Genomic DNA, 72,089 nt, shown 5'->3' on the forward strand with positions numbered 1-72,089 from the left:
CCAACGGTTAAAAGAAAATGCTTCACTTTGTTTTTGTATGCGGTAAAGTTGTCGCAAGACAACGGTGGGTCACAATGACTGATGGGTCAGAATGACCCGAAGATAACACAAGGGTTAAGCTGCAGTCACTGTCTGTGCTTTCCTCATTAGGATTTGGTGTATATTCTTCCCCACTATCAGCACTTGAGTCTAACAACTCATCTGCTCCTATATCTTTCATTTTAATCTTGAAAAAAGAAAGAGGTCAACTTAAAAAAAGATGTCAGGGTACGTACAGTACAACTTACAAGTAAATTTACAAATAATACGATACAGGAAAAGTACCTTAGCGTAACAGCTTGAGTGTGAAATGTAGAATAAAGCATTAAAAGGCATACCCATAGCTATCCCTAGCAGCTGAGTTTGGTCAGGCAAAAACCCCTAATTTACATGTTTGCCTCTAGTTAATAAACTAGTATACTACTTTTTAAGCAAAAAAAGAGTAAAAAGTGGCTTACAAGACGGAGTCTGCTTCTCCTTGCCCTTAGTGAAGTGAGTGAGTGAAACCATTTCACCATGAGAAGTGGAAGGATCCTGTGTACTGTCATCCGTCTGCAAAAAGACAGTTGTACATTTTCACTCACATCCTAATAAAATTCATCACTAGAAAAAAGATGGTTTGGGAAATTGTATTTCAACATATTGGTATTCAAAGCATCAACGGCATACCAGTGTCTTTAACATCTTTAACACCTCCCTGGAGATATGCCATGTACCAGCCTGTCTCAAGTCCTCCACCATCATCCCTGTTCCCAAAAAGCCAAGGCCAACAGGACTAAATGACTACAGACCCGTCACCCTGACCTCTGTGGTAATGAAGTCTTGAGCACCTGGTGCTGGCACACCTCAAATCCATCACTGACCCTTTCCAGGACCCCCTGCAGTTTGCCTACAGAGCCAACAGGTCTGTGGACAACGCAGTTAACATAGCCATCCACTTCACCCTACAGCACCTGGACTCCCCAGCATCCTACGCCAGGATCCTGTTTGTGGATTTCAGCTCTGCCTTCAACACCATCATCCCCGCCCTGCTTCAGGACAAGCTCTCCTAGCTGAACGTGCCCGATCACAAACTTCCTTTCTGACAGGAAGCAGTGCGTTAAGCTGGGAACACAGGTCTCTTACTCCCGGTCCATCAGCACCGGATCACCTCAGGGCTGCATCCTTTCCCCTCTGTTCTTCTCCCTGTACACTAACAACTGCATCTCCAGTCATCCGTCTGTCAAACTTCTGAAGTTCACGGACGACACCACCCTCATTGGGCTCATCTCTGACGGGGACGAGCCTGATTACAGGTGGGAAGCTGACAACCTGGTACAGCCAGAACAACTTAGAGCTCAATGCTCTTAACCCTTGTGCTGCCTTCGGGTCACATGACCCAGAGGTTCATAACGAACCACCGTTGTGTTTACCCAATTTTACCCAATACAAAAACAAATAACAATTATTTTCTTTTAACCATTGCAATATGGGGGGTCTGAGACAGCCCGACAGTTAAAAGAAAATGCTTCACTTTGTTTTTGTAGGAGGTAAATTTGTCGCAATACGACGGTGGGTCACAATGACTGATGGGTCAGAATGACCCGAAGATAACACAAGGGTTAAGACAGTTCAGATGGTTGTGGACTTCAGGAAGAATACAGCCCCACTCACCCTGTGCGACTCCCCAGTCAACCCTGTTGAGTCCTTCCGCTTCCTGGGCACCATCCTCTCCCAGGACCTCAAGTGGGAACTGAACATCAGCTCCCTCACCAAGAAAGCACAACAGCACCTCTTCCTTTATGGCACGGCTGACGAGGTCTAATTCGGTGCAGGTGTATCTTCTCATTATCCCTCGCCAGCTGTGCGTAATGAGAGGTGTAAACTCGGGAGGAGCGGTCCTTGGTGCCAGTGGTCCTTTGTGGGCGGTGGCTGGACCCACGCTGATACCAGCCTTTGTTTAGTTCTTAGAATTAGCTAAACTATTGTACTTTTACTTAATTTAAGTGCAGTATATGTTAATTGTTTGCACCTTCCTACCACAGTAAATTCTGTGTTTGTGTAACATACATGGCGAATAACCGAATTCTGATTCTAAGTCTTTAGTCTTGTTACACTTTACACCAATTTTGTCTGATTGGACACTGAAACAATAGTTTACAGACTCCTCATTGTCAGTGTCTTCCACTACACTCTCACTTGAATCATAGAGAGCATCAGTAAAGTCTGGTAATCTGTCAATCATCTGAAAGAAGAGAATTATGTCAAGGTATAGTCATATTTAAAACCAATCCCAAGGAAAGGGCAAATTGTGTCACATTATTTTACAGGTATTCAATCATCCGTATCCGGATAATCAACTAGAGCAAAACCTCTGACAGTACACGTCTGAACTAGAGAGGGTACAATTTCTGGGGAAATTGTAGGGTGTCCTTGCTTGCGTCGGTTGCAAAGGGGTCTGTCTTTTAATGACATTTTTACAACTGATATTTCTGTATATTTGATATTAAATGCATACTTATTATTTATAAAGATTACATAGATTTAAAAGCATAATTTTTTTGCTGCTCATTTACAACTGAAAATACTAAGAGTGAAGTGTAGAATGAAATAGTTGTCTTCTCATTTCCCCTGCAAGAGGGAATGGTGATAGGCTATATACAGTAGCAGCCTCATAGCTGAATCAAAACGAATACATTTGGCAGAACGGAGTAAACATTTACCTAATCTCTATGACTTAAACGTCCTTTTAAGTTTTTCCCCTTCTCGTGATATTTTCGGGCATTTAGCCTACTCATACTGCATTCATTCATTAATAAAGAACCCCATTTGAAACTTATTCTAGCAACAACGTTACCTGTGTTACGTCCCTACTGGTCCCTATTCACCGGCAGTAGCTAGCTATCTCAGATGGAATCGCGATTCAAACAGTACCATCTGCTAACCGAAAATATGCCCACAAAAACGTAAATAAGCTTGACATTTATTAAGGGGGAAATCGCTAATTCATAAAAAGCTCACTGGTAGCGATCATTGTCAGTAACAACGCAAAATGCGATCCCTGTGTGGAGAAGCTGCCCCGGTAATTTGTACTACTACAGTAGTACAGTTACCTGTGTTCGTCTTGGTAGCGATTGTGTTGGTTGAATTCGATTTAACGTTCCGTTGTACGGTCTAGGCTGAAATTAATTATTTTTCATGAACAGATTGACAAAGTTTAGGCTGTGGCAATGAAGTTCAGGTTAGTAGTCAGATAGGATAGTTTCATCTATTGAAAGACTTTTGATTTAAGTAGAACTAAGGGGAGTGCCGAACATGTTCTGTCGCTGTTTGACTTCCTAAACAGCTGTGTGGAGATGTTTTTGTTAGCTACTATACTAGTGTGTCTCGCGTAGGCTACGGAGGACAAACCCGTTTGAGCGTTTTTCCTGAAATACGTTTTAATAGTTATTCCTGGGGAAATTATGGAATTAAATTACATATTAACTTTACTGAAATACGTGTGCACAATAGTATCAACAATATTTGCTCTATTTAGACGTTTTTAAAGGTTTTTAATTTTAACGTCACTGTGTCCAATCCCGACCGCAGTAAACTACTAATGTGCAAACCTGAAAGGGGTTTGGACACTCAGTTTCCGGTCTTTTGCCAGCATTTTCTTTTGCTATCGCCAGAAAAGTGTAAGTAGTATTATTTTAGGCATACCAAACAATCTACGTGTAAAATTTCATGAACATATATGGACGTTTACATGTCTAAATAATATAGGAAAGTTACTTTGGCCGAAAGACCACTCGGCGACACTCGGGCGACGATCTTTACTCTGACAAGTGTGTCTGTGTTGTCATCGTACTGCTACTATGGGTTAGCATATGTGTATTTCAATGCTAGCTTAACACTACTTTGTCTTGCCAATGAAAATACACGATCATGTGTGACGTGATCTGTAGTCGAGGGGAGGAAGGGATGGGGGCTAGCAAACTTTGAGAAGAGTTCAACAAAACATCCAGCAGGTGGTGGTATACAGTCAAATTGAGATTTTATCGCATAGTTTGGAGATGTTGAAGCGTGATATCTTATTGTGGAGGACATAACTACGTCCCCGGATATGTTGACAGCATTGATGGTCAGTTTGGTGACCCTGGATCAAGTTAATATCCCCGAAAAAACAGCAGCGGCCAGTGTTTAGAAGTGCGGTCGGGTTTGGACAAGGGTAGCGCACGGCTAATTTACCGGCGCCAGCGGCTTTTGACCGGCTCTAGTAAAGGCTAAGCTAACTCTAAATTTTTAAACAATATTTAGCTCGAAAGGTAAGAAGTTAAAGCTTAACGTGAAATCAGTAAATCAGCTGAAAACGTGATACAATTATTTTTATCAATATTTGAAGTGGCATTTTATCAGAATGTTAGCTAAAAACCGGTCGGGATTGGACACAGTGACGCTACCTTCTGTTAACCCTTGTGTTATCTTCGGGTCATTCTGACCCATCAGTCATTGTGACCCACCGTCGTATTGCGACAAATTTACCTCATACAAAAACAAAGTGAAGCATTTTCTTTTAACTGTCGGGCTGTCTCAGACCCCCCACATTGGAATGGTTAAAAGAAAATTATTTGTATTTGTTTTTGTATTGGGTAAAATTGGGTAAACACAACGATGGTTCGTTATGAACCTTTGGGTCATGTGACCCGAAGGCAGCACGAGGGTTAATCAGCTGTTTGTGAAAAGAGTCTAGTTTTACGACAGTGACTTTGGATGTAGCCTACTTTAACATGCTAGCTGATTAGCCATTACGAGTGAGATATGTAAACAGCTACATTAACAAACTTCTTGTTTGTAAAATATGTAGTCTTAAATACGATGGCAACACATCACATAAACAATTCTAAAACGTCCAACACGCCAAATGTTGTCATTTTTTGTCGAGCGTCCCTGAAGCTCAAATTCCGAGTCGGAGTTCCATGAAGCTTTTCATTGCAGTGAATGGGGTGGAGAAGCGTTTCTTCTCTTGTCTGTACTCTTATATTGTCCAGTCGATTTATAATAACATGTTATCAAAAGAGGACCTCTAAATGACTTTTTCGTTGTCTTTCTTTAAATGAATGACATTTTAATTAAGTTATTCCATTGAAACATAATATATGTAGGCCTAATATAATAATGACACGACTTAAATTTGTTCAAGAACAACAATGTTTAATATGCATATTTAATAGGAAACCTAACTAATTTTCCAGAGGGAATCAAAAAACCAGTTAACCCATTTTAGCCAATATGGGATACTGGAAAATTATTCACTGACCCCTAGCAAAAAGGGCAAGCTCCTGGAAAATGTGTAGCTAATTGAAGGCACGTTCATCTGAAAAAGAGAGAGAAAAAAGTGCACATTTGTAACAAATACTTATTTACAATAAGTTACTTATAAACTTATTTATGAAAACTTCATTTTACTATACAACCTCACTGCAAACTGGATGTGCTGCTGCTGCTGCTGTTTCATTTTCTCTTCATACCTGAAATTAGAAATACATAAATTATTAAGTATTAATATCAACCCTGATCAACAGCCTTACTACAGTCAAACTGCCAATATTTAGCTATATAAACATCCTATACGAGATAGGAATATATGCAGAGGGAACTATTTACATCAGAAATCTTACCTGAAAGAAAAAGATATTAGATACACAATAGTTACAAATAATAACACAGCTATCTTCAACCTAAAAGAAAAGATTATTAGAAGATACACAATAACTACAAATTATAGCCAATGCTATAATTTATATATATCCTACTCTATACTGTTGGCTTTTAAATCCCGGTGCTCGGAGCGTTGCAGTGAGCTACACTGGTTTGAAACCACGGGTAGTGATAATTTCACCAACAAATAGTTCACTCGTAATCTATTGTCATAATAAACCCTACAACGAAAATGTATTAGTGAGGAATGTTTATTGAAAACAGATGCCTCATAGACCGCTGTAGTATGTGTTGCTCGGGCAACAGAGGCTAATGTCATGATGCTAATGCTTCAGTGAAATAGTAGCCTACTGTTTCCGAAAGTACATGTACTTACTTAATAATATCAGCTTATATTGTACATTACACTAAACAATTGTTTCATATCACAAAGTAAAATGAGTAAATAGTTATCACCCTGGCCTCTTTGCTTGTGGCGTTTCTGCAGCTGCCTTGCAGTAAAGCCATAGTTAGCCTAGCTACCTCCCATAAGTTAATGAGCTGCTAAACTAATGTTCTGCTAGAGGTAGTCACGCGTGTTTTCGTGACGTTAGCAACTGTGGCTAGCAAGTTAGCCACCGTTAGCTTCACCTTTCGACACAAAAACTTAATTTCTACTTAAACCATGCAACGGAACGTAAATAAAAATACAAGCAACTCAATCGCTACCAAGACGAACCTTTTGACAGCGACGTTGTCTATGTAGCCCAGATATTGACTGATGCTTAGGGGGGCAAAAAGAAACTAGAAACGTCTGTTCCTGCGAAACAGCAGTGAGAATGCTGAAAACCTGAATGGGGATAGCTGACCATGCTAAAATAGCTGAAAAGTGAAAATTTAGTAGAAAGTTATAAGCTGAAGCTTCAAAGCGCCCGAAAGGTATTTTTCAAAGGGGGTGGAGCTGGACGAAGGCATAAAACTACAGAAAAGAGAAGAAAAATGCAAAAAAAGAAATAAGTCAGAAGAATTTGAAAATTTAGTAGAAAGTCATATGCTCAGGTTTCAAAAGGCCTGAAATGTATGTTAGAAAGGACCTGCAGCAAGATGAAGGCAGAAAAGTACAGAAAAGAGAAGAAAAATGCAAAACAAAAAGTGAAAAAAATCAGAAAGAGAAACAATGCATAAAAATTTGAAAGTTTAGGAGAAAATTATTTGCTGGAGTTTCAAAAGGCCTGAAATGTATGTTAGAAAGGACCTGCAGCAAGATGAAGGCAGAAAAGAGAAGAAAAATTCGAAGGTACTGCTGTGAAAGGTATTTTTGAAAGGACCTGGAGCAAGATGAAGGCAGAAAACAGAAGAAAAGAAAAATGCAAAACAAAAAGGCGAAAAATTCAGAAAGATGAGCTGCAGGACAATGTGAAAATTTAGCAGAAAACCAGTTGCTGAAGTCTGGGTTGAACAAATTTGAAGGTAAAAGGACAACACTGGAATGACTTGAACTTGCTGGACAAAAAGGCAGAATTGATTAAATGGCTGAAAAAAAGTTATAAGTCCTAGCAGAAAAAGTTGAAGGTTTAAAGAAGGAGATTGGAGATGAAATCTGTTCATATTTTGAATTATTTTTCAATCCTTATAAAATGAAGTCACCTAAAGATGCTAAATAAGTAGAGAAAAGGGAAAAATTTGCAGAAATGTAGTTGCTGGAACTCTTTTCAGAGCTGGAAAGTACTTGTGGAAGGACAGTGGAACAGTGAAGAGCGTTGGCCAATCGTATTGGTTCCTTGTTTCTTGTAACGTAGCAACCATTGGTCATTGGCATTTCTAACCTAGAATCTAGGTTTCAGGTTCAAGGTGGAGGAGAAACTAATCATGTGTGCCTGCACAGCACACCCAGTCCTGTTCAGATAGTGAATTTAAAGATGACATAAAAATAATAATCCATGGTGCAAGGTTGCCGATGTTGCCGTTTTCCCTGGTGAGTTTGTTATACTTTTAAATTCAATCTTGTCACATTACGTGACTTTGTTGTGCAACTGCAAAAGCTACTCGAACTCAGATTAAAATGCTGCTGCAAAAAAAGCTGAAATACAGTATTGTGGGTATTAAATAAGATCATGCTACATCTAACCAGCGGATCATTTCTTGCAAGTGTGTCAATGTGGTATTTGTACAGACTGTATTAACACCGTAGGCGTGAATAATTGTCAGGGTGTGTGGAGGGGTAGGACCCAAATGCACGAGAGATGCGAGGCATTGCGATGAACAGAGGTTTAATATCAGAAACCGGGACACAGATAGGGTACTCACACGGACAGGTATTAGTAGGACAAGACAAAGACTGGACACAAAACAGAAACTTAAATACACAGAACCAAACGACACACAGGTGGACACAATGACGCTAACGAGGACGAGACACAGGTGAAGACAATGACAGGGAAACACTAGGACAGGGCAAAAACAACAGGGGGGGCACGGCTGTGGCCGTGACAATAATGCATGCATCGTCATCGTCGTCCATCTGACTTTAGCCAAAGCGAAGCTAAAGAGAGGATGCAATGGGAGATTTCCTACAGTAATCTAGATACTGCTTCAAATTGAAAACGGAGACGATCTTTTGATTTAAAGACAAGTTCCTTAACCTCTGTTGTCAATATCGCCAATAAAAAGTAAATACTCTTCAGTTACGAAGCATTTGTTTGTAGGTAACGAACGATAGTTATTGCAGGAAGAACGTAGCTAGCTACTGTACAGTATGACCTGGTATCGCCATTCTGTGGCAGCTATGATGACAGTCGTAGTGTCACTAGAATAGCCATAACTTTAAAACAAAAGATAATATTTCAAATCTGTCTGCTGTTCTACATTGCCCACACAATTACAACTCTAACATGGCCTGTATCTTGTATTGAAAGTGCTTGAAAATTAGCTTGTCTAATGTATGGTGGACTGAGAAAACATATTTGTTAGTCAAAGCGGAGCGAGCTGATGTCGTGGGAGAATTCCTACTGTGTTAGATTTACTGCTTCAAATTGAAAACGGAGAAGATATTTAGAGTAAAGACAAGTTACTTAACATCTGTGTTCAATATCGTCAATAAAAGTAAAAACTTTCCAGTTACGAAGCGTTTGTTCGTAGGATTAACGCCAGCTGCAGCAAACACTTAACGTTACGCGACCCCGGTTTGGCTGTTCGTGACAGTCAGCTATGACAGTCTTGAGTCTCGATTTTTGCACATTTCTGTGAAACGTGCAAAAATAAAAACGATCTAGCTAGATTGTGTACACTTTAAGATCAATGTACATACCTTGTTTGGCCAATTTGGTCGATTGTGGGGAAAAAAGTCGAACCGTTTTTAGTTATGGAGAGCCATCACGCTCGATTATAAGAGAGAATAACAGAAATGTAGCTAGAATCCTGTGGTGGCAAAATTCTAGTGGCACTGTGTAAATTTGAATAGTCAAGAGATGGCGGTTACAATAAATGTATTTTTCTTGTACAGATCATGAATTAACAAAGTACTTTGTGATCAGTCATAACGAAGGAGGTGCTAGCCACAGGTCGTTCGCCAGAGTGATAAAGAACAATCATAAAGCTTGTGCTTTTATACACTTAAAACAGATCCCCTAATAAATGTTCAATTCATCAATGCAGTGGTCTCTGTGATTGGCTAACACTGGTCAGTGACAGTTAAGACAATATAACCCCCCAGGTCAAGTGACCAAAGTCTTTTGATGTCACGGCTCTTTCTCTAAATGAGGACAGTAAAGATACCCTTAATGAAACACAAACAGGACACAGGACACAATCTCCTCGGCCAAAAGGTCAGGGCTGCTAGATCAACTGATCCATCTATCCATCTCCCTTTAGGCCACAGAACTCAAACATCCCCCAACCTCCGTGCCCCTAGCTTCTCAATCAGGCATCATAAACCAACACCATAAATACCTTAAGACCAACTGCAACATCCATTTGTTTAAACACAACCTCAGTCTATTAAAAATACATTCTTAGTAACTATATCAAAAAATGCCATCACAATCCACACCTCAAACAAGTTAACTTAGACGCAAAACTGTACGTCCAATCCCAAAAAATAAGGATATTTTCCGAGACCCAAGACTCTGCCGAAACCAGATATATCCTTTATATGTCTGTGCGGTCAGAAATACGACTCTACCGGCAGTTTCAATATCTTGTTTCTTTCGCTTTCTCTGACGAATTTTACCCACCTCTCCATTGAAGTTAGTGAGAGAATTTGAAAGGATGCTCTTGCTTCAAGGCTCATAGCTGAAAATCTGTAAATGTGAGCTTTTTAGTAGTTACATTGGCTGGAAGAGGACAGTTTTTCCTACATTTTAAGGTATAACTTGTTTCTGTAAGTTAAACTATATGAACGTTACAGGAATTTGTTTGACAATTTAGTTGAATATCAGAAAAAGAGCAGCCTGCTCATTCATAAAAATCAAGAAGGAGCAAAAATGTTAATGTATTTGAAACTGTCATAGTTCAAAATTGGCAGAATATTTGAAAAACCTGAATCATTTGGGAATAGCTGAATGTCTTGTGAACATTTTAAAGGTTGAATGGTGTCTCCAGCTGAAAGTATGCTGAAGTAGTTCAGTTTGAAAGAGGAGGAAGCTTTTTAATGATTTGAAAGGATTTACCATTACTTTTAATGGGAGAATAATTTGCACAAACACCTTAATATCTTAAAAAGTATAAAAGTGAGAAATACCAAAAGACATAGCACACATCTCCTGAAGGAGTTGAACGTTTTGATACAAGAATTGTAGGAATCGGTGAAAGTATGCAGGACTAGTTAACAGACATCCCGACTTGCAGAGACTCATTACAAGAGCCGACAATAATCTTCCAAACTTTGTCTACTCCTCCTGCGTGAAATATTGTAATACAAAAATATCATGAATAAACATATAATACAGACAAAAATCAACAAAGTCGCTGCTGCCAAGCTGGCAGAAAATAGCAGACGCTGTAAATGCGTAAGCTACATGATTTATTGATATTATCACATCTTGTGCCCCAGGCACAAGATGTGACCATAATTACACGTGTGCATTCCATAACGTTAAACTTTTGTTGCTGTATTATTTTAGTTGTAACCCTGGCAGTGGCAAACGATCGTGGGAGCAAATAAAAAATAAATATAAAACCATAATTCAAAACCATAAGTAGCGGTAGGCTGCACATATTTTAAGGCCAACAAGTACAAGGCTGAATTGCCTGAGTCAGTCCCTTTTGTAGGATATTGGTATAGCTACAAAGGGCTTAGAACAATGAAATTGAGGGGGCCCTCCTCCACAGGACTTCACTCCTGCTGAGGAGCTGGCCCTCTCCAGCTATCAGGGTCGCCCCATGATGGAAGGATTGGAAGGGGGCATTTCTTCAGACCCTGGTGGCAGCAGCTCGGAAACCCAAGCATATGTATGTTTCAAGTAATCTATGTGACCATGTTCATTCAACACTTATTTATGAATATTGTAGGAGTGAAATGTATTACTGTTCTCTGCAGTGACAGGAAATATGGTGGTGTTGCTGCCACCACCCACTGTCGTCCCACTGTGCCATACAGAGGTAAAAGTGAAACTAATAGTCATACGCCAGTATGTATGCCATATGTGGTTGCTGAATAATGATCAAATATGCCATTTACTTTCTCAAGTGGAGGTCCTAGATGATCAGGAAACTTGTCCGTGTCTGCCTGCTCAGAGAGCATTTTGGGGGTACACTTTTGAGTTTTATTTACCACCTGCAACACAGATGGTGAGAGTGTGAACGTGTGGCTGTGATTGAAGTGTCTGTAATGACTTGCTAATGGTGGTGGTCTGAACATGAGACACAAGTCCTTACAGTGCTCATTTCAAATATGACTCAATTGATTAAATTGCTATGGTGTTAAACTAAGCAGGAAGAGGAATGTCTTCCTCCCCCTGAGCCTAGGGCCTCCACTTCAAGGCCAAGACAAAGACACAAATTATAAGCAATGAACCTTGAAACATAGTAGTCAAATGGACACCTTCAACTTTCTCCAAGTGTGCCTTGCAAAGGAACAATGTTCTTTATTTGTTTCAGGTTAGAGCAGACAATGTGAGGGCCCTGTATAAAAGAACCCTGTAGCTCGATATAGAGTATAAGAGGCTTGATATAGAGTATAAGAGGCTTTTAATTAAAACATCAAGGCTGGCTTTTCTGTGTTCCTATAGGAAGGGAGAACACATAAGGATGTATTTGTTAAACTTTTTTCTACGTTTTGGTCTTTTTCTACCTTTTTGTGGCTTTTTTGTTGTGCATTTTGAGTCTTTTGTGGGGGTTTTCAGCATTTCTTTCTTTCAATGTTCTATTTATTCTTTTTGAAAAATGCTATAAAAGTGAATGAAATATCCAAATTCAATGAAAGTAGTGAAAGGATCATTTATTTAACTTTTGAAGAGCGTTGTATGGTACCATTGTGATGGCATTTTTTGATATAGTTACTAAGAGTGTATTTTTAATAGACTGAGGTTGTGTTTAAACAAATGGATGTTGCAGTTGGTCTTAATCTATTTATGGTGTTGGTTTATGATGCCCGATTGAGAAGCTAGGGGCACGGAGGTTGGGCGGATGTTTGAGTTCCGTGGCCTAAAGGGAGAAGGGTAGATGGATCAGTTGATCTAGCAGCTCTGACCTTTTGGCCAAGGAGATTGTGTCCTGTGTCCTGTTTGTGTTTCATTAAGGGTATCTTTACTGTCCTCATTTAGAGAAAGAGTCGTGACATCAAAAGACTTTGGTATCTTGACCTGGGGGGTTATATTGTCTTAACTGTCACTGACCAGTGTTAGCCAATCACAGAGACCACTGCATTGATGAATTGATCATTTATTAGGACATCAGTTTTAAGTGTATAAAAGCACAAGCTTTATGATTGTTCTTCATCACTCTTGCGAACGATCTGTGGTTAGCACGTCCTTCGTAATGACTGATCAGCAAAGCTTTGTTTAATATTACGTAATTGTATAATCTAAATAAATTGTATTAAAACCACATCTCTTTACTACTCAGATCTACACAGTGCCACTTGAATTTCCACCATTACATCTTGGTGGCCAGTACGGGTATCCTCGTTTGCTCAGCGTTCAACGGACAGGACTCCCTTATAAAAGGTGATCTGATCAATCCGGCGTAAGCCGCTCATACCTCCATCCAAATTGTCGGAGAAGGCGGGGCCGATTTGGGGGGGCCTGGCTGGTTGCGCTGTTGCTGACGCGGGATCCTCAAAGAACCGGTGAGATATTCTTTTTGGTCACTGTGTGATATTGAATTGTCTAAATGTGTGTTTTTTAGGCTAACCCTAACCCTAGGTCAATAATTCGGTTAAGTAAGTGATTGGGCAGAGGTAAAACTGTGTCCTATACATGTAAAGTCGTACGAATTAATAAGGTAAGGTTGATGAACCTATCTTTTACGTGTAAGTCGTAAAAAAAACATCTGCAGAAGTGTGTCGACGGACACAGAGAGGGATGTGTCTTTTTGAGACCCTATAGGATTAGAATATGTTGGGTTAGTGATAGTTTGAGAAATTGTATTGGCTTTATTGGTCATAACAGTTCTTATTTATTAACGTGGCCTAAACGTGATTCTAAGTCCCGAGAGAAAAGTATACTAGTGAGGTAATCAGCTGAGTGTTTACAAAGGGTTTGAGTCCCTGAAGGTGAAGAAAAAAGAAGAAAAGTTAGGATGTATCCTGAGGGATTTTCAAAACAAAGGTTTGAGTTTTTTACACGCGTGTTCATGTTTATTTTTGTTAATTGAAAGTTATGTTTTTTGAGTTTAAAAGAAGTATGAGTACCTAAAGGTGTCAAAATTAACGGCTATATACAAATTACAAACATCAAAATTTTAATTATTTTCTATTTTGTTTGATTATTTGTAATTTACGAAAGTGTTTTGTAGGGGTATAATTGCATTGGAAAAGTCGTAATATTGTTAAATAAGTAAAAAAGAAAGAAAAAAAAGGGATAATTACTTGATTTTACTTTTGTGTTTGTTTCTTTTCAAGAAGTAAAACATGGGTTGTGGTTCAAGCAAGAATTATGATGGTCTGGGGGCAGATTTATCCTGTCCAAATATTAATTACATGAAGCGAAATTATGGCAACAGTAGCTTATCGCAAATTTCAATTCGGATAGACGACTGTGGATTTCCGGAGGAAGGGTCATTTTCTCTTAAACAACTTAGGACATTGAAATTCAATCTTACCCAGAAAGAGGAAGAAACTAAAGATTGTTTTTTAAAACGAAATAGATTTAAGGCAGACTGGAAAGCTTTCGGTGAATGGAATCAAGAAGGTTTATTACGAGAACAGAGTAGGATAGGGACAAATTCACCTATTTCTCAATGTTTCAAAGTCCGCGACTCAGATCTTCTGGTTGGCCCACCGCGAACACCTCCAGCACAAGCAGCAGCCCCAGTCCAAGATCCAGTGCCAGCTGCGGTTCCAGAGCAGCAACTTCAGCAGCCAGCAGACCAGGACTTATTGGGTGATGTCCCAGCAATCGTTCAGGGGGTGCTTCTTCAACCAGATGTACAACAGCAAATTCTACATCTTCAAGCCCTCCAACAGAAACTGCAACGGCAATACGAACGGCAGCCACTAGCAGCGCCAGCGCTGATTCCAGAGACGGGGTCTGCGGCTACAGGTAGCACACCTACGATTGGCCCACCACCATATCGACCACTTTATCCTCCCGTTCCGGAACGTTACGTAGAGGAACCGGAAGGAGATGGTGGACAGTCTCCTTACCACACGAGATCTGGAAGAAAATACCAGCGTGCTTTCGTGGGGAATGTTGAAACTGCTCCGGACTTACTGCTAGCTATGGTGGAGGCACCTGGAGCTGATGGAAACACTGTGCTAGTTCAAAGGCCATGGACTTTGTCTGAGATCAAAGAAGCAATGGTTCATTTACCGCTGCCCGGAGAAGTGGGCGGCAATAGAATGGTTGCTGAATTGGTAACTTTCTGTAGAGACTTCAAACCAACGACTCACGAATTGAGACGTCTTTTAATGACAAAGATTGGGCCACAGTTTTCTCGGATTAATGCTGGATGGCCGGTTGATGACATAAAACTTTCGAATCCAAATTGGGACCATAATGACAATGATGCGTACCGGTTAGCAATAACTGGTGTGTGCGAACGAGTTCGTGAAGCTTTTCCTTTGAGATTGGACATGACGAAAATCAATGGATGTAGACAAAAAGATGGAGAACTTTGTCATGAGTATCTGGTACGTTTAACAGAGCTGCACAATGCTCACTCAGGAATAGAGGTACCAGCTGATATTAATCTACCTCAGGTTACTGTGTGGGAGGCCCATTTGAGAAACTGTTTCCTGAATGGGAAAGTTAAAGATATCTGTGTCACATGGGACAGTGCAAAGCTGAACGTGATTGTTGCTCATGCAAATCACGCAGAAAAACACTTGAGAGATGCGAGAAAGGCTAAAATTGAGAAACGCAATCAAGACCTGGAGAAGGCTACCATCACCATGTTCCAGAACCGAAACCAGAACCAAATGAGAGGTCGAGGTCGTGGTGGTCGTGGAGGCCGTGGCAGAGGAAACCAGAAAGGTCAAGGACCTCGACGATTGGCCAATAATGGGAAGCCAATGGCGGCTTGGAACGCCTGCTATGTCTGTGGTCAGATGGGACACTGGAGTTCAAATTCGATCATGAGACATTTGGGAATTGACTAGGTGTGGGCCACTGAGAGGAGAGTGAGTTGCGGACGGAGACAGACGGAGAACTTCAAACTGGTGACGTAACAGATCCCGACTTGCACACACAAATTCAGAATACTATCAGACGAATTGAAGAAAGTGAGGTTCCGTTAGAGGGAACTTATGTTAAATACTCTTCAGAACCTTTTAGATGTTTACCGGTTATAACATTGTTGGTACAAGGACAAAGAATTGAATTTTTAGTTGATTCAGGAGCCACTGTGTCTGTGTTAACAGAAGATAGTTTTTCTGTTCCTCCTAAATTGAGTGGGAGAAGCACTGAGTCGATAGCGGCTTCAGGTACTTTGACTAAAGAATGGTATACAGTGCCATTGACTTGTAAAGATTCTGTAGAAGGGATTGTGAAACATTCTTTTTTGTTTTCCACTTGTTGTCCGATGAATTTGTTAGGACGAGATTTGATGTGCAAACTCTGTATTTGTTTGATTTCTACGCCAGAAGGGATTACTTTGTTAAGAAAAAATGAGGTTGAATTGAATATGTTAAACCATTCACTTGTGAAATATGGCATGGGTACACCAGAATATGTTTACAATTGGAAGTTGAATTTGTTGGCTGTATGTTCAATGAATTCTGTACTTGTTGATGAAGCGCGCATGCGTGTCGTTTCGGCGGATGTGGATCGTTATGATGTGACAAACCTACACGTGGTAGCTCATACCAGTGTGGGCAGAGATGAGGTTTATGAGAACAAATGGTTTAAACAGGATCATTTGAAAGAAAAATTGACGTTGAAAAACATGTTTTGGTCTGAAAACAGATGTGCTGTTTCTGTTTCTTTGTCAAATGTTAAAACACACTGTAAGTTGCCATACTCTCGTTTTGGAAAGGATATCCGGACAAGTTTCCCATATTGCGAAGTTGATTCGTTTCCTCATGTCGCTCTTGTCAAAGACAGACATGATGCATGGTCAGATTTGGGTTTATGGGTGAAGCAATGTGAGGGACAGCAATTTTGGCAACAAACACAGGATTCTTGCGTGACTTACAACCCAGTGTTAAATGTATACAAAAAGGTTTTGTGTTCAGTGGTTCAGACAGAAAGGTCTGTTTTGTTAGAGGGGAAAACACTTCAGTTTGCGCATGTTGAACCTGAATGTGATGTTACGTCTATACCCGCATTACGAGAAATACCGAAAATACTCTGGGCTCAGGGTAAATATTATGCCTAATTCATATTTTAGGCCTCGCGTGCACCAATATCCTTTGAAACAGGAAGCCATAGATGGCATAACGCCAGTCTTTGAGTCGCTTTTAAAAGCAGGGGTAATAATACCATGTAGAGGTTCTACAGTTCAAACGCCAATATTTCCTGTAAAGAAAATTCGAGACGAGGGGCAGCCTACTGAATGGAGGTTTGTTCAAGATTTAAAAGCAGTAAATGACGCAGTTTTTCCAAGAGCATCAAATGTTGCAAACCCTTACACAATTTTAAATCAAGTTCCAGATAATTAGGGTTCCTCCGTCAGGAGGACCCTATTGTGTTTGTTGGTATTATTAGGTTCCTCCGGTAGGAGGGAACCTAGTGTTATTGTTGGTATTCTTATTAGGTTCCTCCGGTAGGAGGGAACCTATTGTTATTGTTGGTATTCTTATTATTAGGTTCCTCCGGTAGGAGGGAACCTATTGATATTGTTGGTATTCTTATTATTATTTTTCTTCTCCTTGCGCCCCAATATCTCAAAAAGTCCCTCGTCATAAATTTTCTAATTTGGCACATTGATACTACATCCAAGTGGGTACCCCCACACCAAATATGGGCCACATCGGACCATAGGGGGCGCCACAGGCCACGCCTAAAAGTCCGATTTTCAAAGTGATGGCATTTCCACCCCATTGCTCCAATTCTTCTGAAACTTGGTGTGCATGCCTCATTTTTCATGAGGAACAAAAAAGCCTCAAGGACCCATAAGGTCCGCCATGATGGATTTTCCTGTACTGTGATAATTTGGGAAAACCTTCAAAATTCCTCTTCTCTTGAACCAAAGGTGAAATTGACTTGAAATTTGGTACAGATATGTATCATTGACGTATTTAAAAACATTACTTAAGGCAATTGAATCAAGTACAAAATGGCTGAAATGGGTGTATTTATGTAAATGTACACATTGCCTCAATATGTTTGTGTCACTAAATCAAATGTATTTTTGAGGGATGGTTCAAACTTAATAGGCTTTAAGGTGAGATGCCCCTGAAGTACCATGCAAAGTTTCACTTTGATATGTCGAAATATGACTGAATTACAGATGTTTGAACTTCGACCAAATCTGACAATGCTCGCCATTGGAGAAACAGCTTTTTTTATTATCCAGTTTTGTGTAATCCATGTCTGGGAATGGCTCAATTGGCTGGTAAGCAAATGGTTGTAGGTTCAAAACCAGTCAGAAGCATAGTTTTTAATTTTTTATTCTGGCAAAACGGTTTCTAGTCTTCCGATCAATCCTCCGGTTGTAAAAACATAGCAATGCGGGTTTGTTTGAGCCCATCACAACACTCTGATCATCTGTTTAGCGAGACTGTGTAAACCACTGCAAAACAAGCCAGGTTCACCACAGTAGCTAGCTACTTGTAGTCTACGCATGGTAGAGATAACTCTAATGGTTTTCTCTAATGAAGTCAATTGATTGTTCAGGTGGATCCCTTTCCTGTTGTGCAAATTAATTTCAGTAACCTAAGCCAGGACACATCGCCACTGATGCTAGGCATGATTTGAAATTCCATTCCATGACAAGTTATGGCACCCCAAACAACCTTTTTAAAAACTACGAGTAAGCTATTCTTTACAGCAGCAACCCAGTCAATCCGTTGTCCCATTTTTATAGGAAAAGTACAATATGGCTATTCATAAACTCTCAACAGTTGACGTGTAGCAGAGAGGCTGACTTGCAACCTCATGCTCATGAGTTTGAATCTCCACTCAGCCTGTTGTCGTTGGTCAACATGAAGTAGTTTTGCTCTCTTGTTGTCCAAGTCTCGATCTTCTACAGTGTACATGTTTATAATATTTTGCCATTTTGCGGAGGAACCCGCATCGCTGCTTGCAGCTATATTTGTGGTTGGTTTAGTGTTGTAGATTTGAGCAATGCCTTTTTCAGTGTGCCTGTTCATGCAGATAGCCAATTTTGGTTTGCTTTTTCATTTAACGGTAAAACGTATACGTGGACACAAAATCCACAAGGCTTTGTGGACAGTCCCACTTATTTTCACGAGGCGTTGAAAAATGATCTTGATTTGTTGAAACTTACAGAAGGTACAGTGATATTACAATATGTTGATGATATTTTAATGGCGAGTCCAACTAAAGAGCAATGTGAAAAGGACACTGTACAACTGCTACGACATTTGGAAAAATGTGGCCACAAAGCTAGTGCTTCAAAACTGCAGTTTGTATGAGAAAAGGTGATCTTCTTGGGTCACGAATTAACAAAAGAGGGAAAGACTCTCTCCAAAGAGGATTGCTGCTGTACAATCGATTCCTAAACCCAATACCGTTAAGCAGATGAAAAGTTTTTTGGGAATGACGTCTTATTGCAGAACGTTTATTATTAACTATTCTGTTCTTGAGGCTCCGTTGAGTGCTATGGCTCATGCTGTGGGCCTGAGCGCGCATGACAAAATCACGTGGACTCCTGAGGCGGAAAATGCCTTCAGGGAGTTGAAATTAGCATTGTTGTAATGTGCTTAATCCAGCTACTCTTTTGCCAATTGAGGGAGATGGTGAACAACATGACTGTGTGGCCACAGTTAATGAAGTTTGTTCACCGAGGTTGGATTTACCCCCTCCCTGAGTCACCACCTTACCGCGGTGGAGGGGTTTGCGTGTCCTAATGATCCTGGAAGCTATGTTGTCAGGGGCTTTATGCCCCTGGTAGGGTCACCCAAGGCAAACAGGTTCCAGGCGAAGGATCAGACAAAGCGTGGCTCAAAAAACTACCATGAAGAAAACAAACAATGGTTCTCAGTTGCCCCTGCCCGGAAGCGGGTCACCGGGGCCCCCCCCCTGGAGCCAGGCCCGGGGGTGGGGCTCGATGGCGAGCGCCTGGTGGCCGGGCCTTTTCCCATGGGGCCCGGTCGGGCACAGCCCGAAGAGACAACGTGGGACCCCCTTCCAGTGGGCTCACCATCCGCAGGAGGGGTCATGGGGGTCGGGTGCAGTGCGAGACGGGCGGCGGCCGAAGGCGGGGGCCTTGGCGGTCCGATCCTCGGCTGCAGAAGCTAGCTCTAGGGACGTGGAACGTCACCTCGCTGGCGGGAAAGGAGCCGGAGCTGGTGCGCGAGGTAGAGAAGTTCCGGCTAGATATAGTCGGCCTCGCCTCGACGCACAGCATCGGCTCCGGAACCAGTCTCCTTGAGAGGGGCTGGACTCTCTTCCACTCTGGAGTTGCCCTCGGTGAGAGGCGTCGAGCTGGGGTGGGAATACTTGTTTCCCCTCGGTTCGGCGCCTGTACGTTGGGGTTCACCCCGGTGGACGAGAGGGTAGCCTCCCTCCGCCTTCGGGTGGGGGGACGGGTCCTCACTGTTGTTTGTGCTTATGCACCAAATGGCAGTGCAGAGTACCCACCCTTTTTGGAGTCTCTGGGAGGGGTGCTTGAAATCGCTCCTCCCGGAGATTCCCTCGTCCTCCTGGGGGACTTCAATGCTCATCTGGGCAATGACAGTGAGACCTGGAGGGGCGTGATTGGGAGGAACGGCCCCCCCAATCTGAACCCGAGCGGTGTTTTGTTGTTGGACTTCTGTGCTAGACACGGCTTGTCCATAACGAACACCATGTTCAAGCATAAGGGTGTCCATATGTGCACTTGGCACCAGGACACCCGAGGTCTCAGTTCGATGATAGACTTTGTAGTCGTGTCGTCGGATCTGAGGCCGAATGTCTTGGACACTCGGGTGAGGAGAGGGGCGGAGCTGTCAACTGATCACCACCTGGTGGTGAGTTGGCTACGATGGTGGGGGAAGACGCCGGTCAGGCCTGGCAGGCCCAAACGTAATGTGAGGGTCTGCTGGGAACGGCTGGCAGAATCCCCTGTCAGAAGGAGCTTCAACTCCCACCTCCGGGAGAGCTTCAACCATGTCTCGGGGGAGGCCGGGGACATTGAGTCCGAATGGGCCATGTTCCGGGCCTCCATTGTTGAGGCGGCTGACCGGAGCTGCGGACGCAAGGCGGTCGGTGCATGTCGCGGCGGTAACCCTCGGACTCGGTGGTGGACGCCGGAGGTGAGGGAAGCCGTCAAGCTGAAGAAGGAGGCCTATAGGACTTTGTTGGCTGGTAGGACTCCAGAGGCAGCTGATGTGTACCGGCAGGCCAAGCGGAATGCGGCTTTGGCGGTCGCGGAGGCAATAACCCGGGCGTGGGAGGAGTTCGGCGAGGCCATGGAGAATGACTTCCGAACGGCTTCGAAAAGGTTCTGGACCACCATCCGGCGACTCAGGAGGGGGAAGCAGTGCACTGTCAACGCTGTATATGGTGGGGATGGTGCGCTGCTGACCTCGATGGGGGACGTCCTGGATCGTGGAAGGAATACTTTGAAGACCTCCTTAATCCCACCAACACGCGTTCCGACGTGGAGGCAGAGTCTGGGGACATTGGGGGGGGCCCTTCTATCTCTGGGGCTGAGGTCGCCGAGGAGGTTGAAAAGCTCCGCGGTGGCAAGGCCCCTGGGGTGGATGAGGTCCGCCCGGAGTTCCTTAAGGCTCTGGATGTTGTAGGGCTGTCTTGGTTGGCACGACTCTGCAACATCGCGTGGACATCAGGGACAGTGCCTCTGGACTGGCAGACCGGGGTGGTGGTTCCCCTCTTTAAAAAGGGGGACCGGAGGGTGTGCTCCAACTTTAGGGGGATCACACTCCTCAGCCTCCCTGGGAAAGTCTATTCAGGGGTGCTGGAGAGGAGGGTCCGTCGGATTGTCGAACCTTGGATTCAGGAGGAGCAATGTGGTTTTCGTCCTGGCCGTGGAACTGTGGACCAGCTCTATACCCTCGGCAGGGTTCTGGAGGGTGCATGGGAGTTCGCCCAACCAGTCTACACATGTTTTGTGGATTTGGAAAAGGCGTTCGACCGTGTCCCTCGGGGGCTCATGTGGGGGGTGCTCCGGGAGTACGGGGTACTGGACTCCCTGATCGGGGCTGTTCGGTCCCTGTACGACCGGTGCCAGAGTTTGGTCCGCATTGCCGGTAGTTTGTCACCGATTCTGTTCATAACTTATATGGACAGAATTTCTAGGCGCAGCCAGGGCGTTGAGGGGGTCCGGTTTGGGGACCTCAGGATCGGGTCGCTGCTTTTTGCGGATGATGTGGTCCTGTTGGCTTCATCGGGCCGTGACCTCCAGCTCTCACTGGAGCGGTTCGCAACCGAATGCGAAGCGGCTGGGATGGGAATCAGCACCTCCAAATCTGAGGCCATGGTTATCGACCGGAAAAAGGTGGAGTGCAATCTCCGGGTCGGGGAGGAGATCTTGTCCCAAGCGGATGAGTTCAAGTATCTCGAGGTCTTGTTCACGAGTGAGGGAAGGATGGAGTGCGAGATCGACAGGCGGATCGGTGCGGCGTCCGCAGTGATGCGGGCTCTGCATCGGTCCATTGTGGTGAAGAAGGAGCTGAGTCGAAAGGCGAAGCTCTCTATTTACCAGTCGATCTACGTTCCTACCCTCACCTATGGTCACGAAATGTGGGTAGTGACCGAAAGAACGAGATCGCGAATACAAGCGGCCGAAATGAGTTTTCTCCGCAGGGTGTCCGGGCTCTCCCTTAGAGATAGGGTGAGAAGCTCGGTCATCCGGGAGGGGCTCAGAGTAGAACCGCTGCTCCTCCGCGTCGAGAGGGGCCAGTTGAGGTGGCTCGGGCATCTGATAAGGATGCCTCCTGGACGCCTCCCTGGTGAGGTGTTCTGGGCACGTCCCACTGGGAAGAGGCCCCGGGGAAGACCCAGGACACGCTGGAGGGACTATGTCTCTCGGCTGGCCTGGGAACGCCTCGGGGTCCCCCAGGAAGAGCTGGTGGAAGTGGCCGGGGAGAGGGAAGTCTGGGCCTCCCTGCTTAGGTTGCTGCCCCCGCGACCCGACCCCAGGACAAGCGGAAGATGATGGATGGATGGTTGGATTTACGGGACGTACCTATTCCAAATGCTGAATGTGAATATTTTGTTGACGGTTCGGCGTCTAGGAATTCTGATACAGGGAAGAATCAAGTGGGGTATGCAGTTGTCACTTCGCATGCCACTGTGAAATCAAACTCCCTGCCAGCGACTTTTTCTGCGCAGGTGGCCGAAATAATCGCGTTGACTGAGGCATGCAAGTTAGCTGAGGGGAAGACAGTTAACATATTAACTGACAGTCGATATGCCTTTGGTGTTACACATGACTTTGGTATGATATGGAAGCATAGGAAGTTTCTCACATCATCCGGAAAGCCAGTAGCACATTACCAGTATGTGTCGGATTTGTTAGATGCATTGCAATTGCCAAAACAGATTGCTGTATGCAAATGTGAAGCTCACACTAACAATACGGATTATGTTTCGCAGGGTAATGCTAGAGCGGACGCGGCAGCGAGGGCAGCTTCTAGGTTGCCTGTCTGCAATGATATGTTGACCTGTGTACATTTTGATGTTGGTCTATGTTTACAGGATGTGAGAGATGAGGAGATGGGGTTGCCATGTCCAGATAACCCTAACTTGACAACTTTAAGTTTGCAGGACATTCAAACTTGGGCCAAACCACAGGAAAAGGCTCTTTGGAAAAAGGAAGGATGTGTGAATAGGGATGGAGTTTGGTATGGTCCAGATGAAGGTCATGTGCTTAAACCATGTTTACCTAAACATTTGTTTCGATATTTTGCTCAGTTGACACATGGGAAAGATCATGTCTCTAAAGGTGGTATGATATCAAGCATGCGTCAATTTTGGCATACAAGAGGATTTGCTATGTATGCACAGTCATTTTGTCAGAAGTGTCTCATTTGTGTTACGAGTAACATAGGCAGAGGAATTCAAACACGAGTCTTCACAGCCAAGACCAGAGAAGCCATTTGAGTATTTGCAGATGGATTTTATTGAATTGAATCCTAGCGAGGGGAAGAAATATTGCTTAGTGATTGTTGATATGTTTTCTAAGTGGGTTGAAGTTTTTCCAAGCTCAAAGGCTGATTCAGGTGCAGTCGTGTTATTGCAGATGATGGCTATAGTTAGACCCAAATATGGATTGAGTCCATTTGAAATCCTGTTCGGCAGGCTGCCGAATACAGGGATTGGGCCAACAAGAGGTCAGTTGCCTACGACTGACCAATGTGAGGATGTAATTCTTAATTACTGTGCAACCTTGTCGTCTGCTTTATGTGATATCCACAGACAGGTGAAGGAGGCTATTCCTCATCCGGTGATTGGACCGCTGCATGATTTGATACCGGGAGACTGGATCGTGGTGAAGGACCTGAAACGCAAGTCCTGGAGGAACCCAAGGTGGACGGGGCCATACCAGATTCTCCTGACGACTAATTCGGCGGTTAAGATCGAGGGGAGAGCAACATGGATACACGCTAGCCATTGTAAGCGTGCACCTTGTCTGGAGACGGAAGCAGAGGATACGCGTTCCGCGTAGTACCAAGGAAAGCTCAAAGTCTGTGCGCATAGTGCAGTTCTTTGAAGGTTGCTGTAAGCAATTTGATCGTCGTTTGCAATTGGTTTGACTAGTCTACACTGTCTGAAAGAAGTTTGCCTACAGTCAACTGAAGATGGTCACTACGGATGCACGACCATGGCATCCGTTCCGACAACCTGGACCTTGTGGTATATGGGGTACAATGGGTGTTGTCATGGGACTGGCTTTTATTATTGTATTTCCGCTTTTGTATTAAAAAAAAGGTATGAATAATTCTAATGATACTATGATAATAAAGGCAATGACTTCAACTGTTTCACCTGCAACGTTCCAGATGTTGAAAAGTTGTTCAGGAATTGTCCAGTCTGTCCCACTAACTGCTATCATTACCAGAGTTCTAGTGCTTGGTATTTAAATTCCAATCTAGGATGTGCAGCAGTGCGTCCTATGCTTACTGGACCAATTGGGAACGAGGGAATGGAAGATGTTCTGATTGATTTTGTTATAGTTCCAGGGCAGAAGTTTGAATGTTTCGAGAAAAGTTCCGATATTATTAAAACAGTATTCATGGGGAACTTTAGTGAAGGGAAAGTAAAGATTGGAACTTGTGGACATACTTGGGTAGTAAATCCAGACTGTGAGGCGATGCAGTTTAGAGATGTTAATGGGACTTTACACCCTTGTTACAGTTTTGGAGCCTCTGTTTGTGTGGATAGTGAGGGAAAACATCATGTTCCACCACCTTCTGGCCCATTGGTATATCCGGGACGTGATATAGCAGATATATTTTGGTATTGTGGAGGTAGAATTAGATCCCAGTTACCAAAAGGATGGGTGGGAGTGTGTGCTAAGGTGATGTTAGTTAGTAAGACATTGATTAGGCCTTTAGGTAATGTGACGGTTGATTCAGGCAGACAGAGACGAGCTGCTCCTGTTGGATCTTTTGATAGTGGAATTTACATAGATGATATTGGAGTACCAAGAGGGGTGCCTACTGAGTTTAAAGCTAGAAATCAGGTAGCTGCAGGACTAGAATCATTCTTTTGCGTACATTGTACAGTTAACAAAAATGTGGATTGGATTAATTATATATATTATAATCAGCAACGTTTTATTCCACTGTTGATGCGATTTCTGGGTTATCAGAACAATTGGCTAAGACTTCAGAGATGGCATGGCAAAACAGAATTGCTCTAGACATGTTGGCCGAAAAAGGAGGTGTTTGTGTACTTTTCAATAATACATGTTGTACGTACATTCCCAATAATAAGCGAGTGATGGGTCGGTCACTAAAGCATTATCAAGCATGCGTACTTTGAGATTGGAATTGTCTGACCATTATGGATTTGATGATTCAAAAGGAATTTGGTCATGGATTGACGGGTCTTGGGAAATGTTTGGTAAATGGAAGGCAGTTCTTCTGTCTGTTTTGTGTGGAATAGGTGTCATTTTGTTGATACTATTGTTTTTGGCTTGTTGTCTGTTTCCCTGTGTAAGGAAGATTGTTGAAAAGACAATGGCTAAATCATTTGCCGTTCAAATGATGAACTATAGTCCCTTAGAGGATTCTGACTGGGTTCCACCATTTAAGGATGAAGAGGCTACTGTGAGTGATATGTAATTCTCTTGTTATTTTTGGGGTTATGTTTTGATTAAAGGGGGTTACGTTATTTCTTGCCTCCATATCTGTGTGGATGTTTTATATTATTTTTTGTATGCTTATGCTTTTGTATGCCTGTTGTTTAAAAAAAAAAAGTGAGGAATGTGATGGCATTTTTTGATATAGTTACTAAGAGTGTATTTTTAATAGACTGAGGTTGTGTTTAAACAAATGGATGTTGCAGTTGGTCTTAAGGTATTTATGGTGTTGGTTTATGATGCCCGATTGAGAAGCTAGGGGCACGGAGGTTGGGGGGATGTTTGAGTTCCGTGGCCTAAAGGGAGAAGGGTAGATGGATCAGTTGATCTAGCAGCTCTGACCTTTTGGCCAAGGAGATTGTGTCCTGTGTCCTGTTTGTGTTTCATTAAGGGTATCTTTACTGTCCTCATTTAGAGAAAGAGTCGTGACATCAAAAGACTTTGGTATCTTGACCTGGGGGGTTATATTGTCTTAACTGTCACTGACCAGTGTTAGCCAATCACAGAGACCACTGCATTGATGAATTGATCATTTATTAGGACATCTGTTTTAAGTGTATAAAAGCACAAGCTGTATGATTGTTCTTCATCACTCTTGCGAACGATCTGTGGTTAGCACGTCCTTCGTAATGACTGATCAGCAAAGCTTTGTTTAAATATTACCTAATTGTATAATCTAAATAAATTGTATTAAAACCACATCTCTTGACTACTCAGATCTACACAGTGCCACTTGAATTTCCACCATTACACCATACACATTGTTATTTTTGGTTTGAAATGTTTTGGTTGAAAGAAACACACATTTCTGATATGGAAATGATTAGGAAAAGGCGCAAAGCAACCCAAGGACAACAGAATGGGTTAAGGGGAGACACCCCAGTGAATAGGGATAACATATCAACATGAAACCTCCCCAGTTGATAACTAATATTAGGTCAAATATTGTTTTCATTACTAGTTTCCTGTAAATGTATGTTTAAATGAGTTGTAAAAGTTGTAAAATATGATATAATGTGCATACATTTCCAGAACGGAAATCAGAACATTGCATGTAGACAGAATGAAAATCCTTGTTTCATTTTGTCAACATATTAGAGTCCAAAGTTTTTACAAAGGGCACTTTGGATATATCTTTTTCATCACTCCATTAATCAGAGTATGGTGGCAACAGACATTGAAGAAAATATTTTGCTAATTAAGCGGCAGACCGTGTTCTTGCTCAGGTTCTCCGCATCACCCACACTATAAAAGTAGGAAGCGAAATAACGAAACGGTATATATAGTCTGTGGGACTGTGAGCACACGGCTTCGATGTGTCGCATTGGCAACATACGGCTGAAGCTGGCAAAGATAGTAATTCCCTCTGCTGAGAATCTATATCTTTCATAAAGATACTCATGAGGGAATGCAAAAGGGTTTTGTCGGTCTCTAAATGTTCTGGCTCCTCTGAGCGCACCTCTCACTATCCGCGCACCAAGCTCCACAGGATCTTCTATGAACGGTGACTATCCTCAAGAATGAGTTAGTGGGCGGGGCTTTTATACCGGTTGATCTCTGATCTCCAACTTAACCTGCTCCTGACCAGGTTAGCCGTTCAGCATGTGTTACCATGGCGATCTACCCCGGTAAAGGCCGATATATGCTTCTGCGTTTTTCGAAAAACGGACACATGGGAACGCCCTCGTCTCCGTGGAACGCCCTCTACGAGCACTCCGTCAGCCCTCGGAGAGCCCCGGAGAGCTCGACGTGCACCTCCTGAATTTTCTAACTATCCGTCGTAATTTCGGAGAGCGACTGAGAGCTACGGGCTTGGCTGTGATTGGTCAGTATTAAGAACCGCTTGCGTCAGGGGCGGGGGCGCGGTTGCCGTGATAAACAGGACGAACAGAATCCTTTGTAGCAAATGTACAAATTAGCCATTTCATCAATAAAATACGCACATTTTCAGCAACTACACTGCCCATTTCTCGTCACATTTTAATTCAGATGCTGATTTACATGTACTGTTTAGCTGAAATATGAATTGTAAAAACTTACAGCAATGGCGGTCAAAGGATTCTGTTCGTCCTGTTTATCACAGCAACCCCGCCGCAAGCGGTTTTTAATACGGACCAATCACAGCCAAGGGGTATCCGTAAAATGACGGACGGACAGACGGATAGTCAGGAAAATCAGGAGGTGCACGTAGAGCTCTCCGAGGGGTTCGGAGAGGGCACGGAGAGGGAATTCCTTGTCGGAGAGGGCGTTCCCTGTGTCTGTCTCCATAAAAAACGGAGAAGTATAAATCGGCCTTAACAAGTGATCCTCCGTCGTAGTACAGAAAACCCTGGGTTGAACCTGAAGTTACCTTGCTAACGCCAAATCTTGATTCGTAGTACAGGCCCCTGGTGTTCCTGTTCTACATGGCAGGTGATGACATTCACCTGATAATCAAGCTCCGTTTCCCTTTAGTCTGAAGGGTGGATGAAAACCAGAATTGTTTTGGCCTTCCTTTGGTTAAACTGAGTTTTAGGTTCTCAAACGTCACAGTATGCGACTAAAAATCCATCACGTCATGTGAGCGTCCTATGTTTGTAGTAATGTAATGGGGTCATTTATTTGTGAATCGCGTTACATTTGTGAATCACAAAATACATGTGCATCGCATTACATTTATTTGTGAATCATCCAAACAAATGAACCTCGCGCCATATTTACTATTGAAAGGAAAAGGAAGTCGATCATGTTATTCGTAGTTGTTGATTTTGAGAATTCTGATTGGTTTGCATGGCTTTATCCTTCTCGTAACACTGCCGCCTACAGGTTTGTCATAGTTATGATAGCGCTCGAGGGTGTATTCATGCGGGTTAATGTAAACACAAACATTTTTGAAAACGATCTTGTGTGTACGCTATTTTTGAAAACGGAGGGGCAAAAATATTTGTTTCTGAAAATACCCGGCTATGTGTAAACGTGGCCTCAGTCTCAACTCCCACAGCAGGAGCCTGCAAGATGGAAAAGCAAGAACTCATTAAGCTCTGGTCAAGGTCGTTGGAATGGATATCTACAAAAGTCACAACTGAAAACCATTTCTGTATTAGCATCACTTAAAGGCAGGTACAAGACATGGTCTTTTCTAAATGTCTCAATAACACACACAGGGCTGCAATGGATCACATTCAAAATCTTGGTTAAAAACACGCAACAGGGGCCTGTTGCACAAAAGTAGAATTAAGACATCCGGGATAAATGACTCAGCTGAGCTCAATGAAGCCAAAACATGTGCGTCCAGGCTTAATTGGTTGCACAAAGACCAAGCCAGGATGAGCAGACACGGATTCATTAAGCCAGGTGAAACCAATCCTGGATAGGTGCGCGCTCACGGCTCACTCAAATAGACCCCGCCACAGATCACAGATTAACTGATTTACCATGGCAACTAGAGCCGCGTACTTTTCCCCGTCGGAAGCACAAATCCTCATGGAGGCATACGAGGAGGTAAAAGATATAATTAAGAAGAAAGGCAACACCGCCACAGTGATAAAGCAAAGAGAAAAAGCGTGGCAAAGTATTGCAGACCGCCTGAATGCGTAAGTAGTGCACAATTACACACTCACCGCTCCGCTGAAACATCACAATTACAATTCAAATATTTAATTCACATCTCCAAAAATGCAGTTGTACTGTAATTATGAAACGGTTAAATTTTTAATTGAAATGCACTGCAGATATGAGTGAAATTGTGTAAAGTAACTCCATCACACTGTATAAAGCTATGATAATTTTTTTGATATTTTTACTGAAAACAAGACAAAAATACCAAGTAATTTTTTGCAGTGTGACTCCATTAAATGTGTGTGTGTGTGTGTGTAGATTAAACATGAACGGGCCAAAACGGACATGGCAGCAGGTCAAAATCAAATACAAGAACATTCTGCAGAATGGTATGGTCCCTGACTAATATTTAACAAAGCACAAGCATATATTGTACCCAGAAGGTGCCTGCTCACACATTGTCTGTACTGTTTTAGCAGTGAAAAAGAATACCCACAGACAAGGCACGGGTGGTGGGTCACCAAAGGCTGACCTTACCCCAGCAGAGGACATGGCCTTGGAGCTAAATAAAGGCAGGCCCGTCTTAGAGGGGATCCCTGGGGGGAAAGAGACGAGCATAGGTTCCTCCCAAGATGCCACCCGCTTCATTCAAGGTATGTCCTTCCATCTCTACATGGGATACAACCACATTCATATTGAATCAATTTGGACTGTCTGACTTTGGTTTACCTATTGCCTTGCAGTGTCTGGCAGCACTGTGTTCCTGTTAGAGCCACCAGCACAAGCACCAGACGATGCTGATCCAGTGAGTACTCCATCAAAGGCATACTGTAGGCCTGGCATGTCTTGTCTACTAGCTTCAATATGAATCCGATTAAATGTGATAGGGTGAAGGCCCCAGTGCAGCAGCAACAGCACATGATGGAGACGATGATGAGGAGGAGACCATCTCTCTGGATTCCAGAAGGCATGAGGTATCATGTTAAGACTGTGAAAGTACTATTTACTCTACAATGGTGAGGAGTCCTCATCAAAATCAAAAAATCTAATTTCTTTTACAGGACCCAGATGCTATACAGTGGGAAAACCAGCCTGGCAACATAGTGCGTATTAATAAAAGGACACCACATCCTGCCAAATTCCAGCTGCGCTAATTGTATTGTGTTCACAGAGCTCACAAGCTATCAGAAAGTTGTATGGCAACCACCTCCGGCGCCAAATAGAACTGGCAGACATAGACATTCAGTACAAGAAGAAAAAGATGGAAAATCTTGCACTGGAGTCCGAAATAAAAAAGAGGACAATTAGGAAACTGGACCTTGAAATAAAAAAACTTGAGAGGGAGGTGAGATATGCCTTCAATGTACACTGTATGCTAACTGTAACACAAATGTATTAATCATTATTTTTCTTTCCTCCCCCAGCTCCAAGAAGATGACACAGCTGAAAATAAAAATTAGGTATATTCTCGTAAAGTCAAGTGAGCCATGACATATGAGCTCTTATTGTGAGCACACAGGACGGTGGCATCTTTCTAAGTTTTTTTTTATTTTCCCAGCAATCAGTACAACCAAGTCATCGTTATAAGGCATCGCCCTCTTTTGCCCACCCCCCCAGCACCAGGTGTGGCCACTAGCCTATATGAAGGCCCAAAATTGTGTGTTCCTTTCTGCTCTGACAATGGCATGCCCATTCGTGCGAGATGTGGTGGATGAAGAAGCACTTGTGCTGAGGAGAGCCTTCAGGCGAGAAAGGGTCTTCAGGGACCGGTTGGACCCACTGGCCTTCCCTGATGACCATCTATATGAAAGATACAGGTTTTCTGCAGATGGCATCAGGTATCTATGCAGACTACTGGGTCCCAGGATTAAGCACCGCACTGCACGGAGCCATGCACTGAGTGTGGAGCAAATGGTTTGTGTGGCCTTGCGCTTTTTTGCTAGTGGAGCCTTCCTGTACTCAGTGGGGGATGCAGAACAGCTGAACAAGGCCACAATTTGCCGCACAATAAGGAGTGTGTGTCTGGCTATCAAAGCATTAGCAGATGTCTTCATCTCCTTCCCTGGCCACAGAAGACTCTGTGACATCAAAGAGGAGTTCTATAGGATTGCAGGTAAGAGGATCTACAAATTACAGGACAACTGTTAACACATAGTAGGATACTCATTACTTTGTGTGACAGGTTTCCCCAATGTCATTGGTGCAGTGGACTGCACACACATAAGGATAAAAGCCCCCTCAGGTGCCCATGAGGCCGATTTTGTGAATAGGAAATCCTTTCACAGCATTAATGTTCAGGTGAACATAACTTTTTGATATTGTCCATTGACGAACACTCTGCATTGCCAGTGATGTGCATTGATTGGTGTAATATTCCTCATCTTATGATTTCAGATGGTCTGCAATGCTGACTGTGTGATCAGCAATGTTGTGGCAAAATGGCCTGGCTCAGTCCATGACTCCAGAATCTTTCGGGCCTCTGAAATCTATCAGTGCCTATCACAAGGTAAGCCACACAACCCCTATTTATAACCATCATGGCTGTGTCAAGAATATCACTGTGTTTATGAGGTAGTAATGATGAGATTTTGTGTTGACAGGTGAATTCTCTGGTGTGTTGCTGGGAGACAGGGGGTATGGCTGCCAGCCTTTTCTCCTGACACCTTTCACAGACCCCCAGGAAGCACAGCAGGCCTACAACCATGCCCATGCCAGGACCAGGGCCAGAGTTGAAATGACCTTTGGCCTCCTGAAGGCACGCTTTCACTGCCTTCACAAATTAAGGGTCAGCCCTGTTAGGGCATGTGATATTACTGTGGCTTGTGCTGTCCTCCACAATGTGGCCTGCCTGAGGAAGGAGAGGGCCCCCAGAGTGCCACCAGCCATGGACTGGGACAATCCGGCAATCTTCCCTGATGACGACAGTGGTCGGCTGCTGAGGGACCAATATGTGTTGAATTATTTTAGTTAGTATGTGTGCTTTCAATTTTGGTTAAATATGTCCTGCGGTGGCAGAGGAATTTGGGTTTTTTTGGGTTCGTTTTTTTACGAATTTGGCCTCTTATGATGTTTGTGCGGTATACTGTGTGTAATACAAGGCTGCAGGGAGGCTACTGCATCCATTCATTTGTCTGTTCAGTTGATGTGTATGGATTTGTCCTGCATTTATTTTAGTGTGCAGACATGCAGGGTGTGTTATATACAGACCTTTGAATGTGTATGTATCATTTTGTATAATATGCTTGGATTCTGTGCTTTCCATCTTGTAGAGTCACTGTGACTTCAGTTTCGAAAGGAGCTGATGGTTTACCTGCTTTGTTTTGTCCTTATTCAATAAAGGAACATAATGTTACACATTGTGTTTTTATATTCATATGGAATGTGTATTTGTTTATATGACAGAGTACTAGGGCCACACTGAAGAAAAAGGATAAAGTCATACATTTATGAGGCTGGTTCTTTCTGCAGAAAAGCTACATATTGTTTTTACAGTTTTGATACTTATGACAATGTGATACTTAATATTCTGGCACATCAGCATGTCTTTGTTTATGAAACCATACTGAAGTACAATTTCACGAAATGCCCCACATCTGTCATTTTAACAACTGTCCTCCTTTAAAACAACTGGTTACAATATTATGACTTGTGTTTTTTTCCCCTCTGTGGCCCTAATATTCTATCATTTTATATATAGCCTTATAGTCTATGGGAAACTGTAAATTATCTAATGATAGCAACATCATCTAAAAATCATTTTTTATCCAAAATCATTGAAATTAATGATCACAAACGTTTAAATAATGACAGTGGGTCTAGTTATATGTGATAACAATGTATAGTGAGCAGTGAAATAACTATTGGTTTCCATTTGTGGTGACTGCTGACTGACATTAGGGATGAGATTAAATAGATCCTGGAATTTAGCCTGGTCTGGAGCAGGCTAGCTCCACAGAATAAATCTCCATGGTAATTTATACCATAACATATCCTCCTGCCCCCTATCCATCTTTAGTGCAACCGGATTACGGATCAATTGAGCCAGGATCACCAAGATATCCTGGCTTAATCCCTTATCCTAGTTTTGTGCAACAGGCCCCAGCTCAGGATGCGCAACATTACACCTCTAACAACTGGAGTTTACATACTGATACTGTGTCTGCTAGTGGGGGTCTTAATTTTTTTCAACTGCTTACACAATTATTTATTTTTTAAGTGTCCTCTTTTTCAAAACTTTACACACAAATCCAAGAATTGCACATGCAAAATGCCTCACTTCTCTTGCAAAATGAAGGACTGCATTCAAAATATCACAAACATTTGTCTTACGTTGCAAACACCTTTGCCATTATATTATATTTTTGGATATATCATATACTGTACACAGTTACTCAAAACCTAAAGCTCTTCTTTCATGAGCTACTATGTACATTTATGTACAAGATTGAAAGTAAATGGCATAGATTTTGAAAGATTCATGGTAAAACACAAAAACAAGATTGAAACCAAGCTATACATTTTTGTACTGTAAGCATTTGTGGGTGTGAATACAGTGTGGCGGGGTGCTCTGACTATGCCACTCACATATGGGGTGAGAGACCCTCAGTTGAGTGTCAAACTGCAAAGTGTTTTATGAAATTGAATACTGAGTCAAGTGAGGAATCTTGGCTGACATTAAGAACAGCAGCTTCCAGGCCGTGAGGGATGCTTAGGAAGTAAGGCTGTTTTCAGTGATTCACCTGTAGAGGCAGGTGAGGAATGCACTTCTTGAATTTACTCAGCCTCAGTGTTGAAGTCTGAAATGCCAGATGAGCAGGAGACGGCAAAGCAATGACCTCCTGCTCAAAGAGCATCATGATGACTGGGGGGAACACAGTTGGGCTGCAGTCGTTCAGGCAGGCTGCTGAATGTTTCTTGGGATCAGGAATTATTATGGCAGACTTGAAGCATGGTGAACCAGCTGGCTGGATCAAATCAAAAAATCAAATCAAATTTATTTGTATAGCCCTTTTTACACGCAAGCATGTCACAGAGGGCTTCACATATGCCCATAGAACTGCCCCTCAACCAACCTAAACCCTCAAGGATCGTGATGGAGTTGACAATGTCAGTGTGCACACCAGCTAGCTCACCTGTGCAACCTCCTATCACACATCTCCCACAAACCTTGGAAAAAATAAAGGCATGTATTGTCATTTAAAAAACTGAATATAGAATAATAAATTAATAAATACAGTAAAAGTAAAAGCTCAATTTAAAGACTTTTTTTCACCATACTGCTGTTTGACAGTGATGACAACCATGACATCAGTTTGGTTTAGTGTGGCTGGGACACACCCCTGGAAGAGGGACTCAAACCACAAGAAGAGTCAGGACACATGCATTGCAAATAAGCAAAAAATGCAAGTATATGGTACGCATTCAGTTGAAGGCTATTCAAGTTTTAATCAATATTCCCAGTACAGTTGTAAAGCAGGGTTTGAGTTTGTGATGCAAAAACATTCATGCATAGTTAATAAAAAAAATAACGATCTCTGCACAAAACTTAAGTTTTGAGTTTAAACTATATGCCTTCTGTTGTGACTGTTTGTAAACAAGTGTACACACATATAGTTGGTATGACTGCTAGCACCAAGTGTAGCTACCTGTAAGTAATTCCAAAGCTTCATTTTACGGTATGAAATATTAAAGGAGGTGCCAATGTAATAAAGCATTGATTAGAAATGTGCTCTGGTGATGGGATGCCTGCAGCAGGACAGAACCAATAAGATAAGTAATTAGAGTGAGAGGGAAAATGAGTAAGGGGGAGATCCAGCCCTGTGTCTGTCTACAATGTTTGTGGTTCTCTATCAGGAGTAGAGACAGTCAAAGGAAAAAGGCCTGATGAAAATTGTTGCCAATCACAACAGACTGGTGCTTAGTCCAGATGACCAATTAAAAACGCTGTAGATAACGGACTATTACAACAGAGATGTGTAGACAAACAAAAAGGACTAAGGGCAAGCAGTCAAATCTATGATTAAATATGTGTTTGCTTACTCTGTATGTCACAGGGTTGGGTTTAGGAGTGCACTCTATTCTCTGTAACGTTTGTTTTATATTGTTCTGCTTGTGAGACACATAGCTGTACCTCGAAACATTTCATGTTGAACATGGTATGTTGTCTTGTAGAGATGAGTTTGCAATGTCTATTTTGTCATTTTTACAGAGGGTCCAAATCAAAACTTCAAGCTGCAAGCAGCCTTCAGTGGCTAGAACTGTGGCTATAACAACATCAAGTCACCATTATAGTTTAGATTGAAGTATTTAATGTACTAAACCATACTAATGTCACGGCCATTGTTGAGCCCAGGGGGCTCTTTTATAAAACTGCGTAGAATTCATGTGAAAACGTTGCATTCATTCTGCTTCAGTTTCCTTTTTATAAATGCTGTAAATTAAACGTGAACAAGAGCCTTGTCCCACCCAAGTAACGCCCATGATTGCCTTTAAATGGTCATTGCCACACCCCAAATTAATATTACAGTTTTTCTTGATTGCTTAAACACAAATTTCAAAACCATAAGGCCATTTATCTAAAAAGCACACCCATATCCCTAAACTATAAACACTATTCGCCTGTTTTGACACGAGTCAGATTTGTTGAACTATCACTGCAAAACTCTACACACAAATCCCTTAATTTCTCATCACCTACACCATGTGGTCAATTACAAATCACTAGCATTCAATATTGTTCACCCAAGTCAGCACAACCTGAGCACAATTAGCACACATATACCCAGGTGGAAACACTAAGGGCCTCATTTACTAACAATGGCGCAGTTTACGCTGCGTCTGTTTTTGCGAGTTCGGTAATAGCGCCCGCTATGCATCCTCATTTTGCGTAATATTTATCAAACCTGACAGTCATCAGGCAATCAGCGCATACTCTGCCCATTAGTGTAATTAGCGCGCCTCTAAAAGAGCAAACAATGGGCCCGCATTTATCTGTCATGGATCTTTCTACTGTAAAAAGAAAGTGCAAGCTTAAATTTAGCGACGAGGAAATTGACATATTAGTGCATGAAGTTACAGGAAACAGATTTGGATTGCCATAACATAAAAATCAACTCGTTATCATCTACACGGAGAGAAGTGGAGGAGGTAAAAAAATGGTGGCAAGACATAAAGCGCAGAACAAAAGAGAAGGTAGCGTACAACCGGGCGCAATCGAGGAGAACCGGTTCAGGTCCACCAGAAATAGACACGCTATCTACTATTGAAGAGGTGGTGCAGCAAACACTCGTTGCCGAACAGGTGGACGGTGTGGACGGCATAAGTACTGCTGAGATCTCTGTAAAGAATTATGGTATGTGTGGTCTGTTATGATACTGTTGTTGGCTATATGTATGTTTATATCATTTATATGTCAACCCAACCGATGGGGTTAAGTCATTAAAGATTGGGTTATATAGTTACTAATCACAAAAAAAAATCAGAAATGGAACAGACAGGAGGCGTTTTTTTGCCAAGTGTATTGGATGCCATGTTTGTAACAATTGCACCTGATCCTTTCACAGCGTTTGGGGAACCCAAGGTTTCGTCTCAGCAGTCTCCTGTGCAACCTGCCTCGTCTCAGCAGTCTCCTGTGCAACCTGCCTCGTCTCAGCAGTCTCCTGTGCAACCTGCCTCGTCTCAGCAGTCTCCTGTGCAAGCTGCCTCGTCTCAGCAGCCTCCTGTGCAACCTGCCTCGTCTCAGCAGCCTCCTGTGCAACCTGCCTCGTCTCAGCAGTCTCCTGTGCAACCTGCCTCGTCTCAGCAGTCTCCTGTGCAACCTGCCTCGTCTCAGCAGTCTCCTGTGCAACCTGCCTCGTCTCAGCAGTCTCCTGTGCAACCTGCCTCGTCTCAGCAGCCTCCTGTGCAACCTGACTCGTCTCAGCAGCCTCCTGTGCAACCTGCCTCGTCTCAGCAGTCTCCTGTGCAACCTGCCTCGTCTCAGCAGCCTCCTGTGCAACCTGCCTCGTCTCAGCAGTCTCCTGTGCAACCTGCCTCGTCTCAGCAGTCTCCTGTGCAACCTGCCTCGTCTCAGCAGTCTCCTGTGCAACCTGCCTCGTCTCAGCCTCCTGCACACAGGATGACCATAGATGACATGCTGATGAAATGCTGTTAACTGATCAATGCGCCCAGACGAAGGCCCATCAACTGATATCTGGTAATGTGCAGCAGATGAACCGTGAAATGAGATGGAATAATGGGTAGGTAAAGGAGCTGGTTTATGCAATGAATGGATTGGCCAGGGCAGTAACCAAATTATGTCACCACCAGCAACAGACCAACGACTGCCTAAGGACCATCGCTGCAGGCATGGTCAGTGGTCTGTAGGGGACCTCTGACGTCTTATCCACACCAGCCTCCACGTCTGCACCACCTAAACCTGTTCCAGCCACACCTGCAGCCTCCACGTCTGCGCCACCTAATCCTGTTCCAGCCACACCTGCAGCCTCCACATCTGCACCACCTAAACCTGTGGCATCCAGACCCGCGCGATCCACGCCACGCACCCCAGCAACACCTGAACCTGTTCCAGCTACATCTGGTTTGAATGCATGAGCTGTCGGATAATATCGCTATGTATGTATACATATATATATATATGTCGCTCTGGATAAGAGCGTCTGCTAAATGACTAAATGTAAATATAGATATGGCTAGACAAATTATTTTCCCTAGTGAAATTAAGGTTCACTGTAAAACATCCCCCAAACAATGCTTACCAACTGTACCGGTCCTAGCACATTTGGCGCCCTAGTCAAGATTTATCAACCCCCCCCCCCCCCCGGGAGCGCTCAGTCATTGAGTATGTATGCTTCCTGCTTCCTATTTCTGTAAACGTGCTCGTTGATTGAAGGTGGGAGTGTAGGGATATGAGTGCAATCAATGGCTCCTATAATGTTCAAAAAGTTTGCAATGTGAAAGAATTCTTGTTTGATGCGTCTTATTTCTGCGTTAGTTAGTAGTGGTTTATTGTATGTATTGACCAGTGCGCCATAGTAATGCGTTGAATACCTGAGTGAGTATGTGGCAGAGTGAAGGCTGCGATATTCCCACGGCTGATGCAATGACTGTTTGAAATGATCCTGATGCCAATATTTGTAATGTTGCCAGGAGTTTAACGAGTGCTGGGATAGAATATGAACGCTGAGTGAGAGGTTCCAGGTCATCTTTGATTTCGTCCAGTAATTGAATTATTGCATGGCTGCGTAATCTTAACGTCGGATGATTTCTGGTTCGCTTAATTGGAAAACAGTGATTCTCATGGCATAAATAACCCTAACCAAGAAAGCACAACAGAGGATGTACTTCCTACGGCAGCTGAAGAAATTCAACCTGCCAAAGACAATGATGGTGCACTTCTACACAGCCATCATTGAGTCCATCCTCACCTCCTCCATCACCATCTGGTACGCTGCCGCCACTGCCAAGGACAAAAGCAGACTGCAGCGTATCATCCACACTGCTGAGAAGGTGATTGGCTGCAATCTGCCTACCCTCGAAGACCTGCACACCTGAAGGACCCTGAGGGCGAGCAACGAACATTGTTGCCGACTCCTCCCACCCTGGACACACCCTGTTTCAGCTGCTCCCCTCCGGCAAAAGGCTGCAGTCCATCAGGACCAAAACCTCACGCCACAAAAACCGCTTCTTCCCAACCGATCCTGGCCTCTTCAACAAGGCCAAGGGTTCACACTGACTTCATGACTCAATGTCCTTAAAACACACTGCTTTTCGCACTGCACTACACAATCTTGTACCATTTGTATTTTTTGTAATATTTGTATTTTTATATTGTAAATTACTGCAACTTTATTGTATAGTTTATTTTAATTCTAATTCCTGGTTTACACCTGCTTTTAACCTGCTGGGTGTTTCACATCACAACGCTGTGAATTGTGGATTGAGCTGACAATACACCGCACTGCATACCTGAGCTGCTGCTCCAAACCTTTCCCAATTTTTTCCCTGTTAATCGCTATAGAGTACGTATTACTTAATTTATTTTGTCTTTCCCGATTTAATCTACACATTTATAGTCTTATTTATAGGTTTACTCGGCGCGGATTTCTTCCTTGGAACTCGACGCTACTGTACTTGTGGCGGTTTTAGCTAATTGGAGGCCCTGGGCAAAGAACAATTTTGAGGCCCCCCCATAAGCCGCACCCCCCCAGAACGAGCCCTTTGTGTTTGTGAATCGGAGTATAAGTCGCACTTTTTAGGTAACAACGTTACCGTTGCGCCGGCTAACGTTTAGCGGACCATTACTCACGATTGATTACTTTCCCAAAACGCACCTGCGTACAGGACAGCTTGGATACCGATCTAACTAGACATCATTCGCAATCAAGGTGATAACTCAAATTATGTAAACTATTATGTAAAAAATGTAATAACTAGCATTACACATATCAAAACAGAACGAACACAACAATAGAACTCCAAACGCTTATTTAATTTAGCCCTTAACCTGTTTACGCTCCTGTTTCGCCCGCGAGACAAAAATGCTGCCTCCCCCTTCCTCAGTTACGACGCACTAAATTCTAAAAAATATATTTTTTAGACGCTACACATGTTATACATCGTTGGAAAGCTACGATTCTTGTGCTTCCATTGAAATAAACCAATTCAAGATCAAGTCGCAATAGCAAGCAAAGTCAACGTCTTTTTCCGGTGAACATTCCTTCAACAATGCCAAAGAAAAAAGTTGTACTCACCCTAAGTTGTTCAAATAGGTCCAGGTGTGCAAATCATGCCATCAAAACTTGATCTGCGTAAGTCCCAAGGGTTCAAAGTATCTAACCATGTAAAGTAATTCGTCCAAATACAATGTTTTACGTTCATGAATAGCCATTATCCTTTGTTTCATTATGCAAGTTAGCCGAAGGAAGAAACAACTTGTTCACATAAAAGTGTTATTTTCTCCGATTTATCAACGGAGTATTTACAAAATGAAGGTCTCAAAATGTCCGTTGAACCCTCCCCTTTTGATTGACACCTTGTTCGACCCAATAGGAGCTTCCATGCCCCGTTGACAGCCCTCTAAAGCCAACTAGGTCTGTGCGTCCTGCCCCCCCCCGCCCCCCCCCCCCACACTCGTTCTAAACAAATTTCTCGAACTGGCTTCGACTGGCTCTGAAATTAGCTCGTTAGCCTTGTAGCTGACAGCTAGCTGAAAATGCCAATACCTCATTTGTATGCGTCTGTGGAGCCTTCAAAATAACAGTCGATTGCGCAATATGGTTGACAGAATCAGTGTTCTTTGTGCGCCAATCCTTGGAATCAGATAAAGCACTCCAATGTGTTCATGCTTCAGTTTTTGTGTTTCAGTATTACTAATTAGGGATTTAGCTATTATATATGATATTTCTAAGTACCAGAGATGGGCCAGAGATAACAATTATGAAAAATAATACCTTTTTATTTGACCTTGACCTTGGTTACAAAGGGTCATTTTGGAGTCTCCAAAAGACCCTTTTAGAAAATTCCTGGATGTACTCTTATAAAAACATGTGTCAAATATGAATATATTGTGGTATTATGTTTGACTTTTGATTTGAATTGGGTAAGGCTTCAACCTGTGGTCCAATTTAGTCTTCCAGATAATACCTACCACCTCTAGGCCTCTTCAGGCCTCTGTTTTCAAAACAAAATCTAGGCGGAAATAGAAATTTTCACTTTCCTTGTGTTCAAGCTTCTATTACTCAACACTAGAAGGACTGACAGGGGTCCTGACAACAGGGGACATAACTTCAGAGTGTCAGCTTTCAAAAGAGATCATTTACATGCATGTACTCCAAATGGTTCAAGAACAGCTTCCAATTTACTTTGGGTATGCTGTTTAGGCGTTTTCAGGCAAATTTAACAGGAACATGAAAAGGTTAACTGAGTAGCTTTTCAGCTTGCCGCAGGGCATTCTGGGTACCAAGAGCAATGCACGAGTATAGGCGATCTTACAGCATTGTGTAACACACTTCGGTTGTGGATAGTATGTCCAGAAATAAAGCCAAGTCACTCATTTAGTGGCAGAATCCATTGTTATGTCTACAAAATGATTTTAGATATGATATAAGTTTATCTAGCTTGCAAATCCTGAGGATTAGTGATGGGAAAATCGGATCATTTTACTGATTCGGTTCTTTGAATCTTGTTCAGTAAAATGAACGAATATTTTTTTGAGTCATTCGTTCATTTCAACAGGGGGGGGGGGGGGGCTATCGGTCCACTGCAAACACGTATCATATTCTTATGTAGGTTAGTGCATGACATGTGCACCAGCAGATACTATTTTAAAATAAATTCCTGCATTAAAATAATGTATCATGACAGTTTGTATGATTTGGTCATTTATTATCACACTAGCATTTAATTATCACGGCAAACAATTACACTGCACTAAACTGTAAGTGTAAATGTAAAGTGAAAATAACAAAACCAGTCAGTATGATGACTGGAGCGAATATCATTCACGTCTTACTAAAACAGCGGCAACGCGAAAGGGAATGAGGAAACTGTTTCCTCTACTAAAAAATACAATGCGGGTCACGTGAAAAAAGGTTCCAAAGACTCGTAGAAAGACCGAGTCGGGAAATGAACGAATCGTTCGTTTCCTCCAGTACAGAGCCTATGCAGGTCACGTGAAAAATGATCCAAAGACTCGTAGAAAGATCGAGTCGGGAAATGAACGAATCGTTCGTTTCCTCTAGCTACCACTACAGAGCCTATGCAGGTCACGTGAAAAATGATCCAAAGACTCGTAGAAAGACCGAGTCGGGAAATAACGAATCGTTCGTTTCCTCTAGCTACCACTACAGAGCCTATGCAGGTCACGTGAAAAATGATCCAAAGACTCGTAGAAAGACAGAGTCGGGAAATGAACGAATCGTTCCCTCTAGCTACCACTACAGAGCTTATGCAGGTCACGTGAAAAATGATCCAAAGACTCGTACCCGAAGACCGAGTCGGGAAATGAACGAATCATTTATGTTTAGTTGGACGAGCCTATGCAACCGTCCCGATGCGCGGCCACGAGAAAATGAACGAATCACTCTTTGAGAGGACTCGTTACTCCTGAGTCCTTGTAAGGATTCGTTCAAAATGAACGAATCGTTCACGAACGACACATCACTACTGAGGATAGCCTACTGTAGCAGACCTTTCTATGTGACAACGGACATGGGTGTTTTGTCCATAGATATATATAAAGGGTAGATGTCTTGTCCGCGTTGCCGGACAACCGTAAGACATCTAGTCTTTATATATATCTATGGTTTTGTCCCCCGGGAGTTGCCGTACATATGCTTGATCCTGAAAACATTACGTGAAATCAGTGAGGGCTGTTCGAATGGTGATGTCAAGAATAGCGGTGGTAAACTACAAGTTATGAAAATAGACCGCGTCCGTGTCTTATTGTCCACACGATCATATACAATTATATCTAAAACTAACTTACAAAGAGCTCGGTTACACTACCAAAGTTGAATTAGTAATGTTCTTAGCGATGCTAGCCTTATTTTGCTAGCTAGCCTATAAGATATGTTATAAAATTAAAAATTAAGAAAGGAGTCATGCAGGATTTGCTCAAACTAGGGTCCACATCTTTAGAGAGTAAGGAGAGAGATGGTCATGTATTTTGAGATCACAGAGCTTCCACTGCAGGAGTTGTCGTGGAGGTTTTTGAGAGAATCAATCGTTTAAGCTGAAGTCGGGTGAAGTACAGAGTTAATGTTTATTTGACGTAGATTTAAACATAATAACGTTATCAACATAACATCATCGACACACAAACATAAGACAATTCCATACAGCTCCATCTAGCATTCTAGAATGGAACCGGGAGAATCCAGCCCACCAGCACTACCCAGCTGATGGCCCTGAACCCCCCAGAACATTCTTCAACAGACCATTTTATAGATACGACAGTTCTCAAAAGTCATTGGTCCATCCTACAGACATGCATTCTGTCATTGGTTAAATCCTTAGAACAATACAGTTGAATCCACATTGTCTTCAGAACAAATGTCTCTTCCCCCCAGGTGACAAGAACTCTCCCAGGTCACCCAGACTTCCCGTCTCTAGACTTCACGTCTCCTTGTTAGGTGTTATAAAACTACAAATGGCATCTCTACCAAATGGAGTTGAATCAACATTCATTGTATCAAGCTTCTTAACCAACTGTAAACTTCTCCTAAAACACATTCATTGTACATAGGCCCAAAATTTCTTTCACAGAGTCAAATAGGGATGAGTTAGGCCTAGCTGATAGCAATAGTGAATCGATGGATGGAGAGACTTTAACAGTGAGTTCAGAGGAGAACACAGATGACAGTACAGATGAAGAAGACATGAAGAAGTTACTGGCTGATTGGGCTATCAGAAAACAAATTACACATTTGGCATAAAATGAACTTCTAAAGATTCTGACCAAGAAAATACCTGAATTTGGGTTACCTATAGATCCACGGACTTTGTTGAAAACAAAACCTGTTGTAACAACTAAAGTCATCACTGGGGGAACCTTGCTGGCATTGCTCATGGTGTGCTATCTCACCTCACCATGCACCCAATGCTACCTGAGCCTGTGTCCCTCCAAATAAATATAGATGGCCTGCCATTATACAAAAGCTCAAATGCTCAGTTTTGGCCTATATTAGGGCCTATAGGGCCTATATTAGTAGAAGTTTTTGATGGTTTGGTCCAGACTAACAAGTCCCCATTTGTCATTGGGATATTCTTTGGTCAAAGGAAACCTACTAGTCTTGAGTTTTTGCATGACTTGGTTGAGGAAGCAGAAGGGCTAGAAGCCAATGGTATTTCTTTTGGAGAAAGTAATGTGCATATGAAAATCTCTGCAATTGTTTGTGATGCTCCAGCAAGGGCACTTGTCAGAAACGCAAAGGGTCACAATGGTTACTACGGCTGTGACAAGTGCCGTCAAAAGGGAGTCTACTACCTGAATCGAATGACCTTCCCAAACATGAGTGCTCCTCAGAGGACTGACCATGACCCTTTTGATGAGTTCACAGATGACTGTCACTATAGTGGGACAACACCTTTAGGTAGATTTTCAATTGGTCTGGTGACACGGTTTCCACTTGATAATATGCATCTGGTGTGTTTGGGAGTAACACGAAAGCTGGTAACCCTATGGCAGAAAGGGCCCTTGACAACTCGTTTAAGTCCTTCGGTTGTTTCGAATACATCCACAAAGCTGATTGAACTAAGACCACATATTCCATCAGAATTCAACAGAAAACCCAGATCTCTGAAAGAATCCGACCAATGGAAAGCAACAGAATTTCAGACGTTTCTCTTGTACACTGGTCCTGTCTGCCTTAAAGAGCATCTTCCAAGAGCTATGTACGAGAACGTCATGCTGCTTGCCGTCGTCATGACTATTCTCCTAAGTGTCTCCTTGTGTGCAGATTATGCTGACTACGCTAAAGACCTCCTAGTGTTGTTTGTGGACCACTGCAGCTGCCTGTATGGAAAAAAAATTCACATATAACATGCACGGCCTAATCCATCTCAGTCATGAAGCACAGACATTTGGTGTCCTTGACAAATTCCCCTTTGAGAATTATCTTGGTCAGCTGAAGAAAATGATTCGGAAACCCAACAAGCCTTTAGAACAGGTCATACCGAGACTGTCAGAAAGAGAGGCCATGGGAGCAACTCAGTCAGAGGCTAAACAAGAAATGCAAAAGGAGCATACTGATGGTCCAGTTCCAACTGGTTTAACTGTAAAAAGGCAGTTTGACAAAATGCAGTTCAACAGTTTTTTGGTACAGAGGTCTACTGGCAACAACTGCATACAGCTGAGGAACAAGGAGATTGTGCTGGTGGAAAACATTGTACTAGAAGAACATGGGGATATTTTCATTGTGTACAAAAGATTTCAGACCTTTTCTCTTACCCCCTGCTGTCATCCAAGCTGGACATTTTCCTTATGTCTACATTGAAGAATGAGCTTCTTTTTACAAAATCCACAAATGTATTAAGAAAATGTGTTCTACTCCCATGCAAAGAGGGCTTTGCTGGGATGCCTTTACTCCACATGTAATATCCTGGACTTTTTTTTACTCAAGGGATGATAGTTTTATTAAGGTAGCTTGACATGTTTAAAATGATCAATATTGTAAATATGGTAAGGAATTATAAGAAATCTAACATTTCTGTGCTTTTTGTTTTATAGTACTATGTTTGCAGTGGTTAAATTTCCAAATGAAGAAAACAGTTTAGCTGTTGTCTCAAAGAGTTGGTGCACAAAGAACAGATGTTATTGGCGTCCATATAAAACCCAGGAGAGATTGCGGAAGGCAGTGATCTTACATGAAGTTCCAGACATTAATACATGGGAGGTGTTCTCCATGGAGATATTGAAGATCAAGGGTGCGTCCATTATATTAACTAAATATTTTCAAATGTCAGTTTTGAATTGAAGTATTAATCTGAAAATAAACAAAATAGCAGCTTATCAGTTTGTACACAGAACGTGTGTACAAACTGATAAGATGCTATTTTGTTTATTTTCAGATTCGTATGACAAAGCACATGAGTGCCTGGTTCGGGCTGAGAAAGATTCAAGTCTTGAAACGGAACCAGAAACCACACAAAGGAAATGAAAGTAAGATTTAAAGTTTTAAATAAATTGAAGCTTTATTAGACAACTGTTGTTGCAATTCATGCTTGCTGTCTTTCCCAGGCGAAATCCAAAGCATGACCAGACTGACTCTGAGGAGTTTGACGCTGCTGAACAGCCCTTCCCCCCAGCGCCGAAGCCCCCCAGCTTTACCACTAAGAAAGGTATGTGGAAGATGTTTTCTCTGGGCCATGATTCTTTCATGGAATTTTATTATTTCTGGAACATGAATTATTGTTATTTCCCATTTTTGAATAGTCATCAGGACCCTGTTTCCGGCCCTCTTTGACACCCTGTGCTGACGGTTGGTGGTACATTCTACTGAACAACTTCATGTTTTTGTGAATTGAAGTATTAACTTGTATATCACATTACATATTTGTGGAATAATAAAGTACCAGATTATTCTTATGCCAAACAGGTTCCATTCTGTCCTCCTCATCACTGGGTTCAGCTGCTCACCAGTCTGAAGGTAACTGTATCTCTACATGATAAAGCTCTTGGATTTATTTTAGGTTTTGAATAAGTCTCTTCACAAATCTCTTTCTCCAATGTTGGTGATGTGGATAACTTAAATCTTCCTTGAAAGATTTTAAGCAATTTGGTCTGATTGTTTTTCTGTTTACAACAGTGTCTGGAGAGAGATCAGTGGCCAACTTGCCAGTGTTTCAAAGTAAATGGGGTTAAACATGGGGAATCTTCAAACACGGGGAGTCAGGTGGCTGAGCGGTGAGGGAATCGGGCTAGTAATCCGAAGGTTGCCAGTTTGATTCCCGGTCATGCCAACTGACGTTGTGTCCTTGGGCAAGGCACTTCACCCTACTTGCCTCGGGAGAATGTCCCTGTACTTACTGTAAGTCGCTCTGGATAAGAGCGTCTGCTAAATGACTAAATGTAAATGTAAACATGTATGTGTATAATGTAAATAATCTTACAATGCTGTATTTTATGCTCACAACCTAAAATACTGTACAAATCAGAGAACTGTTTCAATATATTTGTGTTTATCACAATATGTCAAAACATGTGAAGGGTGGAGACCACCTGACAACACAATTGTTTTTCATCAGTTATTCAATGTATCCTAATTTAGTGGCTTTTTTGTACACTTTAAAACAGGTTCAGGCAGGAGGACTCAGTATGACTTTACGAATACTTTATTTCACACTATACAAAACACGATTGTACATTTGATTTGGCATTGTGGTTCTGCTCGCATCGGCTCCCTGCCGCATCCAACGAGACACCGTCTCGACCTCCGAGCAGAGAGCAGCGACGCATTCCCCCTGAAACAGGAAACAGAAAACAGAACCAAGGGTGGAGGCCGGGGAGGCGGAGGCAGCAGGAAGACTGAAGTCTATGTCGCACTAGCGATGCATATGCCGGGAACCCCTTATATACCCCGCCCTATTAGTAGGGAGTGCCCTGCGCATAAAATGACGCGTTGCTATTGACGCGCTATGTCTCACGTCCTCCTTCATGAACCAGCTCCGCTTGTTTCAGGCAGGAGGACTCAGTATGACTTTACGAATACTTTATTTCACACTATATAAAACACGATTGTACATTTGATTTGGCATTGTGGTTCTGCTCGCATCGGCTCCCTGCCGCATCCAACAAGACACCGTCTCGACCTCCGAGCAGAGAGCAGCGACGCATTCCCCAACACAAAACCACATGCCAAACGAGACCATGAAGAGACTACTGTGTGTAGGTGGTGCCCCTGAAAAAGAATGAGATGAGCGTCATGTTACCCATACATACATCAGCATTGAATCCCAGCGCCCTGGTGCCCCGATGCATCTCGTGACTGAAATGAATCGATTGAAGTGGTACCATCTGAGGCACTGCCTCACATATCAACTGATGCAAACCTCGACATCCCAACTAAGGCACTGCCCCGACATACCAACTGAGGCACGGCCTCGACATACCAACTGAGGCACCGCCTCGTCATACCAACTGAGGCACTGCCTCGAAATACCAACTGAGGCACTGCCTCGTCATACCAGCTGAGGCACTGCCTCGACATACCAACTGAGGCACGGCCTCGGCATACCAACTGAGGCACGGCCTCGACATACCAACTGAGGCACGGCCTCTACCTACCTACTGAGGCACGGCCTCGGCATACCAACTGAGGCACGGCCTCGACATACCAACTGAGGCACAGCCTCTACCTACCTACTGAGGCACGGCCTCGGCATACCAACTGAGGCACTGCCTCGACATACCAACTGAGGCACGGCCTCGGCATACCAACTGAGGCACGGCCTCGACATACCAACTGAGGCACGGCCTCTACCTACCTACTGAGGCACGGCCTCGGCATACCAACTGAGGCACTGCCTCGACATACCAACTGAGGCACGGCCTCGGCATACCAACTGAGGCACGGCCTCGACATACCAACTGAGGCACGGCCTCTACCTACCTACTGAGGCACGGCCTCGAATTGCCAACTGAGGCACGGCCTCGACATACCAACTGAGGCACGGCCTCTACTTACCAACTGAGACACACCTCGAATTACCAACTGAGGCACGGCCTCGACATACCAACTGAGGCACGGCCTCTACTTACCAACTGAGACACACCTCGAATTACCAACTGAGGCACGGCCTCGACATACCGACTGAGGCACGGCCTCTACTTACCAACTGAGACACACCTCGTATTACCAACTGAGGCACGGCCTCGATTTACCAACGTTGATGGTGGCTTGTCGCCTGTTACGTGCTGCTGTATACCCGCGCCCGGCCAGCCACCTGACGACATTTATTATGGTTAGTATGCACATATACATGGTATTAGTGAAAGAAAATGCGATACACACGTGAAAGCATGTTATTGAGAGGTAGGGAGAGTGGAAGCCATTCTCCTCTGGCCTTCCAGAACATCAGTGGCATTCAGTCTGATGTAACGTTGAACACTTGCAGATGACCAACGACCCATGACTTTCAGCGTCGAGGCTGAGACCACTTGAGACGCTGACGTAGCCGCACCAATCCGGAACGAGTGCGCCGTGTACAGCTTGGGGTCCAGACCACAGCGCCGGCACAGGATTCCGAGCCTCCCAGTGAACCAGTAACGGGTCAAGGCTTTCCCAGCATCGGTGACGAACAGGGGCTCGCTCGTTGCCGTGGACGAACGCCATCGGAGATATTTCGCCATGGAGGAGAGGGGACAGAAAGCTGAGTTATTCCGCGATATGACGACAGGAGTACTCACACCGGCCTTCACACCCTTGCTGTGTTTCAACACCACTGCGTACATACCCGTATCCATGGTTAAATCGCCGAGGGTGAGATTGTGCATAGTTTGAAATGTGCTTGACTGACAAGTGAATTTGTCGCACGCATGAACCCATAGAAAGCCATGAGACACACAGCTTCTAGCATGACATCAGTGGGAACGTTAAAACAACCCGCCCGCAACGCTGACACCAAGTGATGAAGTATAGGAAGCCTGCTCGCATGTATCGAGCAGCGACCGTCATGTAGCCTTCTAGCGACCTGTCTAATCTAACAGTGTCTCCTGAAACGCTGGGCACACCAGGCCGCCCGGCTCTGCCTCCGGACATAGTGCCCGGAACTCCTGAAATTGAAAACGTGACAGAGCATCAGCCACATTGTTGAGTAACCCAGGAATGTATGCGGCCCGCAACACGAAGTTGCCTGTGATGCATGTCCAGGTCAGACGCCTCACTAATTTGTTAATCAATGCCACGGAAGATCTACCCTTGTTGATAATGTTCACCGTGCCCTCGTTATCACAGAACACCACAATCCTCTTCCTACACCAGTGTTTACCCCACAAAAGACACGCTACAACAATAGGATACAGTTCGTACAATGCTGTGGATTTGCAATCGCGCGCCAGAAACTCCAGTTCAACGGGCCACGACTCGCTGAACCACTCGTTCGCGAAAAAAAAACCAAACCCAATGGACAACGCCGCATCGGTGTAGAACGCCATGGCGCTGGAGGTCTCCACCTCGTCGTTGTAAAAAAACGACAAACCGTTCCAATGCTCGCAAAGCACGGCCCAAAAACGCAAATCGGACTGGCAACCCTCATCCAAACGCACAACGTCGTGCAGCGCCGGAACAGACTTAGCCACGACGAGCAGCCGGGAGACAAACGACCGACCGTGGGGAATAATGCGCATAGCAAAATTCAGGTGCCCGAGCAACGACAAAAGATCCCGCTTAGTCATCGAAACCGACGCAGCCGCTGCCGCCAGAACAGCGCGCACCCGCTCAAGCTTCTCCGCCGGGAGAGACGCACGCATTAACAGGCTGTCCAGCTGGACGCCCAAAAACTCGATGGACGTGAGAGGCCCCTGCGTCTTCTCCTCCGAGAGCGGCACGCCCAAATGCTCGAATGTTGCCTTCACCACCGAGATGCACCGAGCAGGTGGCGAGGAGGGAAAATCGACCACCAAGAAGTTGTCCAGCAGGTGCAGGACAAACGGCAACCTGTGCACGTTCAGCAAAACCCAACACAGCGCCTCGGACAGAGCGTCAAAAATGCGCGGGCTGCTGCGGCAGCCAAAAGCCAGGCGAGCGTAAAAGTACATCTGCGACCGCCATTTAATGCCGAACAGGTGCCACTGCGACGGGTGAAGGGGCATCACCTTGAACGCGTTGGTGATATCGGCCTTCCCGAGCCAGGCGCCCACGCCTGCCTGTTTGATTAACCGAATCGCGTGATCGATGTTAGCGTAGTACAGAGAAAACGGCTCCGACGGAATCAGGCTGTTAATGCTAGGGACCCGAGTATTGTGCGGAGCCGACAGGTCAACGATCAGGTGTTTTTTTCCAGAATATTTGCAAGTAGCCACGCCAATGGGACTGACGCGAAACATGGGAAACGGCGACTCCACGAACGGCCCCAACAAATACCCCTTGCCGATCTCTTTAGTAAGTAACGCATCGACCACGTCGGGCTCCCTGAGCGCCGATTGCAAGTTATTACACACATGAGTTACAGTGGGCACACATTCCACCCCAGCCATAAACCCTGTCCGCAAACCAGTGAGGAGATACTTCACAAAACATCGGTTGGGGTGACCACTCAAAGCTTCAGACAGACGACCAATGGCAACAGGGGTAGAAGGATGATTATTTATTTCATGCCCTTGCCCGCCGATCGGAACCGACGCGGGCAGGTCGACCTCGGATGGGCGTCCGAGCACTGACTGCAGACGTGAAGAAATCGACAATTAGGGTAGGTACAGGCCCCCTCATTGAAATACATGCACACGGGAGGAGCGGAACCAGCATTAACCACCTGGCGTCTGGAGGAGCGACGCTCCATGCCGCTGGCTTCGCGTCACGGGAAGGTTCCCCCATTTTAGAAGGCACCGTGAGAGGGCAAAGCCCAGTAGGATGGGAGAAAGACCCACACACCACACACGACAGGGGACGAACCCCGGTGAATGTGCGGCTAACCAGCTCTAGATCTAGCACAGACCAGTCCAGACGCAGATTAAACCGCTGAACGTAGAGGGCTGCCTTGGCAGAGAAACCCTTATGATATTCATAGAACAGCGTTCCCCCGTAGGAGAGCGACAGGTCAGCTATGATGGCCAGATAGGTGTCCAGTTCGACTCGCCTCCCAGGGAACCCCAAAAGCAACGACGAATTCAGACAACGTGAGCGTCTTAGTCAGACGGGGATCGGCGTCCCGCAAAAACACAGCCACATTACCGCAATCTACCAAGCGGCTTTCGACCGATTCAGGCCCACACAGCAAGATCTTCACCAGATTCACATCTTTACCTGACAGGATCTGCTCGCGGAGACTCGCCGGAACGGCGGCAGAAAGGAGGCCCCAGAGGCAGCGGCCGGCACCGCGCTGGCCAAGATGTACGAGGGCTGGATCTCCTGCGCAGTAAGCACGCCCGCAGCCGCGGCTACGGGAGCCGCACCCAAGGCCCCGGCTCCCTCGAGGTGCTGGAGACGGGCATCCATGCCAGTGAGCGTGCTCCGCAGATCGATCAGCGCCGCCAGCACGGGATCGGGCCGCAGCACGGGAGCAGGAAGCTGCACGGGGTCGGGCGGCGGTACGACCGAGCCTCCTGCGGACCCCGCTCTGTGTTTCTTGGCCAGGCCAGCACCCGCAGCGGAACCCCGCTTGCTCTTCCCCAGCGCTTTGCGGGGAACGGGAACCCCGGCATCCTCCTCACACACGTCCATGAAATGAAGGTACAAATCCTCGTGCGACAGACCGACCGGAGGACTGAGGCCCTTTTCGTAATACCCGCAAAGAAGCCGAGGAACAGGCTATTCCCTGATCGGGACCGGTTGCCTCACTGCCAAGCGAGAGCTTCGACGAGGTTTGGACCCTCCGGCCGGAGGGATTCCCGCTTCCTCGCAAGGTCCGCCGTCATCGATTGAATCCCCACGGACCCCCTGCGCATAAAATGACGCGTTGCTAGTGACGCGCTATGTCTCACGTCCTCCTTCATGAACCAGCTCCGCTTGTTTATCCACCACTGCACAAACATGCCAAGCACCAGACAAAAACTAACCAATACTATGACCCAAAGAAGCCATTTGGTGACCGTTGGACTTCTGCCTGTGATGTTGCATTTAAAACGGTCATAGAGAATCTTATTACTGCCCCTGTTCTTGGGTTTGCTGACCCTGAGTTACCTGAGTTATGTCCTTCATACAGATGCTAGTGCTACAGGACTTGGGGCAGCTTTGTATCAACAGCAAGAAGGTTGTATGAGAGTCATAGCATATGCTAGCAGAGGATTATCTCGTAGTGAGTCACGATATCCAGCTCACAAACTAGAATTTTTGGCTTTGAAGTGGGCGGTAACTGAAAAGTTTAGTGATTATCTGTATGGAAGGTCGTTCACAGTAGTAACTGACAGTAACCCCTTGACATATATTCTTACCACTGCCAAACTGGACGCTACCAGTGGTTATCAGCATTGTCCACTTTTACTTTTAAGCTTCAATATCGGGCAGGCAAGTTGAATGCAGACGCAGATGGTCTGTCTAGACGACCTCATGGAGAGTTATCCAATGATCTTATGTCTCAGAAAGAACAAGACCGTATACGTCAGTTTACTCAAATACACTTACCTAATCCTGGAAATGGGCTGAGTCAAGATGTTGTACATGCCATATGTGACAGGCATTTGGTTTTCAACACAACTAATGGAGATAACAACAGTGATAGTGTCATAACTAGTGCAGTCACTAGCAATATCTTCTCAAGCTTTACCAGATAGTTTTGTGAATAAAGAACAATATGGGGGGTTACCTATCCTTCCCCATCTGTCTGAAAAGGATATTTGTGATAAACAGCGAGCTGATCCCTGTCTCAGTGTAGTTATAGCTTGCATTGAAAGTGGAGAAAGGCTACCTCCAACGGTTAGAAAAGATCTCCCTGAGATTCCTTTCTTTCAAAGGGAGTGGAGTCGACTCGAAATACACAATCAAGTACTTTATCGAAGGCGCCAAGACAACGGCTGTATAACATACCAGTTAGTCTTACCCGAAGAGTTTCGAGCTGTTGTTCTGCAAAGTCTTCATAATGACATGGGCCACCTAGGTATCGAGCGTACCACAGATTTGGTAAGAACCAGGTTCTATTGGCCAAAGATGGCAGAAGATGTAGAGAAAAAGGTCAAAACCTGTGATAGATGCATTCGTAGGAAAACTCAGCCAGAAAAAGCTGCACCTTTAGTGAACATACAATCTACCAGACCTCTAGAGCTTGTTTGTATGGACTTTTTGTCTTAAGAGCCTGATAGTAGTAATACGAAAGATATTTTAGTGATCACAGATCACTTTACAAAATATGCAGTTGCCATTCCAACACCAAACCAGAAAGCACAGACTGTTGCAAAATGTCTTTGGGACAATTTTATGGTTCACAATGGAATTCCAGAACGCTTGCACAGCGACCAAGGACCTGACTTTGAGTCTCATACAATCAAAGAGCTTTGCAAGGTTGCTGGTATCCATAAGACTCGTACTACCCCATATCATCCTAGAGGGAATCCGGTAGAACGTTTTAACAGAACGTTACTAGGTATGCTAGGAACATTAGAGAATAAGAAAAAAACACAATGGCGAAACTTTGTAAGACCCCTAGTACATGCCTATAATTGTACGAAAAATGATGTAACAGGGTTCACACCTTATGAGCTAATGTTTGGTCGTCAACCGAGGTTGCCTGTAGACTTGGCATTCGGACTACCCCTAAAAGATGGTCAATACAAGTCTCATTCACAGTATGTTCAGAGTCTTAAATCCCATCTGGAGGAAAGTTATAAGATAGCTTCTCAAAATGCCAAGAAAATAGCAGACAGGAACAAAGCCAGGTTTGATAGAAAAGTAACCGTTTCCAAGTTAGAAATTGGTGACCGAGTCTTAGTTAGATCTGTCCGCCTGAGCGGTAAGCATAAACTTGCAGATAAATGGGAGCAGGAAATTTATGTTGTTGTGAAGCAAGCTGGAGACATTCCAGTCTATACTCTAAGACTAGAGGACAGGGATGGTCCCTTGCGTACTCTTCATAGAGACCTTTTACTTCCATGTGGTTCTCTTCCATTGAGTGAAGAACCACTTGTTGTGCCAAAGCCACACAAGCCAAAAACACGAAATTCCACTAAAGAGTCTGAGGATGTAAGTGTGCATTCAGATTCTGAAGACGACATTCCATGTGAGTCGTTCAGAGAACCACCTGGTGTGGAAGATGCTAGGTTTAGACTTGTCTACGAAATCCCTAAATCAAACCGTGGAGAACCATAGAAAACAGCAGTGCAAGATGACACACTTGTTGATGAGGTAGTTGGTGAAAATCCAACAAGTAACTCACTTGATGGTTCTTGCAGTAAAGAGCAAGAAGCTCCCATGGTCTCTTCAGTCACTCCTGGCAGTGGTAGCTCACTTTCTACTACTGACAATATACCTGAAGAGGAAGCTGAGATTAATGAGCCAGTAGATGTGTACTTACCCAGTACTATTTCTGAGGTTGCTGAAGCTGAAACTTCTGCCAACAAAACCCTTAATGTTTCTGATGCAGATGTTCCTATTGAAACTAATGATGTTGTACCCGGTGAAAGTGTTGAAACTGCTGAACAAGCTAGCACTATCCGACGTTCAACAAGAAACAGAGAGAAACCCGAAAGGTTGCAATACGCAAATCTTGGAAATCCACTCGTATCTATAGTTCAGTCTTTATTCCAAGGCTTGAGCATAGCTTTTACTGATGCATTGTCAGAAACAAAAGATTCTGAAACAAACTTGAGTTTATCGTTTGAACCCATCACTAGTCAACCTTTGACATGCACAGGGACGTGCATACATTCAAGAGGGGTAGATGTAACCCAGGTTAAAATATGATATTCATGGATTGTTTTACACTGTTTGTTTTGATGTTAGCCTGAAGTGGAGTGATGGTTTGATTTTGTTTTAAAAAGAAAATAAATAAAAATATGAGGTGGCCAAGCAATCGAATGACCCATAAAACATGTTGTACATCCTCAGAAGAGGGTTACGAGTACACGCAACAAGTTTGGTGCGAATCCATCAAAGATTTGCTGAGATACGACCCAACTTCCTGTTTGCTGGCTTAACGGCACATTTTGATTGGCCGTACCAGGCAAACGGTTTTGAAAATCCAAAAAACATATGATGGCTTTTGTGAGGCTTGGTCTGAAGATGATCTCTGCCAAATTTGGTGAAGATTGGAAAACATTTGTAGGAGGAGTACAGAAAAAACGTTTTTTCAGTAATTCAAAATGGCGGCCGCATCAATTCGGCTGTTATCACAAGTTATCATGTGTCACACACGGGATGTCCCAAGATATCATGAGACAAAGGAATCACTTAATAAAGGCAAACGAATCAACAGTTATTGGCCAAAACACATTTTTGCATCCTGCGGCCACGCCCAGTGATCACATGACACCAAATTGTGGGGAAGATTGAAGAAAAATTGTAGGAGGAGTAGGCTTTCAAAGGTTTTTGCTAAAACCGGAAATGGCGGAAAATCAATATAACCGAAAATTGACGTCATAGGGTGTGTTGAACTCGTCTCGATCCAGGGAATCCAACGGTACCTCATTTCTGAAAATCGGTCATACGGTTCAAAAGTTACGTGTGTAAACACAAGTCCAACTTTGACCAGTTGGTGGCGCTAGAGTGCTCCAATGAGAGACTGTGCTTAATGAGTGTGCCAAAATTCACAACTTTTTACCATATGGTTCTAGGGGCTGCCATAGACTCCAATGGCAGAAGAAGTGTAATAATAATAAGAAAAGGTAGAAACACTTAAGTGGCTTCGCCGCTTCGCGGCTTGGCCACCAAATACTTATTAAGTTGGCACAACTAATCAGAAACCCCCAATTCAATAACCAATCAGAGACAGGTGCCTAATAAAACTCGCGTCGAGGATGAGAGCAGCCACGCTGACGAACAGATCAATTAATTGAAACAAACATTCAAACAAGTTAAATAATAAGTTTACATTGAGTTGATTTTCCACTGGAGCAAAGATTTAAATAAGTTAGCGGATACGTTTCACATTGAGTTGCTGTATACCGAGTTGAAGATTGCACACATTGTGGAGATTCTGCAGTTGAGAATTAGTACCGCATTGGTAAGAAATGCCGTTGCTAGTATTGTAAGTGATAACTTGGCTATGCTATGTATGTCACTCGAACAATGTTTTGCTAAGATATGTATTATATTTGTGAGATGTTAAGATATGTATTATATTTATGAGATGTTTCATTTGAATTTGGGAACTGTTTTGTTAAGTGTTGGCGCAGGTGGCTAGGTCGCCATAGCTATGCTACATAGCTACTGTCGCACGAGGCAGAGCACGAGGTCATATATATTTGGTATCGATGTGGCCAGTTGGTACTAAGTGTATATATCAGATTTAGAATAGATTCTTGTTTTGTTTATAATTATTCATTGTAAATAAGATTTTGAACATAAGTTCTGACCTTGCCCACATAGGTCAGGTTTTTTGAGGAGTTTGAGTTCGAGTTGATCCTGGATTGGATTCCACATTTGATGGCGAGCTACAACCCAACGGAGAAGAACTTCAAAGAATTGCATGCAGAAGATTGAGAGACTTTGTCCTACACACACCAGTCCACTCTGCAGTGTGGTAGGGTGTGCATACCGGTCCTAGGTATCAAAGATTTGTGTGTTAGCTACATTGTTATTTAGACCATTGATATTAATGTATTTTCTTTTCTTTGGTTACCCGGGTAACATTTAAAAGGGGAATTATTTATAAGGTAATATTTGAAAGGGGATTGTTTGAAAAAGTAACATTTCAAAGATATCGGAAAGAGTAATATTATTGAATAAATAAGTTGCGTTAATATATAAATACAATTAGAAATTAACTAATAAACTAGAGAGGGTACAATTTCTGGGGAAATTGTACGGTGTGCTTGCTTGCGTCGGTTGCACAGGGGTCCGTTTTTGAATGACATTTTTTTTTTGCTGCTCATTTACAACTGAAAATACAAGTGAAGTGTAGAATGAAATAGATGTCTTCTCATTTCCCCTGCAAGAGGCAGCCTCATCGTTGAATCAAAACGAATAAATTTGGCAGACCGGTGTAAAAATGTACCTAATCTCTATGACTTAAACGTCATTTTAAGTTTTTCCCTTCTCATGATATTTTCAGGCATTTAGCCTACTCATTGCATTCATTCATTAATAAAGAACCCCCTTTGAAGATTATTCTACGACGTTACCCGGCAGTAGAAGATGGAATCGCGATTCAAACAGTACCATCTCCTAACTGAAAATATGCCCCCCAAAACGTAAATAAGCTTGACATTTATTTAGTGGAAAATCGCTCATTCATAAAAAGCTCACTGGTAGCGATCATTGTCAGTAACAACGCAAAATGCGATATAGCCCTGTGTGGAGAAGCTGCCCCGGTAAATTGTACTACTACGGTACAGTACTAGACTACTGCTGTGTTCGTCTTGGTAGCGATAGCGTTGGTTGAATTGGATTTAACGTTCCGTTGTACGGTTTAAGCTGAAATTAATTATTTTCATGAACAGATTGACAACGTTTAGGCTGTGGCAATGAAGTTCAGGTTAGTAGTTAGATAGACTTTTGATTTAAGTAAGGGGAGTGCCGAACACGTTCTGTCGCCGTTTGACTTCCTACAGTTGTGTAAGCTAGATGTTTTTGTAGTGTGTCTCACGTAAGCTACAGCGTTGCAGTGAGCTACACTGGTTTGAAACCACAGGTAATGGTTTTTTCACCAACACATCGTTTACTAATGTCAGAATAAACCCTACAACGAAAATGTATATGTGAGGAATGTTTATTTTAACGATTGAAAACAGATAACGCTACATCATAGACCACTGTAGTATGTGTTGCCCGGGCAACACAGGCTAATGTCATGATGCTAATACTTCAGTGAAATAGTAGACTACCGTTTCCGAAAGTAGATGTACTTCCTTAATAATATCAGCTTATATTGTACATTACACATCACAATTGTGTGTCATATCACAAAGTTATCACCTGGCCTCTTTGCTTGTGGCGTTTCTGCAGCTGCCTTGCAGTAAAGCTATAGTTAGCCTAGCTATCTCCCAGAAGTTAACGAGCTGCTAAACTAATATTCTGCTAGAGGTAGTGACGTTAGTGACGTAAGTAGCGTCATTGACTGTGGTTAGCAAGTTAGCCACCGTTAGCTTCACTTTTCGACACAAAATTTGTTTGTGTCGAAAAGTAATTTCTACTTAAACCGTGCAACGGAACGTAAATCCCAATACAAGCAACTCAATCGCTACCAAGACGAAACTTTTGACACCTACGTTGTCTATGTAGGCCAAATATTGACTGAGTTTTAGGGGGGCAAAAAGAAATAAAATAATAATAATAATATATATGTGAGAGAACAAAGGTTGTGCTCTCACCGAAGGCTTGAGCACACCCAATGAATAGCCGTTAGTACATAATATTAATAATAATAATAAGCAAGTTAGATAAATAAATAGTAACTAATAATATTAATAAATAGTAAATGGATAATAACAAATAGGTAATAGTTAATGCATAAAACTAAACAGTTAATAAGAAACTGATAATCAATAATTGGGACAAGAAGAGTATATTCTGATTTTTATTTTATTTCCATCTTTAATGTAATAAAAGGGATTGTGATTCCCAAAAGGAAAGTATTTGTGTGTTGTGATTCCGGGTATTATTGTGTATGCTAGACTCCATAGCTGAATTTGGTCTTCTGTCGATCTAGTCCTAAATACACCACACATACTTGTAACTTATTATCAATAAGGGTTACACGTGCTCTTCTTGTGTCAATGGACAACATGTTTTATGCCGAATTCACACCCCCTGCCAAAACTTAACCCCCCCGCTCATTTGGCTTGATGATAAACTTAACTCACTTTCAATATAGACGTGGGGCGATAAGGGCGTAGGCCTATACTTTTTATAAACAAATGTATAGATGAATAGTCTCCACTCTAGAAAACTGCACATTATAGGCTACGTGTCGCCAACGCGAACAAACCACAATTATTTTCTATAACAACAAAAACTAAATGTCCTAAAGGACTCCAATAAAAAACGATTTATTCAGTAAGAACAGAGAAACGTAGGCTAAATTGATTACAAAGTGAATAGCAAAGCCTCAACAAGTAATTTGATAGCGGGGTCTGTTTAGACCATGTCTTATGCAGACCAAATAATCATCTTTTAAGTTGGGGGATAAACAAATGCACAAGGGTGTCTGTACCCTAATATTGTTTGTGTTAATCCAGGACTATGGCTGTGTTCGAAATCTTAGATAGCTGTCTTAATCCTTGATCTCTTACTGGACAGGTGTCTGACGAGACAGGTCCTTTCGGGGGAAGGTATCTCCAAAACCGTTGATTTCGAACAGTCTATTAAGATAGGATGTACGTCATCGCGCTGCGTGTACTCATGTGCTCGCACTAGCGCGCTCTGTCAGACGGCAGTCAATTGCATCTTCCTTTTAACATACTTTGCAACTTGCATTTGTTTTCGAGTTTGTCACACAAGTTTATTGTCACACTAAGTCAAGTTAAACTGTAGTGTATTTAAACTTAAATTAAGCTAAAATTTAAATTAAGTTAGATTCCATTAAGTTATTTTGAGGTAAACTTAAGGTAATTTAAGTTACGGCAAGGTAAATTAAGGTTAGCTTATGTAAGCTAAGGTAAGCTAAACTAAGGTAAGTCGTTTTTAAGTGAAGTTATTAAGAGAAGTTAAACTTTAGTTATTTAGTTTAAAACTGTAAGGTTTAAAAAACTTTAAAATGAAAAAATGTCGAGAATGGCGAACATTGCAATTGTCCATCAGCTTCTGCAGGAGTGGATGGAAGAGGAGAGGTGTCGAATGGAGCAGGACAGGGGTCAGCGCAGAGCCTATCGCACAAGGATAGAGATGCTGGCAGCGTACTCCTTTGAGGTAAGTTTTTAAAACATCATTTTGGAAATACATGATTATAGTAAAATGTCAATTATCACCGTGTGTGACATAATTCTGCTATAGTATGTAGTTATCGTCGAGACACAATCACCACGTACAGCATCTAGCTACCGTCGACCTTAGCTTCCTGAGGTGAATACAGTACAGTAGAGTGACTAACTGGCACGTAGTCGCTCACGATAGCTTCATACTATCCGTGATTATAGTAAAATGTCAATTATCACTGTACAATCATTTACATATTATGTGATATTTACAGTTATGTTCATTAATGTGTACTGTCCATGTCATGGATGGATGAATTCATGAATAAATAACATCTTTGATGAATAACTGTTTAACATTGTTTACATGTCGTCAATTTCAGGGTGGTGTACGGTATGCCAGCCTGAACAGGGCAGTGCCCCTTCTCCGGCATTATTTTGCTGGGGAAGACACTCGCCCTGATTTCCGGCTCAGCAGAGCCTCCATAACTAAGTCTGCTGCAGCTGCTCAACCAGGAGCGGTGCCATGGATGGGGGCCAACCATAGAGGTCCTGGTGTTTCTGTTTTGGCTGGCCAGCGGTACGTCTTACCTGGGCCCTCGGGCATTGGAATGTGCCCAAGAGGCTCATCTTCAATCTCAATATACTCAACAAATATTTTTTGTCAGAAACTGTGAATTGCTCTATCAACAGGTGCGTCGTACCGCTTGGTGTCAAGGGCATTCGACATGCCCAGGACCACGGTGCACAACGTTGTCCATAGGGTCTGTGGCTGTGTAGTCGTGGCGATACCAAGGGTGATCAGGTTACCTTCCACTGCTGAGGGGCTGAGAGAGGTATCGGAGGGTTTTGCCCGACTGGGTAGGCATGGGGCTTTTGCCAGGGCCATGGGAGCCACATTGACAGCTGCCATGTTCGTATCAAATCCCCGGGAGAGCCCCATGGCCAGGACTAACCCTAACCCAGGACTAACCCTAACCCAGGACTAACCCTAACCCAGGACTAACCCTAACCCAGGACTAACCCTAACCCAGGACTAACCCTAACCCAGGACTAACCCTAACCCAGGACTAACCCTAACCCAGGATTATTTCAACAGGAAATTGTTTTCATCTATACAGCTGCAGGCGGTGTGTGACCATGCAGGGTGCTTCATCGATGTGTTTGTGGGTTATCCAGGTTCTGTCCACGACACCCGGGTCCTGAGGCACAGCCCCCTGTTCCAGTCTGCCGCGTACCCACCCCCTGATACCTTCTTGTTGGGTGATGGGGGGACCCCTGTCTGAGGCCCATTTCCGTCATCACACCATACAAGAATCATTGACAAACCAGTCAATCACACCAGTCATTGACAAACATGCACCTGTTAGAAAAGTGACAGTGAGGATTTGTAGGGCGCCATGGGTTGATGTGGAACTAAAGGGCTATATGTCTCAGCGGAATCAGGCCAAGGAAAAGGCACAGAACAGCGGTTGTGCTAAGGACAGAGAAAACTACTGTAAACTGAGAAATCAAGTTACAAAACTCAATCAAAGGAAAAAGAAACAATATTATGCTTTGCAATTAATCAGGGGGGTATTCCAGGTAGCGGGTTTAACAAACTCTGAGATTAACCCTGAACTCAGAGTTGAGTTACTCTAACATGGGAAACTCCGAAAATTCGGTTCCAGAACACCTGATATGAATTAGTTAATTTGACTCGGAGTACGTCAACTCTGAGTTTAGCGCGTGCACGAGTTCTACTAAAAGCCAACATTTATGGAGCTCCGATACTAGGATTCACCATGGAAAAAGGCGACAAAAAAATGGCTTCCTATTTCACCGCAATGGAATTGGACATTTTAATCCGTGCGTATGGCGAGTCCGAGCACATATCCCGGAAAAAAAGTAATACGGCTGTAGCTGCGAAGGACAGACAATTGGCGTGGGAAAGAATTGATGATCGAGTCAATGCGTAAGTTTGAATTTAGTCCATAAATCGAACATTTAATGTCCGTTAATATTACAGGTGAAAAAGTGTTGGAATTGTAATTTAATCAAATACAATGTTCATATAGGTGCAATCCCACAGGCTTGAAGCGCACTTGGCAACAACTGAAAATGAAATATAAAAACGTTATACAAACTGGTAAGGCATATTTAGCCTTTTGGCCTATAGGTTCATGATTGTAGCTTCCATCACTTTGGTATCATATTTGACATACAAAGTGAATATCCTCATTGCCTATTTTATCCTGTAGTGGCGGAAACACACAATGTCCTGTCGCCTGATATCTTGCTTAAATTAACACTGAGTTCAATTCATCAAATAAAAAGAAGGCAAAGGCACGCCAAACGGGTGGAGGGCCACCACCAGCACCTCTGACCTCTGCAGAAGAGCTGGCTCTGAGCCACAACATTGGCCGTCCAGTGGCTGAAGGCATCCCTGGAGGAAGCTCATCAGAGCCAATCACCCCACAGGACACAAGTGCCTACATAAGATGTAAGTATGTGCGAGTATGTGTGTGAATGTGTTTTCATTTTCCACTCTGGTCCACTTCTAGTCACTGATGGTGTAATCCGAGTGGTTGAGCCTCCTGCAAGCCTTTGCACAACGGTACCACTTGTAAGTAGGCCACTCAATACTCCATTATGCATAGTAGTGGTGACTATCCTGAAACAATACCTTTCATCACAGGATGATGATGTTGAGGAGGATGAGGACACATTGACTGCTGCCACAGACGGGGTTGCAGAGAGGCCTACATATATGGTAGCTACATATATGATAGTTCTCTCTCCATGTACTTTATTTACAGTCTTGGGTGTAATTGTCAGTTTAACCCGTTAAGGAGTAGCGTCACACATATGTGATCGTTCGAAAGCGGGCCCCACAGAGTACCGTCACACGCGTGATTCTGAACATTCCAACCGACTATTTTCCGATAGACAAAAACTATATGGCAAACGCTATAGTATGGCTTCAAAATTTACAATTAGGAGGTTAACAAGTAACACTAGCAGGTAGTAGCATTGCTACGAGTATTATGCTAGGTTGCTAGGTAACGGAAGCTAACTAAAACTAGCTAGTTTCCGTTTTGGAAAAATAACTCACTCTGGTGGAAGCGTCGGTAATATTTAGAACTTACTCCTTAAAAAGTTAAAATGTACACTGAAGTGATGAGAGTAATGAATGTAAAAACTAAATGCACAGTCTGATCCTGTTGAACAGAGCATGGATGAGCCTTGCCAGGAGAGGGGTCCATCAACCTCCAAAGCACAGCTATAGACAGTGAGATGTTCAGTAAATGGCATGAATTCTGTGTGTAGAACTGGGATTTAATGTCATCCTAATGTATTCCCAGTTACCAGTTAAGGACTTGTACAAACTCCATTTGTTAAAACAAATGGAGAAAACCAGTGGTGTAGTGGTCCCTGGAGAAGTGGGTATACTCTCAGTATTCACCTTTTTTTTTTTTTAAGTAGTCCAGAAAAAAGCCCTGTTTTAGAAACAGTGACATGTAAGACTATGATTTAGTTTACCCAAAAATATGTAATTTCTACTTGCACACTATTATAAAATGATCATGACTTGATTAGGAGCAGTTTGTAGTTACTACTGGTCACAAGAGCAGCCTGGATGAATGTAAAATGTATTTATCATGAGGCAAACAGGAAATGGTGTTTCGATTATTTTTTGCACATTGTTCATATTGCTATATGCTTTGTTTTGAACATGTTCATTTACCGGTAAATCATTCAACAAAATATGTTACAACAATATTTAGTTACCAATTAACAAAAATATATGCATTAACAACACATCAACAGTGATATACTCTCTCAACCCAGCACTGGGTTTCTGACCTTTGCTCATACTACAGTATATTCCAGACAAATTTGCTTTCTGCAGGAGCTTTCACACTGCACTGTCTGGTGGTAGACTGGATCCTTGTCTATGCTCACACTGACTTGCCTGGCTAGCTCCCGGTTGAGAGCTGCCAGGGCTGCTGGTTTTAGGGGTGGGGTCTGCCTGGGCCTGATCTGGGCCTGATTTGTGCCTCTTTACAAAAAAGTCAGCAATATCTCCCTTCCTTTTCATGGTTACCTGTCCCTATACAAAATAAGACAGCCTGATTAGACCTCAATATTGTTTTAGGCTGAATCTTAAACTATTTGTCCCCATTCTTGTGTTTTAACTTACTTAAAAATCAACTACCAGCTTAGCTACTATGCAATTAAACTAGATCATATAGGTTAGTTAGAGCTAAGTAACTTGGCTAATGTTATAATTTAGGGCTTAGTAACTTGGCTAACGTTATAATTTAGACCTTTACAATAATAAACAAGCTTCATAAACATTGAGATAATCAGTTTCATCAGTCTGGTATGAAATTCTTATGAACTGGGTTGATTAAACACTTACTGAAAACCAACAATGCCCCGGTTTCCCCACATTATCCCAATCTACGTAGCTAGCTTCATAACGTTAGCCGACTCGCACTAACTATTGGCGGCAACATCTCTTCTCCTCTAAATGTGCAGTCACTGGCAATTTGCCAGTAGTTTAAAATAATGATTCATTTGGAAACCACCTTAAAACTTACCTCAGAATGATGTCTTCCATCAACTGGGGTGGCACACCGCCGCTTGTGTCATTTCTTCATCTGTTGTTTGGTCTGCTGCCGTTATCGTAGTCAAGTGGCACCGGCACCTGAGTTTTTTTTTTTTTTTTTTTCACTGGCACCTGAGGTATTAGCGATATTTTCCTCGGCATGACCCGCCCTACTCTGCCTCTGATTGGCTCATCAGTCCTCATGCCTAAAGTTAACCAATCTAATCAGTGAAAGCAGCGAGTACCAGCCAATTAGAGGCAGAGGAGGGTGGGTCATGGCTTCACTATCCCCGAGGAAGAAAATAGGCAATCTGACTCACAGATATTACTGAATGATGCGCATCAGGGGGGATTTAGAAGTGGGTATACGCAATGCTGACTGAAAAATAAGTAGGTATACGCCGTATACCAGCGTATACCCTGGACTACACCTCTGGAGAAAACTGACCAAGAGATGGTGTATTTGGGGCGGAAGATAAAGAAGACGGATCTAGAAATTGAATTGCTAGAACACCAGCTGCAGGTGGGTGCATGGTCACAGGTGAGTGAGTGTTAATTGTCAGAACAATATATTAATATTAATTGTTGCGTTTCTATTTGTAGGCAATAAAGAAGTCAAAATGAAATGGTAATGATTTGTGTTTATTTCTGTGTCAGGGTTGGTGGAAGTGTGTGCGGCACAGTATGTCTCTGACTTCTCTCCCATTTTGGACATCTGCAGGTTGGAGGGGATGGTCGTCCTCAGGGTCGTTTTGTACGGCAGGGTGTTGCTCTCCTCTAATAGTGGCAATATTATGAAGAACAACACATGCCACAATAATATCACATGCCCTCTCTGGTTTTACCCTCAGTCTACGTAGGCACTGGAACCGGGCTTTGAGAATGCCTATGGTCATCTCCACCCGGGCTCTAGTCCTGCAGTGGGCCACATTGTACCACTGCTGAGGGCCCGGCTCAGGGTCATGGTAAGGGGTCATCAGAGTGGGCTGGACACGGGTGCAGAAATCTGCCTGATTGCACCCACCTTGGCCGCTCAGCTAAAAGGAATAGCCAGGTCAAACAGAAGATGGATTAAAAGTGAAGATAGTGAATTCAACATCACAAGCTTCACCCAAAACAAAGCTCCAGTCACAGAGACGCTGTACTTGAAGCTAACGTTTGGGGAAATGTCCCTAATCCACCCCATCCATGTCTCACCGCTTGAGACCGAAAAGCTGCTGATTGGACACGATCTACTCAACAGACTGGAACCCCTCATTGACTTCAAACGAAACCAGATGTGGACCAACGTCGAGAAGCCCTATCCACTGCCTCACCCTGAAGTCCAGAACACAGTCTTCACAGTAGAAGGGGGGGAGATTCCACGTCTGATCCACATCTCTCAGAAGAGGACCGAATCCATGAGTTAGATGGCCGCTCCAGACCGCCCCAGAGCTACGCCACTCACCCATCAAGACACAAGATTCAAACAAAATCAACACAACGCCATGACCGTCGGGTGCCATCAGAAACCCACCTGCGACGAGAAGCATCACAGGTCCAAAAGAAGTCATATGATGCCAACTGGATGAGAGTGCAGAAAGTAGGAAGACCTACTATGGCCACCAAGCATCCCAGAAGAAGCACCCCAGCTGCAACAAGCTGGCACAACCCCCGGAAGAAACCATCACTACTCGCGGGGACAACAGGCCATGCACAGAGGCCTGGCCTGGCCTTATACCAGCAACCTGACCCTGTCAAACTGCTGACGAAACAAGTGCACAACAGGTGCCTTAGCCAAAATGCCTCAAAGTTCAAGAATGAATGTTCCTTTAAACCAAAAATAATAGGAAAATACTGTCATGAGACAAATATGGCTCCACCAATCTATCAAATTTTTTAATCTGTTACCAGAAAACCCAACATGAATGACCTTGAGGTACTGTCAAAATAATAGGCTACAACGCCTCATAACCAAACTACCCTGGCCCCTGACAAATGAGGTTTATGACTCCAGGAAGTCAAAGCCCACTCCCACTCCTATCATTTTATTTTATTTTAATCTTTCTCCTTTCTTTCCCTTTCCTTTTTCCTTTTATTTCCTTTAATTTTTAGGCATAGAACCTTAGCCCAGAGAAACTTAGTAATAGGACCCAAGTTAGCCCCATTGATTCCTACATTGTTTAGAGTCCACTCATGCCAATGTGTCCAGTAGAAATGCTATCGTACTGTCGTGTTTGTCTGTTCTCTGCTCTTCTTACGTGCCAACAGCCCGACGACGTCGAATCATCGGACGTTGCCAGCAGGGGGATATGTAGCACAGTCCACAGACAAAGCACGGTACCATCACACCTTCTCCTACCCCCGACAAGGAAAGGGTCTTCCCCCTTTGTCCTTCTCCCAGAGGAGAAGCTTCAAAGCTTCTGACCCAGCATGGGGTCAGATACAGAGGCCACACGGCCCACAGTATCAGACAAAGGATTTACAAGGAAGAACTTTCTTATGTGGATTTACAAACATATTCTCAAGGACTACATGGCTCATGGACACTATTTCAATGACAGTAGTTGATGTCTTATAATGTGTGTTTTTCCCATTTACTTAGAACGTTGTTTAATTGAGGTTTGATTATAACTTCCCTTCAAGTATAGTTAAGTCAGCCAATCTTGATATCAAAATGATTGTACCATACTAACAAAACCATTTACGAATGTTGTATTGTTATATTCTGAAGTTTGAGCATTCCATGGACAGTTGAAATAACGGAACTCAAAAGGTACAGCTACTTCACACCTAGGCAGATCTCAGGACGACGCCCAGGTGGGGGGAAACTGACCAATGAAAGAGGTCACCTTCACGGGGACCCCCCCTTGTTCTTTGGAGTATAAAACCCCCAAACGTACAATCACCCTCGCTTGTTCGTAGGATTAAACTGAAGTGCTAGCTACATTTCTAAACTATTCCTCTCAACCTGCAAATTCACTGAGCGCCCGGAACTTTGGCCAAAGATTCCGTTGTTCTATTTTCGTTGGACGATAACAAAACCATTGACTCTACCCTTCTTCAAACCGACAAAAGTAACTACGATTTGCAATATTTCTTACCTGTGACATATTGGCATGTTGTGATTAAATTGTTGATGTTTGATTGTATTTTACAAATGAGTTAGCTTAACCCTTGCTAAGTCAGTTGCCCCTGCTCGTCCATTGTTACCACAAAGGCCTACCTGTCCCTCTCTACCCCTCTCTCTCTCTCTCTCCCCCCTTTACACGCTCTACACAGCCATTGTGTTGCTCGCCCTCATTTGCATCCAGCCACTGTACTACTCTGACTAACCCATAACTTATCTGGTATTTGTTCATTATAATTACATTCTCCTAAATAAATCATTGTGTATAATATTCGCGTATCACTCACGTTATCTGATCTGCTCTACTTTCATAGAATTCACGATTTAAGATTAGACTGATTATTACGAAGGCTATTATTTAAATATTATTCAATAAGGTTTCCTCTATCCCTTTAACAATAAGAGGTGGTGCCCCCAAGAACTACATACTTTATTATAAATTAAGTATTGCTAATCTTAAACGAGCAAACCCCGCTACACCTCTGTCACCAAGCAGGTGGCCATGAAACTCTCCTGTAAGTATATAGTGGGTACATTGTGAGTGTGGTAGAAGAGGGAGACATGGGAATGTTATTTGTTCAAAGCTTAATTTACCATAATGATTTACTCATCCCAGTCTGAGATTGCAACATTGTAAGACTTTAGTAAGTAAGACTTTATTTATATAGCACATTTCATACAAGAATTGTAGCTCAAGGTGCTTTACATAAAATCAATAAAAACAATAATACAAGTGATAAACAATTCAAACAAAAATAAAAATCCCAATAAGATCTCTGTTCAAGAGAGAAAACAACTTTAAAAAGTAGGAAAACCATTTTGAGATAAAATTACTTAAATGCTTTGGTAAAAAGGTAGGTTTTAAGCTGTCTTTTAAAAATGTCTAGAGTGTTTGCTTCCCTAATATTTATGGGTAATTTGTTCCATAGTTTTGGGGCGTAATTGACAAAGGCCGAATCACCAATCTTCTTATGACTGCTTCTGGTGACCTCTAATAGGCCTGCATTTGATGATCGCAGTGTTCTAGCTGGTGTGTAGTTTATAAAGGAGTTAGCAATGTAGCTAGGTCCTTGTCCGTGTAGAGCTTTGTATGTGAGGAAAAGGACCTTAAAGTCAATTCTGAAGGTAACAGGGAGCCAGTGTAAAGTAGCTAGGACAGGACTAATGTGTTCTCTCCTTTTAGTTTTGGTTAATAATCTAGCTGCAGAATTTTGAATGAGCTGTAGTCTTTCAGTGGTTTTCTTGGGAAGACCAGTGAAAAGTGCGTTACAGTAGTCCAGCCGGCTGGATATAAAAGCATGAATTAACTTCTCTGCATCATTTTGGTTTATGAATGGTCGTACCTTTGCTATATTCCTCAGGTGAAAGAAAGCTGTTTTGGTCACTTTATTAATGTGAGAGTTGAAATTCAAATCTGAGTCCAGGATTACACCGAGACTCGTCACCTCTGGTTTAAGACAGGGGGTTAAGCCTCCAAGATTCTTAATAAGCATCTCTTTTGGATTTGGGGCCACATAGTAGGACTTCGGTTTTGTCTTCATTTAATTTAAGAAAGTTATCATTCATCCATTTGTTTATTGCCAACAGGCAGTTGGTAATGGAATTGATGGCCGTTGCATCGTTGGGTTCAGTGGATATATATAGTTGTGTGTCATCCGCATAGCTATGGAAATCTATGTTATGTTCTCTGATTATGTTGCCGAGTGGTAACATATAAAGAGAAAAAAGTAATGGACCTAAGCAGCTTCCTTGAGCAACCCCGTAGCAGTTCTCATGTTTCTTGGACCTATGGTCACCTAAACTAACATAAAACTTCCTTCCTGTGATATATGATTTCAGCCAGTTCAATACACTATCCGTGAACCCAATAAGCTTTTCCAGTCTATTGATTAGGATGTCGTGATCAATTGTATCAAATGCTGCACTGAGATCTAACAGGATAAGGATAGAGACTTTATTTGCATCAGAGTTTAGTCTGAGGTCGCTAATTATTTTGGTGAGAGCAGTTTCAGTACTGTGATATTTCCTGAAACCTGACTGCGAGACTTCCAGGATGTTATTTTCTTCAAGAAAATAATTTAATTGGACTAAAACTATCTTTTCCAGTACTTTACTAATAAATGGAAGGTTTGATATTGGTCTGTAATTTGCAAGTAGACTGTTATCCAATTTGGGTTTCTTTAATAGGGGCTTTACAACAGCTGTTTTGAAGGAATCTGGGAAGACGCCAGTTCTAAGGGATGTGTTTATAATCTCTAGCACCGGACCTGAGACACTATCAAACACTCGCTTAACCCTTGTGTTATCTTCGGGTCATTCTGACCCATCAGTCATTGTGACCCACCGTCGTATTGTGACAAATTTACCTCATACAAAAACAAAGTGAAGCATTTTCTTTTAACTGTCGGGCTGTCTCAGACCCCCCACATTGGAATGGTTAAAAGAAAATTATTTGTATTTGTTTTTGTATTGGGTAAAATTGGGTAAACACAACGATGGTTCGTTATGAACCTTTGGGTCATGTGACCCGAAGGCAGCACGAGGGTTAAAGAATGTTGTGGGTTTAGGATCAATATCTGAGGTTGTGGAGTTAGATTCGCTGACAATTTTGGAAAGTTCGCTAAGTGTGATACAGGTAAATGTGCTCATGGTTATGTTGCAGAATCTACTGATGTCAGTTTCGACCCCACTATTAATACCACTATTGTCATTCACATGATTTCAAATTTCTTCATTGACTTAAACTGAATGTGTGCTACATCAGTCACCTGAAATCATGTGAAATTCCTCTTTGATGGTCCTTAGAGGTTTGTGCCCAGGAAAGACTACGTAGGTCTGCAGTAGGCCTTTCAGTGCCAGGGCCACTTTTCTTATGGCTCGGCAGACTGTTGCTTTTCCGAGATGTTCTGCATCGCCAATGTTGTATAGGAAACTCCCGTTGGCAAAGAAACGGAGAGCAACGCATATCGTTTGGTCTGTTCTGAGAGCACATCCACGGTGTGTTACATTAGCAATGTATGGATGGAGAATGTTGGTGAGATAAATTATTGAATGTGATGAAAAACGGTAACGTTCGCGTAGGTATTCATTGGGGAATGAAAGTACATCCAATCGCGATCTTAAAATCCTCTCCTGGCGTAAGGCTATGCGAATTATATTTTGCTCGTAATCGATTGGCCGACCCAGGAAAGGACACCCCATGTCTGCAAACTGTTTCAAGATCCGAAAGTGGGTGGGGATTGCTAGGAAAACGCAGAGTTTTTCATAGAAAACCTGCTAGCGAGCAGGTTAGTTTCACAGCGTAAGTTACCATGGCAACTTACCAAAAGGTTTCGTTACCTCTGTTTCTGGAACGTGGAACTCGGAGTATGCCTCTTTTCAGAGTTAAACAACTCAAAGTTTTCACTAAACCCGCTACTTGGAATACCCCCCAGGACAAAGAATGACTCCGAAAGGCTTTTGAGTATGCTTAATGCTATACTGGGAAGAAACACCTCTCCACAACCTACTTTCATTGAAAGTGGGGGTACCTTTATCACAAAACCCAAAGAAATTGCAGATCACTTGAATACTTTTTTCAGAAACAAGGTAAATACATTAAGGAAAGAATCATCACAGAGGGCTGACAACAGTTCATCCATTGTCAACATCCAAGACTATATGAAGGACAAACTTAGGGTTAGGGTTAGTTTGACTTTAGTGAACTAACAGTGGAAACAGTGGCTCGGCTGGTGAAAGTGGCATGTGGTGACAAACAACCAGGGATGGATGGGATAGATGGTAAACTGATTGGAATGGCTGTAGATTATGTTGCACAGCCAATCTGTCATATATTAAACACCAGTCTGATACGGTCAATCTTCCCTCAAGCCTGGAAAGAAGCTAAAATTATTACCCTGCCTAAAGATAAGAAATCATCATTTAGTGGCCTGAATTGTCGTCCAATAAGCCTGTTACCAGCA

At 43.1% G+C, this 72,089-nt stretch overlaps 2 protein-coding genes across 5 annotated transcripts; one reads left to right on the top strand and one right to left on the bottom strand.

Annotated features, from left to right (window-relative positions):
- The first annotated feature begins 28,928 nt into the window (after positions 1-28,928).
- Positions 28,929-32,620, top strand: LOC134031025 (putative nuclease HARBI1). 4 transcript variants are annotated; one of them, XM_062474493.1, is made up of 12 exons: positions 28,929-29,303; positions 29,587-29,657; positions 29,745-29,921; positions 30,012-30,073; positions 30,156-30,242; positions 30,330-30,371; positions 30,440-30,613; positions 30,693-30,728; positions 30,827-31,381; positions 31,451-31,566; positions 31,663-31,774; positions 31,869-32,620. In XM_062474493.1, exons 9-12 carry the CDS (start codon positions 30,910-30,912, stop codon positions 32,237-32,239), a joined length of 1,071 nt encoding a protein of 356 aa, XP_062330477.1. In that variant the 5' UTR covers positions 28,929-29,303; positions 29,587-29,657; positions 29,745-29,921; positions 30,012-30,073; positions 30,156-30,242; positions 30,330-30,371; positions 30,440-30,613; positions 30,693-30,728; positions 30,827-30,909; the 3' UTR covers positions 32,240-32,620. The 4 variants fall into 4 exon arrangements, with proteins under 4 accessions (XP_062330477.1, XP_062330480.1, XP_062330479.1 ...); XM_062474494.1 differs by lacking the exons at positions 28,929-29,303; positions 29,587-29,657 and having other exon boundaries at positions 29,699-29,921; XM_062474496.1 differs by lacking the exons at positions 31,451-31,566; positions 31,663-31,774; positions 31,869-32,620 and having other exon boundaries at positions 30,827-31,093.
- A 16,842-nt stretch (positions 32,621-49,462) lies between these two features.
- Positions 49,463-52,145, bottom strand: LOC134031623 (uncharacterized). The gene is made up of 3 exons (XM_062475332.1): positions 51,729-52,145; positions 51,090-51,145; positions 49,463-50,897 (listed from the first exon to the last, which is right to left on the bottom strand). The coding sequence occupies exons 1-3, from the start codon at positions 52,143-52,145 to the stop codon at positions 49,463-49,465; spliced, it is 1,908 nt and encodes a 635-aa protein (XP_062331316.1).
- Between the last annotated feature and the right edge of the window lie 19,944 nt (positions 52,146-72,089).

Source organism: Osmerus eperlanus, chromosome 12 (genome assembly GCF_963692335.1).
Source record: "Osmerus eperlanus chromosome 12, fOsmEpe2.1, whole genome shotgun sequence".
NCBI classification, from domain to species: domain Eukaryota; kingdom Metazoa; phylum Chordata; class Actinopteri; order Osmeriformes; family Osmeridae; genus Osmerus; species Osmerus eperlanus.

Bases quoted from the DNA above. Each gene is read 5' to 3' on its own strand.
- LOC134031623 (XM_062475332.1), bottom strand. From the start codon at position 52,145: ATGGACGTGTGTGAGGAGGATGCCGGGGTTCCCGTTCCCCGCAAAGCG. The intron at 51,146-51,728 runs GTAAAGATGTGA...TCACGTCTGCAG, and splicing joins CCGCGAGCAGATCCTGTCAG to TCAGTGCTCGGACGCCCATC. The intron at 50,898-51,089 runs GCAAGGGCATGA...ATCGGCGCTCAG, and splicing joins GCGTCGGTTCCGATCGGCGG to GGAGCCCGACGTGGTCGATG.
- LOC134031025 (XM_062474493.1), top strand. From the start codon at position 30,910: ATGAAGGCCCAAAATTGTGTGTTCCTTTCTGCTCTGACAATGGCATGC. The intron at 31,382-31,450 runs GTAAGAGGATCT...TTTGTGTGACAG, and splicing joins GGAGTTCTATAGGATTGCAG to GTTTCCCCAATGTCATTGGT. The intron at 31,775-31,868 runs GTAAGCCACACA...TTGTGTTGACAG, and splicing joins CTATCAGTGCCTATCACAAG to GTGAATTCTCTGGTGTGTTG.